The following is a 58061-nucleotide window of genomic DNA, read 5'->3' on the forward strand; positions in this document are numbered from 1 at the left end:
ATAGCCGCCATTGTGACAAAACTACTAGCTAACACGACAAACAAATGCACAACAGGAATATGATTGACAAAATTTCTAAACAACAAGGATGTGTTTCTTATTTACAGTGTAATATTTACAAAAGTGTATGTGTGTGAGGATGGAAATGGAAACGATGGGAAATGAGTGAAACTCCGACAGCACTTTCACATACAACTAGTCTCTTTTGTATCCACTTTGGGACTGAAGTTCCAGCGTGCTTCTCCCCGCTTAAAAATTCGGCTGCCACAAGCAGGGGCGGTCCTAGGGGCGGGCAGACCGGGCATGCGCCCGGGGCGGCATCGCGTGGGGGGCGGCATCGCGGGGGAGTGAAAAAAAAAAAAAAATGTAAAAACAAAAAATGTATTCGTGGCGCCCCCATCTTCCCCTCCTCCCCTTGGCCAGACTCAGACTCAGATCACACATCATCAATACACGTTTCGGCCACAGTTGTTTTTCGGTGCCCCCATCTTCCCCTCCTGAGACTCTCACCTCTTGTGTTAGGTGAGCAACGCAGCACAGTGCAGAGTTTGGGGAGGGGGGATGATTCAATATATATTTTTTTTAATTATTAATGAATAGTTTTGAATGAGAGTGCATTATTATTATTATTACTATTATTACTGTTATTATTATTATGTTTTTTTTTCCTTTTGTTGATTGTATTTTTCCCCTTGGTCGGTCATTTGTGATTTCAAGCCTTTCATTTCACTCACAGGGTGATAACAAAAAAAGTGTCAAGTGTAATCATTATCATTATGACACAATAAAGTATCATAACTGCCTTAACCCCATGGCATTCCTGGTGATTTGCCTGAAGGAACACCTGCAAACTGCACTTTTTCTTAAACGATCACTGTAGATTATTCTACAGGAAAAACTACATATGAGCCTTTTCCTCATGGCTTGAAGGAAGCCTCTCTTTGAGCTGGGCTCCGTTGACCAATAGGAAAGAAATGCGATGGAGCGAGGGGAAGCGCTTTACGCAGGGCCTGGCCATCATTGGCTGAAACTGTTGTAGAAATCACCCAGCAACCTGACTGCTGAAACGGGACATGTTCAGTGAGGGGGATGAACGCGCGCGGCTTTCAAATAAACACAGAAAACAGGATGTTTGATGGCATTTCGTGTGGATGGAAATAATTAATTACGCAAAGAAACGTCGTGTTATTTTGATGCGGCAACATTTACGCTGCATATTCATGCTTTTGGTGGACCTAAAGTGAGGATTTTGACCAAAACATTTGTACTGGGCTCGTTCTCCTGATGGATACGGACAGAAAGATATTGGAGGTGTTTCTGTGCCAGAGGGCGACGAACGTGGTATCAATAATAGTACTAATGGGAAAGTGAAGAAGACAGAATGAGCCAGCACAGTATTACAGGTGGTGATGGACCAAACGGGTGAAAACGGACGGAGAAGGAAATAATGACAGGTCAGTCTGCTAACCTAACACTACACTACACCGATGCTCACACCACAACGCACAGTGAAGTGTCTCTGTGAGCAGTAGGGGGGTCGGGGGCGCCAGCCGTAAATCAGTGTCGGACAGCGACTGTGTTTCGGCCACAGAGGTGCAGGCGCCCGGGCCGGCATCGCTGGGGAGGGGGGGGGTTAGGTACAAAAAAAAAAAAATCGATCCCAAAAAAAAAAGTCTCTCATGATGGACAAACACTAACTCCAATCATCACGACACAGCCCCTCATATTGACACGCCCACGTCTAATCTACCCCCAAAGACGCCGAGCTGCCTCGGAAGTGATGAGTTTTTGTCGATTTAGCCAATGATGACCTAGAATTGTAAAAAAAAACTTGACTCTCCCCTCCTCCTGAAGCCGGGCAGCCCTCGGCTCGGAAGCCTGGCTGTTAGTGGCGGCTTCATAACATGATTTCCTCAGTGAATGGCGGCGATTTCAGAACAAATCACTTCATTAAGCTACAGGACAACATGTTGGAGTTATGAAAGTAAATGCAGTGTTGGGCATATCTTGTGTTTTGTGAATAACTGTTTTATCGTCAATTTAACATTGAAGATGTAGCAATTTCGCCAGAGAATGGGAGAGGCTGTATCGGCTTCCCGTGTTGTCTCTGAATAGCCGCGGCTGATATTGAGTAATATCTATTACTCAATTTTATTCACACAAATGGCAAATAAAGTAAACTCACTCACCGAAGCACCATCACCCATGTTGGTGGACATGGCTGATCTGTCCAATGTAGCGTAACTTGATTGGCTGCCGTTGGATGAATTGAGACAGGGATCGATTGCTTCTCCCTGTTTACCCAGATGTTGAGTTTGGTTCTTTTTCCACTGAATTTTTTGAAGTTGAATTTTTTTCCACAGAATTTTTTGAAGTTGAATTTTTTCCACTCAATTTTTGGAAGTTGAATTTTTTTCCACTCAATTTTTTTTCCACTGTTGGTTTTTCAAATTCAGAGTCTGATTTTGATGCTGTAAAAATTCGATATTAGAAATTCGTATTCAAACTGATGGCACAGAAAAACTTCCATAGTTCTCTCAATCCAATTTATTCATTCTATTTTAATAAAAAAAATCAGGTGCGCTGTTTGTAAATAACTGCACACGTGATTGATTGGTTTGATTTAAGCTGCCATCACAGCTACAGGAAACCCCGCATTTATCAATCCTTTGAAATTAGAGTAAAAAATATTGATTGGACAGCTGTAGCAGTATAATGCTGTGTCGATTTATTAGTGGAAGATTAATAATCTATTGCAGAGGTCTTCAACAGGGGGTCCGCGACCCCCAGGGGGTCCGCGGAGGTACTGCAGGGGGGTCGCGAAATCTTTGGTTGATTAGACGATTTTTTTTTTTTTTAAATAAACATTTAAATTTTTTTTTTTTTTTCAAACAGTTTTTTCTCACAAATTGTGTGCAAACATGTGCCATCCACAGATGGTTTGAGGATTCATTGTCCCATCTACATGCAAACACTCTGGAGTCTAAATCCCGCCGGCGGGATTTTTTTACACATCTCCAAAAACACATCTGTAACTCTGTGAGTTTTTGTCATTGAAACATATAAGTGACAACATTAAAAACCTTGAAACTTCTAGTTTTCAAATATATATTAAAATAAATTATATAGGTGGCCCTTTTTAAAGAGAGTGAACAGAAATCTTTGGATTTTCTGTACTCTCTGACTGCAGCAGCCTCCTAGGCCACACCTATCGCTATTCACATGTGAAGTACCAGGTGATTGAGTGGCTATTCACAGGTGAGAACACGCCCCATTCAGCCAGCATGTGGGGCAAGGCAGCAATGTCCTGCCAGTGACAGACAATTATCACATGGAGAGTGACAGGGGGGTGGGGTGGGGGGAAATCAGGGGTGTTACACACCCATCTAATTTGTATTCAACTCTCAGAGACAATGCCTCTGAGAGTTGAGTCAGAATTACTTTTTTACAGTTTGTGTGAAAACAAAAAAACATTTCTGACTGCACTTTTTACTTTTATGCAGCCAACACTTTTGTTTACAAGGTTCAACCTTCAAAAGTCTTGGCTAGATACATTTATAGTGTGTTTTCTTGCACTGTTTGAAGACCTCTAAAACAGTTGTGTTTCCCCTCAATTTAAATAAAACTTGTTTGTATTACATTCACTTCACTCTCATATTGTTTTTTGTTAGGCTTTTCAGAATACAACCATATGTGTCACTTTTGCATAGATGTTTACAGTTAGTTGAAATACTTATATTAACCTGTGTATTATTTGAATAGCTTAGTATTGAATGTACAATAACAGAGGACCTATGTTTATACACGGCACTAGGCCCCGTTAAATATAAAACACAATTGTATGCCATATAAATAGTAGGGGGTCCCTGCTCCAACTCTCCATCAGTTTGGGGGTCCCTGGCCTGTAAAACGTTGAAGACCCCTGATCTATTGCATATAAGCAAAGTGTCAGTCATTCAATTAACAAATTTAGGAATACAACCAAATTAAAGATAGAAATATTCTATTATTAGTCTAAAAATAACTATCAAAATAGTGAAATTATAACTCCTATGGCGCAACATTTTAGTTATCCGGGATAAACGATAATCTTCTTTCTTTCTTTCTTTCTTTCTAAGAATGGCGTAATTACCGTACTTTGTTCAGAGTTTGAATGCAGCACCTTTTATGTAGCTCGTGGCAGTGTTGCGCCAGCGACTGAACGTCACAGACAGATTTGCTTTTTTTTTCTACTCATGTCCAAAGTTAGTGAAAGGGAAGAAACATCCGGTATCGTATAGTTAAGCTGACTTCACACTGCTACTTCTTAAAATTGATATATTTGAATTGATTCTCGGCGAAAGGCCAGCTTTCACACTTGGCTCGTGCTTAGACGTTAGCAGACATAAGCTAACTGCTGACCGTTTGGAAGACGTTCATTTACATTCTACTGTTCGGGTTATTATTTTTCTTCTTCAGGGAAGTAAAAATATTGCTCTGACGTGGTTTTTAACCATAAATGCGAAGTTAGTTAGATTGTTGATGAAGCTTTTAAGATACAGCAATATTATGATTGGGTGATATTTCGGTTTTCTAGCCTAGAAATCTAGACGCCCCTAGCGACCGCAAATTGAATTTGCTCCGGGGCTAGGAGTCACTTGTGGTCGTTTTGCGAGGTTGAAAATCGAAACTTAATCAGGCCAATCAAATCGTGAGGAGCGGCGCGGAGGCCAGGCTACCTAGTGACGACAGAGGTGCGACGTTTCAGTGTGTAGTTCCAGAGAGAGGTAAACAATGGCTGCGCCCAGCGAACAGTCTTTCGATTTGGCTTTGGCAGCGACTCTAGAAGATTTAAATTTACATTTTTCTTTGCGAGACGAACAGATAACTGCACTTAAGTTTTTCTTGAAAAAAAAGGACGTTTTCGGAGTTTTGCTCACCGGGTACGGTAAAAGTTTAATTTACCAGCTTGCACCGTTGGTGGGACGACGCTCTGATTGGTTGTTGCGTCATCATATTGCGTGGCGTTGAGTGCAGAGGCAACTTAACAGACAACCGTTTATCCCGCCCACACTGCTATCCAGCTTCACTGGACCCCTGTACAGCTTTTTGCTGTACGGGTCTGGCCTGCTAGGCTATCAGTTTTCAGTAGTGGATCTTAAAAGCTTCATCATTCCGGTCTTTTACCAAATAAGTGAAATAGACACTGGGTTTAGTTTTTACAGTTGACCAGTGTGTTTAAATGTGATTGAATGAATCAGGTGTCCTCCTTGCTGGCACGATGAACAGCCCTGTGACATTGCTGAAGAGCGCACACTGCAGTCAGGCTTGTTCTGATGCTGGGGAGCCTTCTTCCAGAGAAGCCTGTTCTGGGACAGACAGTAATGTTCCTGACGCCTCTGCAGGGGCCCCTGTCAGAACAGGGCCCTCTGCTGAGGTCAGCCTGTCACCAACACTTCCCCATCAGCATATTCTCCCACCAGATATGATTGACCCTGTCAGCTTCAGGTATGTTCTTTACTTGACACTTGTGAGATTTTTGGGGTCAGTTCTGTGAAAATGTTTAGTCATGCTTGTCTTTTAATCACCCCATACTAAATACCTTAAAATAGAGTTCTGCACATACAGATCTATACATATATTTACAAAGTGTTTGAATAATCTGGACTTTTACCCTGTACTGATGTAATTGATTGCAGGTTCTACTGTCCATGTCAGCCCACTCCAAGTCAGCTGACTTATCCCGACTACCTCGTGGACCTCCAGTCAAGCCAGTATCACCTCCTCACAGGGTAAGTCTTAACACTGTACAGAGTGTTTTTCATGTTGCGTGCGTCAAGTTTCTACTATGAAAAGGAACGAAAAGTTAGGTACAGGCTAACACTCAGTGAGGTCACATGGCACTGAACGGATCGGATTATTGGCTAAATTACAATAAGAATGAGTTGAGCAAGGGTAATTCTCCTTGGATATATGGCGGTGAATGAATCGGTTCAGAGGCACAAAGCGTGTCATACCCCGGTATGATAGGTGGCGCTGTACCCATTTCAACTGTTGCTAATAGAGCCACTTCCTGTTGACCTCTTCACCACCAACAACAACAACAAACTCAGGCATTGGAGAAAGATGGAGAACGCAGAGCCAGATGAAGCTACGTCCCTCTACATTTGGTCTGTGATGAGCTGCTTGTTGCACAAACGCGATGCCCAACGGAGCATTCTCCATCGCGTTGTTTGTTTCTTTCTGACGGCGACAACAACAGGAATATCGTCTCCTTTGACTTCCGGGTCACGACCCCGGGAAAAGATCTGGAGCATGCGCAGAACGCAAAGTTTAATTCAGCACGTGCTTCAGCGTCTACAAGCAGGTTTAGTACAACTTTCAACCCAGTTATCTCGGGCTCTGAATCCGATCCGATCCAATTTCTTGTCAGATTAAGGTGTCTACATGAATTTAATAACTTATTGTAATTTAGCCAATTACCCGATCCTTTCTGTGCCATGTGACCCCACTGACTGTAGTCTGTTTCACACATGCACTGGAGTCCCAAAATGTTCTAGCGTTAGTCCTTGGCGGTGGCATGTGAAAACCCATGTCTACATAATTCACTCTGGCCTTCTTGCGAAGATTTTCCATCCAGCCGCCTCATAGCACCTCATGAACGGCTCACTTGCCATTTTTGACACATTGTATAGAAAACAGTGTAGGTTTTGCATTACGCTCTGCCTCCTCTGAGCTTTTGCCCACAGCCCCTCGCTTGCATTTTGAACTGTGAGAGCACCTCTCCAGCAGGAAGTCTCCCACTGTGAGGGGCTTGTGTGAACAGCAATGTTGCAAACCTGCTCCTGAAATCTTGTGAGTCTTGGGTGTTTGTGTGTTTAATGCAACATTGTATAAAGTCATTGTAATGGAGGCAGGAGCAATGTAAATCTTTCCTGAGTATACTTTTGTTAGAGAGAAGTAATGTAAATTGGATTTTGAAGTGACTTGAGGCGGTCTTGGCTTCCTCAGCCCTGTGCCTGGTCCATCAGACAGCATCCATCACAGCTCAGTTTCTGCTTCTTGGTTTACTGAAGAGCCCATTCTCCCCAACATGATGGTTAGTTTAAATATTCAAATAATCAAATAAGCATTTTCATTGACTGAAACAGGATAGGTGCTTGCTCATGTGTGAGTTTGCCCTGTGTGTTTTCAGGCTGATTTGCACAAATCTGTAGCCATGGACCATCAGCAATTTCAGGAAGGACTGACAGAAGTCACATCTCACATCACACAGCCTGTAAGTACAGTACTGCCAAGTTCAGTTCTTTTCCATAAGAGATCCCATTAAATTTAGTTAAGCTCTGTTTCCATTTGCAGGATATCTGTATGGAAAGGGTTCAGGTTATTATATGTCTCCTTTTGTGCAAACTTAAACTATTAAACCAAAATTGACTGAAAGGAAAGTTTACAAAGTCCCAGTATGTTTTTATTCCTGAAGTATAAGATAAAGCTAATAAGGCTACATATTAAACTATACATTGATAAACTCAAGGAAAATAATTGGAGATGGTCACATGCTGTTTGACAGTGACCTCAAAGAGAGTCCCACCATAACAGCCATGTCAGAAACTTAATGTGAAATAAGGATTCCCTCTGAGTTTCTCCGAGAAAAATATGTGACTAACCACTCAGCCTACCATGAATGATTAAATCCGTTCTATAAAGTTTATTATAAGAGGTTTTAATATCATAAAAAAACAAGCAGTTCTCTCTGCCCTGAGACACGGGGGGCATGTCCAGTGAAGACTTTGACATGAGCTCAAATTTAACACACAAACTGGGAACGGACAACTGAGCCTGTTTTAACCAAACCAAAAAGTTTGGAAGGAAAATTATAAATGTAAAACCTTCCAGCAATGGACAACATTGGTAAATTGTGCAGCTTACATGTTCATGATACGTTAGTCATACTGCAGTGTAGCTGAGGTCTTGGTTGATCTGAGCACACCAGCAGCAGAAAGAGCAAGTCAGTCAAGCTATGATAAACTGGTATTAAGTGGCTGTTAATCCCAGCTGTCTGGATCTAAATCTGTAAGCTACCAGGTGTAAAAGAAGGCCGGTGATGGTTGTGATTCCCACTTCCCAATTGCAGTGGCTCTGCACAAAATCAATCCACTGAGTGTCCACTGGCCACAGATGCTCTAACTTTAGTTCTCAGAGTGGCTGATCTGCACTCTGGTCTCTGTATTGTGGTGCTGGCTGTCATCTTCCATATTTGTTAGTAGTGACGAAAATTGTAAGCATTTCGTACATCTGTCTGAGACTACGGTGATGAACATGCGTGGAAACACAGCATAACGTATTTTTTCAGCTCTTAAACACCTGCTATATTACCTATGTAGCTGTAAGTGAAACATCAATTCATTGACAATGTTAATGAATTGATTTACAAGGAGGAAGTTTGTTGATAAGAGTATTGTGATCAGTCAAGTCTGAGGGAATTTGAATTCCAGCAATGAGAAAACACCCAACACAACAGAGTGAACGGGAACATTTCTTAATGACTGCAGATAGACACATTGTGTGGAGACAAATGCACACTGGGTTGAGTTGGTCCTCTTATGGGAGAGATCAGTCTCCTACTGGATCAGGTTCTACCTGCTCCCTTTTTAGCCCCATGCCAACATTTGGAGACGGGCCTCTGCTCTTTGTCTTGGCTGAGGATTGATGAGGAATCAGATGTGCTATGGTTTAGCACAAGGTGGTTCATCAGTCTTGTGCCCTGGCCACCCGACCAGTGTTAATTTCGTCAACCAGGACGATGACGAAAATATTTCGTTAACGCCCCTTTTTCCCGTGACGATGACGCACAAAATTGCTTCCAGAAAATAAAAATATGACGAGAATAAAAAATTATTTTCGTTAACGAGACTAAGACAAGACGAAATTTACAAGCCATGGACGAATGGACATTAAAAAATGTAATTGTTTATAATTAATTTGTAATTTGTAATTGTTAATATAAGTGTTTCTTGAACTTCATAGAAGATTACGCGCTGTTGCCCTGTTTGTCCCTGCACGGCGCCTGTCCCACAGTGAGTAGTAGTTCAGTGAGTCGAGTTCAGTTGAGTTTAGCCCCTTCCCATGTCAAGTAACGTAGCCGGTAGCTAGCTATAACTTAACCGTAGCTAGTTCAACTTTGCAGTCCAGTTATGGCGTCGGGCTCGGATACCGGTATACGGTTTGTTGGAGCTGGGCGAAAACAACGCCTGGATGTATGGAGCCATTTCGTTCACAACACGAAGGACAACAAAACAACCTGCATGATAATGATTGATCATGCCGCCGATGCCGGTGGTACAGTGTGATATATTTTACAAAGAGAATCAGTGTTTGGAGAAGTTTTATTATGTACAGTGTTGACTAAAATGACTAAAATATGACTAAGACTAAAATTGATTTTCGACATAAAGACTAAATAAAAAAAAAAAAAAGCTGACGAAATTAACACTGCACCCGACGCAGAAATAGACTGACTTTCTCTTGGGAGATAGTGAGTGTATTAACTTGGATACACTGACTGAGGCTATGCTGGAAAGATTGCTTGGAGAGAAAAATAATCACTTTTAGTTCTAGAAACTGATAACTGAGTTGATAAAATGCACCAGGCAACATTAGTGTCCAGTCCAGTCGATGTGCCAGTAGTTGCAATTTTCTCCGTCACAGAGGTGTCGCTGCTACGTGAAGGTTACCGCTACTCTACAATGAAGAAAGTCAAGAAGAAAACAATGCCACTGTCAAGAGCAGGAACACTGGAAGATGAAATGATTAGTATGTTTCTGTGTTTCACGAAGTTCATGAGCCAAGACAATTCAGTCAGTAGAGGTGAAGGTCTGAAGCCCCCGGCATCACCACTTGGAGTCTCTGCCCTCTTCTTTGCCTTCACGTATCTGTCCCGTAGCTTCTTCCACACATTCTTACAGAACTCTCCCTCTTTCCCCAAAGTTCGGCCAATCTCTGTGCACCAGTTTGGGGAGTTTACGTGTTCCCTGTGCTGTTTCACTGCAGTTTCGTACAGGTTCCTCTACAAACGCACCTCCTGACTGAGCCTGGTCTCACATCGGTCCATCCGGTTTGTCGTTCTCGGCGCAGCCAAGTTACAAAAATCGACTGGTGCACGACAACGCGCTGCGCCGTCTTTTCAAGGCAAGCGCCAGGCCTGAAACGTCATTTTGACATCACGGGCTGCCAGCGCCGTGAGCAACGTTACGCGTCAACTGTAAATCCGCCTTTACTCTCCTCACTCCACACATGACTTTACCCACGCTTACCCTTGTAACAGCATCAATAAATTTGCCGATGATACTGCTGTGGTGGTGATGAAAAAAACTAGGCTACACAAACGAGGTCCCAAAATTGACAGAGTGCTGTCACTAAAAACCACAAAAACAAAGGAATTCATGGTTTACTTCTGGAAAAACAGGACATACCTATTTAAAGGTGACTGTGTTAACACCTTCAGGTAGATCAGTGTCCTCATCACTGCATATTTATTTATATATATTATTATTCATTCTTTTTTTACTCGTGGCAATTTTCAAATGCAATAATGCACCTCATGCAGTTTGTGTAGTATGTTGTGGTTGATGTACTATGTCAGTGTTTCCCAACCTTTTTTGGCCTGAGTACCCCCTGAGCCTTCTTGTCACACCACGAGTACCCCTCACACATACAACGCGTGCGATGATTCTCCAAAAGTAGAGCAACACAGTGGTTATTACATGAAAATCATTTTATTTAATATCCTTAACTTGAACATAAAATTCTCAGGCTTTCTCTCTTTTTTTTTTAACCTCAGTTGAATTCAACATAAGAATAAAAAATATTTTCTTGAAATATAAATAATTAACCAAAATACTAAATCAAATTAATCTTTCTTTGTTAAAAAAAAAAATAAATCCCTGTGCGCCGCGTACCCCCTGCAGTACTTCCCGTACCCCCGGTTGGGAAACACTGTACTATGTTATTGGGCCTGTTTTTATATGCATTGCTGGTATGGATGTTCTATTCTCATGTGGTTCTCCCAGTTTAAGGTTAAGCTTTTAATTAACACACTGGGGTGGGCAGCTGCAGTGCAATCACCTGCTGCACACTGAATTATTCAGCAGGTGAGGTCTGATCACTCATGACAGTGAACAAACCTTTACCTGTGGTAAATGATATGTTCCACTCTGTGTACATACAATGAACTGTTACTGTTTAACTCACTCTGATTGGGTTTTGGGATTCTATGGAAGTTGGATATAAATGTTACTGTACATATCTTATTTCATACTGTGTATGTCTCATGTTTATAGTCTTTGTAACAGTTTACTACCATACTGTTCTTACTTCACATACTGTATCTTTTTACTTGTATACCACTACCATTCATATGTACATCCTCTGCACTTTCTGCTTCTTTGCACGTCTGCTTAGATGCTAAACTGCGTTTCGTTGTCTCAGTACTTGTACTTGTGACAATAAAGTTTAATCTAATCTAATCTAAAAGATTGTTTTTTTGAATGAGCTGTGTGTTTTTTCACTTTAATGGGCCTCCAAGTACTGCTGATTAAATTTGTCTGGGTGAAAAAGCCCATTCTGAAAACCGGAGCACGTAGACTCATACCTACTATAGTTAATCTATATCAACTCCAAGTCCTTTCAAAGGGAATCTTGTTTATACTGCTCCACAAAATACAGCTTTATCCAATTGCATCTATGGTATTCAGAAACATCTCATCTATGTAACAAATGACTTGTGGTCAAGTATTATTGTAGTTTACATTTCAAATGCTTAAGTAGTTTACTAGAAATGCTTGTTAAATGTAACTATATTCATGTACATCATTTCATCATTTTCTTCTTTTTTTTTTTTTTAAGATTTGAACACTGACAGCTTAATGCTAGAAAAATTTCCAAATCAGATTTTCCACTCAAACTTTAAATGAATAGAATATTTGATGCAAATAAGTATAAGTAAAGTATTTAGATTTAACTGTACAACCATATGTGGAGCAGAATAAACAAGATTCCCGATGAAAGGACTTTGAGTTGATATAGATTTGTTAAAGAATACCTCTATAGATATTTCGATCATATGGATATGTTTAATTGGCTAGATATCCCAAGATCACACAGTTGACAGTGACCAATTGTTTTCTTCCATACTTTTTTTCTCCAGAAAGAGAGAGATTGATGGTATTAAAATCTCTTGAGAATCAGTTATGAATGGATGGAAAGATGACTAAAAATGCTGTGAGGTTAAATATATAAAGTATATGATTCAATGGTAAATAAATGAGATAAGGGAGATGTTTTTGTCATACTTAATTGTCTTGCATCGATTTTTTTTTTTTTTTTTTTTTTTTTTTTTCCATGTCACATTGATACACAATATGATGATACAACTAGTGGCCATTTTAATTATCTATTCATTTTGTGATTCATTTTCTGATTAACATTATCATAACTTTTACAGTAGTTATTTGATGGGTTATAAAATATCAGAGAATACCATAAAATGGTTATTATAATTCCTAAAAGTGCAAAGTAGCCTTTTCAAGTGCTCTGTTTTGTTAATCTATATAATAAACCCTAAGAGCAAGCAGCAAAGCATACATAAGACAACATCTCCACAATTGAGAAACAGGAAAAAGAGAATGTTTTATGTTTCCACTTGAAAAAAGACAGTTCAAAGTCACAGATATGTTTTCTTTGTATTTCTTTAGGTGGTGTGTAATGTCACTGGAGATGGACAGGTGGTGCTGGTTAGTCCCTGCGACCCCGGGCCTGTGTTTCTTACCATGGAATGTGCACCGACACTCGGAGACAGGGGAATGACTCCAGGGAGAGGTTTGAACGAGTTTACATGCTAGAGGCTTTATCGCTAGTGTCAGTTTAGTTTGTACCTGCAATAAGTCGGATAAATCAGTGAGCAGTGAATCAGTGTTGGACTGAGGGTTGGATTGTCAATCTGTTCAAAGGATTTTTAGTTTATTTGTAGGAATTGGGCTGTGTGACTTACTTTTGAGTAGTCAGTGTCTTAATTACAGTAGACGGCTCTCACTTTGAAGAAGCAGGGCGAGGGACAACATAGGAGCATTTGTTTTGCCATATAAAACAACTCAAAGCTAAAAAGTAAATGCTAGACTGGATTCTTGATACTTTTTCTCAATAAAAGAGTGTCTATTTTGCAGCAAAGCATTTATCTTCAATAAACTGGGCAATAGACTCTGTAATTACCTTTGGCCTTATTGGGTTGTGACAAAGTTGTGATTGGAAAAAGGTTTCAATATCCATGTTTCTTTCTGTTTCGCAGGGTGTTTAGAGCACACTAGCATGATTTGGCATCAGATTCAGACAGCCAAGAATGAGAAAAAAGACTTGCATGTTGTATTTCTGAATCTAGCAAATGCATTTGGTTCAGTGCCACATAGCCTTATTTGGAAAGCGTTTGAGTATTTTAGAGTGCCCAAAGTAGTTGTTAACTTTGTAAGAGCATATTTTCAGGATATTAGACTGTGCCTAAGTACAGCAGGTTTCACAACAGGTTGGCAGAGGCTAGAAACGGGCATTATGGTAGGGTGTACGATTTCTCTATTAGCATTTACAATGGCCATGGAGATAATTATCAGAGCTTCCAAGTGGGTTGTAGGAGGAGAGAGACGTCAGGATGGCATGCGTCTTACACCAATTAGGGCATACATGGATGATATGACGTTGGTGACTACAACAGTGCCATGTATATAGAGAATACTTGAGAGACTTAATAAAAATTTAAAGTGGGCTGGTATGAAAATCAAACCTACTAAGTCTAGAAGTATCTCAATAAGTAGAGGGAAATTAAGTGATAGATAGTTTGTAATAGGTGAAGAAAACATTCCAATAATTAGGGAAAAAGCAGTAAAGAGTTTAGGCAGGTGGTACCAGGCAGACATGAATGATGGAGAGCAGGCAGTGCAGTTTCGGAAAGATGTTGCTGAGGGACTGGATAGAATAGATAAATCAGAGCTTCCAGGAAAGTTGAAGCTGTGGTGTCTGCAGTTTGGATTGTTTCCTAGATTGATATGGCCACTGTCTGTGTGTGGGATTCCATTATCTGTTGTAGAGAAAATGGAAAGATTAGTTAGCTTTTATATTAGGAAGTGGCTAGGTGTTCCTAGATGCTTAAGTACTGTGGCACTGTATGGGAAAGGCATACTCCAGCTCCCAGTATCTAGTCTAGTAGAGGAGTTTAAATGTACTAAAGTTAGGACAGAGCTCCTGTTAGCTGGGAGTAAAGATGTGGTAGTTAGTAAGGTGGTTCCAAACCCAACCAAGGGGAGGAAGTGGAAACCAAGAATGGCAGCTCAGGAGGTAGAAGCAATGCTTAGACATGCAGAGATTGTGGGTAATGTGCAAATAGGCCGGGGAGGCTTGGGGCTTGGCCCAGGCAAACCGGTGTGGAGTAGAGCAGGTCCCAAGGAGAAGAGAAAGCTAGTTGTTGAGCAGGTTCGTAGACAGGAGGAAATGTTAAGGGGTGCAAAGGCAGTGGCTCAGGCTAAGCAAGGACGGTGGTTGGGAAGGTGTAGAGAAGAAAAAGCTTAGTTGGAAAGAACTGTGGAGTATGGATGAAAGGAGTATTAGATTTTTGATAGGGGCAACATATGATGTATTGCCAACTCCCCAGAACCTAAAAAAATAACCCGTTATGTTCAGGTACTGCAACTCTAAGGCATATTTTCTCAGGTTGTAAGGTTAGTCTGTCACAAGGCCGGTATACATGGTGACATGACCAAGTATTAAGAAGCTTAGCTGCAGGTATTGAAGATAAACGAAGGCAGGTAAACTTAGGAGGGTCTAAGGTGAAGAGAGTGGCAATTCAGTTCGTTCAAAAGGGGGAGAAATTTAATAAGACGATAAGGAGGCACGTAGGGCTGTGCAATATATCGAATTTCGATCGTGATAACGATATTGGTGTCAAACGATCTCAAAATTAATAATATCGAATATAAACGATATTATTAAAAAAAAAAACGCTGAAGAGAGATTAGCAACAACAACATTGGAAATGGAAGATATAGGGCAGGCTCAGTTAATTGAGAAAAAAGGGAGAAAAGGTTCGGTGATCTGGGACCACTTTAGATTTGAAGAAAAAGATATAAGTGTGTGTTTCAAAATGTGAGCTTATACACCCTTTTCTGTATGGATATGTCTAGGTGTTTTAGTAAGGGTCGTTTGGAAAAGAATAAAATATAGTCATAATTATGACTCATAATACAAAATATACAGTGTTAACAAAAAGGTACTACTGAAGCCTATAATAATTATACTGTATGTGCTTAGCACTCAACAAGGTGTAGCTCTAGTAGAGGTAGACCTAGGCCAGCAGAGGGCAGCCCATGGGATATTTTTTGGCTCTGGCAAAAAAAAAACATATATATATCGTTTCAAATATCGTGATATCAATATTGACTGAAAATATCGTGATATTGATTTTTCCCATTATCGAGCAGCCCTAGAGGCACGGCAGCTTGGAGGATCCTTGTGATTGGGAGATGCAAGTAGATTTAGGAAATAAGCTTGTTGTTCCCCAGGAAATAGCCTCTACAACTCTAAGGCTTGATATAGTCTTGTGGTCTAGGAGTAGAATGAGAGTCTATTTCATAGAGCTGACTGTTCCATGGGAGGAATTAGTAGCAGAAGCATATGAAAGGAAAAAGCTTAGATATGTAGAGTTGGGGGCAGAAGCAGAGCAGCGAGGATGGAAAGTTAGAATCTGTCCAGTGGAAGTAGGATGTAGAGGATTTGTTGCAAAGTCTGTTGTCTCATTGTAGAGGGAGCTGGGTGTAAGTGGACAGAGTGTGAGGAAAATAGTGAAGGAACTATCATATGAGGCAGTAAAGTCCAGTCAGTGGATTTGGATTAGAAGAAGCAATAGCAGCTGGGGGCCCAGCAGGGGGAGCACTTAGGGTAAATAGACTTTTGGAAAAAGCAAAGAAGAAGTTCAAGATATTTAAGTGGAGGGTTTGGCTTATGTGATCCTTTTGAAAACAAGCGGCCATTTTGGGTTAGTTTGCTTTGAGTGAGTTGTATGGCTTAGTTTTTGCTGGCATTTTTTGTGATTATAGGACTGTTGAGTTTGTCTGCTGAATCTGCTAGTGTGTTTTGTCCTGCCTCCACCTCTGGCACCCTCTATATTTTCATTACCCCCTACCCAAACCAGGGTTTGAATCCCAGTCCTACTAATCTTTACCTCTTTTATTTCTCCCCCTACCCGAACCAGGGTTTGCATCCCCACCCCGCTGTGCCTGGTGTGCAGTTGGTGAGAGGCTGAGGTAGCTTGTGGCTGTAATAAAATAAAAAAATGATGGCATTAGGGGGCTGACTCTGGGACGCCAGTGATCATTGTCTAGCCTCCTGGAGGTGTCGTGGGCCCAACTAGATGAAACACTGATGAAAGGAGGTTCCCACCTGATGACCCCAATGATATGTTGGTCAGCACTGCTCACTGGTCTATATAGGGATTATAGGGAATGACTCACTGAGTCTGGTCCATTTTTTTTTTTCCTTTAGCACAATTTTATTGTGTTTACCTTGAATGTTGTTGTTGGACTCTCATCTCACCATGTACCAAATTTTGACCAGTGTTAATTCCTTTTTATAAAATCCAAGTGAAGTTTAGACAAAAGTTTCAATCGGGTTTTTTTAAAATGACTGTATTGGCTGTTTGACATTGTTTTTATCTGGAGAGCATGTAATGGATGTGTCCGGGCAGCTATCACACTGCTTCCATGATGTGTACAATGTGCTCAGCACACTGCTGGCTTAGTAACGGTGCAGACCTACTCTGAGATTGACATGATGAAAAACATGTGTGACTCTGATCGGCAGTAAAACCTTAGTCAGCTGAGTTTAACAGAATTTGGCATTAACCAGTTGAAGGTACATTTATTTGATCCAGGGGTTTGTGTAATAATGTTCTTTAAGATTAAAACTAGGGTCTCAAAACATGACAGATTAAGGACTGGTTTTCTCTTGTGCTTGACAAAAAAAATACAATTTTGACAGTCTTGGGGTTCCCGGTGTTTTCTTTTCAGTGGGAAACGAATCCAAATGGCTCTTTGCCATTGTGTTTAAGGTTGCCGACCCCTGGTATAGACAGTATAAAAAAACTATCAGATAGTATTATGGCGTGTTCCCACTATGCAGTCCGGTACGGGTCGGTTCAGAATGGTTCGCTTATTTCAGTGTTTCCACTACCACGAATGCGTACCGGTCCCATGGAACCCGTTACCATGTCTGTAACCCTTTTGCTTGGGGTACCGAGCACACAGGACCAGTTCCAGGCTCTGCTCTCTGTTGTTGGTGAGGAGGCTGTGCAGCGGGAGCTCGATGGCGCTGTGCCAAACCAAAAGGTTTTCCAGCTGATTGCCGCAGAAATGTCAGAGTGGTTTCAACCGGACCGCGAGCCAGTGTGGCATTAAGCTGAAGAAGCTTGGAGGTGGTTCCAAATTATGGATGTTATTTGTTATTTGCTGTTATTTGCTATTTACGCTTCGGCACGCACTCCGCCCCCCCCTGAGGGTCCCCTTTGTACAATGGGAACACAAAGCTGACCCCAAAGCGACCCGACCCGTACCGTACCGTTCTGAACCGACCCGTACCGGACTGCATAGTGGGAACGAGGCTTAAGTTCCATGAAACTACCTGTAATAGAAAACAAAAAAGTGAGCCGAGTCATGGTCACGCCAATAATGACAGGCTTTGTTTATTTTTCATCCAGCCTCCAATTAAACGCTTGGCCAAAGTTAGGCCTGGATAGCACAGACAGTGACAGCAGTTACCTTGTAGACTGATCTGACTCCTCTGTAGTGATCCTCTTTCTTTGTGCTATTTGTGTACCAGATGTCAGTGTGTTGGAAACTCCCATCCTGGTAGGAAAATATTTCATTTCATTGGCCTTATCATCTTTACTGTGATTAACTGATCAATTTGATGACTGAATCATTACTAGTTTGATATTCATGTATTCAGTGATTCCTTTTTGAATAGTTCCCTCAGTGCCAGACAGCTTGTTCCCTGTATGAGTGTGGAAGTCAGACAGCCAACATTCAGCATGAAGTTTCACTAGAGAGGTAAGCTGTATGGAAGTTAAAGTGTGATTTCTGCCCCAGCCCACATACACAGTAAGACATAATTTAGCTCTAAGGGTTGCACTGACAAGCCTCACATGGGGAAAATGTGCCAAAACATCTTTAAAAGCTTCTAACTGCCATTCATCTGGTCTGGCTATTCTATCTATCAATATATTAGGAAAATATATTGGTTGACAGGAGTTGTGCGCTATTCCTTGGAAGCTTAGTCAGAAGCTTGGTATTTTAGTTTAAGTCCAAATTTGATAAAAAAGCACAAAAGGGAATATTTTACAGCTTTTTCTAAAGGTATTCAACAACAGCTCCACAAGGTTTACAATATGTGGCTGTCTTTGTCTGACATTTTCTCCACCAAACTCTTCATTTTTACGATGATTGCATGTCTCCACAACAGCTTACAATATCGATGTAGTTTTGGAGTCAGTTGTTGCACATTTTAATCTCAGAAACTAAGAAACTAGAGGACTAGCTGCAGCCGCATTGCTCTCTACAGGAAATTCCTCATTGGACATTTTAAGTTACACATGCAAATGGCATTTCTCATCTTTGGAATTTCATTGAATATTAGATATGTCAGTCTCTGAAGTGGACCACTGGAACACTTGTCAATGAAATCTGTGTTGTAGAGAAAATATAGATCAGTGGATTACCAGGAGGCTCTCCAGATGAGTTGCTTCAATGTTGTAATGTTTATTTAATTGTTGTAGGTGTTGATTACACCCGTTGTGGTCACAAGTTATAAAATAACACCAGCCGATTCACAAGAATCTTAATTGTCCAAGTGTGTTTGTAGAGCCACTTATATACAACATCTGTGTACACAGAGAAATCATTAGGAAAATTCAGTGGATACAATTTAGCCAGATTTACACATTTTTAAAAAATACACTGACTCTGGTTGTGAAAAATAATTTGCCTTCTTAACCCATTTAGGCCTAAAACGCCTGGAAAAGAATGCCTGTAAAACCTACGGGCGATTTCAGAAAGACCCCCTAAAACCTGAAGTTTTTCTGGAAATTCAGCAATTGTGTCAACGCCTACTAAATGATTGATTTCTCAGCCTCTGTAGCAGATAGAAACAAAATTCAAAAAGTATTTGAGAGCTTACACCTGTGGCTTTCTTTGGAAATTGAGTTTATTTACATACACCTTCACGAAAATAGAAAATGTAAAAAGTAAAGTGCAGGAACAGCACTATTTTCAATAAAAAAAAACGGTAATAAAATAAAAAGTAAAGTGCAGGAACAGCTCTATTTTCAATTAGAAAACAGTAATAAAATAAAATTTAATTTTATATTTAAATTATTTATTTATCTATTTATATATTTATTTTATCGCCAGTAATCTCTTCGTACTGGCAGCACAAGGAGTCCCATGCCCATACACATTCCAATAAACGTTTTCATCTCCGGCACAGTTACGTGTGACCACCTTGCCATCTTTGCTCGAGCTGGAGTCTGATGTACCTGGTCACTGTATCTATTCGTCTCGGAAACGAGATGCGCCCAAAGCTCCTCAGTAAAAATATGATTAAATGCCTGCAACGGTGTGGCATCTGCAGGTAAATCCACTTTCACCCCTGGTGTGCGGTTGAAATCTCTCCATCGATTACAGTGGTAATTGTCAGTCTTCCACTCGCAATTAAACCCTTCAAAATCATCCTCGTCGTTATCGTCATCTTCAAACATATGTGCTCGCCATAAATCTCGATCAATTGGGTCAGCACTTTCATCAGCATCATCAAAGTCAAGAAAACTCCTCACAATTGCTCCCGTCTGAAAAATACGTGTACGCTTTCCCGGCCTTAAAGGTAGAATAACGCAACAGCGCCCCCGGCTTTAAAGGTAGAAATGCGGCAATGCTTCCCGGCCTAAATGGGTTAAGAGTGACAAGAAAAATAAATTGTTTTTGTTCTAAGGCCTCACAGCAGAGGGTTCCTGGTTTGAATTCCCCGTCTGGTTCTTTCTGTGTGGAGTCTGCATGTTCTCCCCGTGTATGCGTGGGTTCTCTCCGGGTACTCCGGCTTCCTCCCACTGTCCAAAAACATGCATGTTAGGTTAAGTGTTGTCTCTAAAATTGCCCCTAAGACTGATTGTGAGTGTGCATTGTTATTTGTCTCTGTGTGGCCCTGTGATGGCGACCTGTCCAGGGTGTAGCCCGCCTGTCGCCCAATGACAGCTGGGATAGGCTCCAGCCCCCCCAGGACCCAACAGTTGGATTAAGCTGATATAGAAAATAGATGGAGGGGATGGATGCTGATGGCTGAAAGCACTAACCCCTCAAACTGTTACCTTTAAACAGCAGCTCTCTGTTAGTCGTGACTCTTGTTGTTCCAAAATGAAATTTACACATTGTTTATAAAGATGCAGACATATTTTGTGTGGAAGAAGAAAGATATTAGGAAAAGTTGTTTTGCCTCTCATTATCTCATCTTAAATTCCACACATCTTTCTTTTCCCAGTTTTCTGTTTTTTTTTTTTTTTAGTCTTAATTATAGATAGTTAGACAAAGGAGTTTAATCTCATCTTTAGTATCGATATTGATGATGGGTTTATCTCTTATTTTCCAATCCACACTCCTTCTGTTTTATCATGATTTAGTTTAGCTCTTTTGCATACAGGTTTAAATGATTTCTTGAAATATACAATTCCTTCTGGTTTGTAACAACAACAGTAACGACGTCAGCATAAGTTAGAGCAGTAACTATTTTCCTGAGAGAGAAGTGTCAGCATTGATTACTTCTTAAAGTAGACATGACATGATTTTTTTCCATTCATTTCATTCTTGATATTGGGTACTTGTAGATTAGTTTAGCACCTGTCATAATTTTCTATAGTTTGTAATTATTTCAGAGGACAGCTTCCTCCTCAGGGAAGCCTCCTCCTTGAGAATAAAAGGATTTGGAGGGAGTGTCTTGTATTTGTCAAATTTGTGGAGACTTGCCAATGGGGCAGGGGAGAGGATTCTGGTAACCCCTTTCACATTTGCCTTTATGAGCCGGTACTGATGTGCCTTCATTGTGCATCGTGTAATGTGTGAAAGGACAGAGGCAGAATGGGGTGTTGAAGTCGATTGATTCACTGCTGTTACAGCTGCCACCTCTGTTTGGCTTAGACAGCTTTTTTGTGCAGATGAGGCGCACTGCATGTGTGAAAGAGACTAGTAACTCATGAACACGTATGACCCTGTTTTACATCTATCAAAAAGCTCCAACTCGTAAACAAAGGGGGAACTTTTACAAACGCGCCACATTTTTGAGCACGACACCATTCCAAATGTACATGTCTGAGAAAAAAAAGTTTCTTTTTTCCTATTTTGGCAGGACTCAGAGACACAGGAGACACAGCCCGCAGTGCCAGTGTTCTCATCATAGATAGCAGCACCATTATTTTATTTTTTTGTTTGTTTTTTTAAAGCAGAGATTAAAGAAAGAGAGAGGAAAGGAGAGAGCTTGAACAGATAGACACCAATAGCTAAAAACTGGGTAACCAACCGCTGCATCTGAAGAGAAAATAAATCAAACTGCGGCAATACAAGGGATTTTCAGGAGCACCTGCAGAAACATAAATGGCGAGCAACACACATCAAACAAACAGCAACGATTCTTACTAATTAATGATTTGAGTTTTTGATACTCTAAAAATTTGTTGCGTCTGATACCATACTGTAAAATGAGTGAAATAGATTATACATTTTTGACTTCCCATTATATGTTCTAAACACTTTATTCCGTGGTTGTTCCACAGAGTAAAATTCAGCATTGTTTTGTTTTGAAGGATGTCAAATCCTTCAAGATGCTTTTTTTCTTTATTATTTAAGCTAAAAAATCATTTAGTTATTCATAAATGTTTTAGCCAATATCTTATAATCAATATTCATAATTGTCAGCCATCAATTATTATTATTTTCATCATCTTTAAAAAAAAAAAAAAACCTCAGAACTCCTTGGTAGAAGGACTCACCCATACAGCCACTGTGCAGACCTTCATTATACATGGCACTCAGGAGCTATGACACATCACCGTTGTATGACTGGTACAACCCAGTAGTCAGACCTTCTGGACCAGGACTTTTTCCAACATTTAGCTGTTTAATGGCTTTAACTACTTCCTCCTTGTTGTTTTTAGAGTTGAATAGAATAGAATATTCATGACTGAGCGAGTCTGTTTGTGACTTGGTATTTGACAAGGTTTTGTCTTCCATTAGAGATAGCTGTGATAATTGTTTCAGAAGAATGTGTCCACTAGATTGTCATATTTTATGTAATGTACTTTCTACCCAATATAAAATAACATACTATTTAGTGGTGGATGTTTTAACTTATTTCTACATGTGTTATAACCATATAACCATCTGTCTTCAGTCTCCTGCTGAAACAGCATATAAATATAACTTCACCGTAGCTCAAAACAGGCAAAGTCAAATTTATTTGTATAGCACATTTCATGTACAAAACAATTCAAAGTGCTTTACATAAAATTAAAGCATAGCAGCGGGGAGTGGAAGAAGCATTAAAAATACATAAAAGAATATAAAGAGAAACAAATAAAATAATTAAGATTAATTAAAAACAAGCCACAGTAAAAGATACCGTGCGCCTGAGGTGGCATCGCTATCGCGGATTATGTACAAATTCAAACCTGTCGTGGAACAAGCAACAGTCTAGATAAATTCAAAGATACCGTGCAGGTTTCATGCATAGACACATGAGAACAGAAATGTCTTTAACCTGGATTTAAAAATGTCTACATTTGGTGAAAGTTTAATCTCCACTGGCAGTTTGTTCCACTTGTTTGCAGCATAACAGCTAAATGCTGCTTCTCCATGTTTAGTCTGGACTCTGGACTGGACCAGCTGACCTGAGTCCTTGGATCTAAGAGCTCTGCTGGGTTTATATTCTCTGAACAGATCACAGATGTATTTTGGGCCTAAACCGTTCTGGGATTTGTAAACCATCAGCAGGCTTTTAAAATCTATTCTGTGACTGACTGGAAGCCAGAGTAAAGATTTTAAAGCTGCTGTGATATGTTCAGATCTCTTAGTCCGGGTTAAAACTCCAGCAGCAGCGTTCTGGATGAGCTGCAGATGTTTAATGCTCTTTGTGGGAAGTCCAGTTAAAAGAGCATTACAGTAATGGAGTCTGCTGGAGATGAATGCATGGATGAGTTTCTCCTGGTCTTTTTGGGAGAGGAAACCTTTAATTCTGTTGATGTTTCTGAGTTGGTAAAAAGCTGCCTTGGTGACAGCTTTGATGTGGCTGCTGAAAGTCAGATCTGAGTCTATCAACACTCCGAGGTTACCAACTTGGTCAGTGATTGTAAGGTTCCGAGTCTCAAGATATTTCCCAATGCTGACCCTCTTCTCTTTGCTACCAAACAGAATGATCTCAGTTTTGTCTTCATTTAACTGTAGAAAATTCTCTCTCATCCAGGTGTTTACTTCCTCCATCCAAACTTACAATAAGTGTGTTCCACATCGGTAGGCAAAAGAACTTCAGGTCACAAGAAATCACAAGTGCATTTCCTTCCAAAACCAAACAAAATCAGTATTTTGACCAGACTTTTACCAGAGCTGTTTCAGTGCTGTGATGACGTCTGAAGCCTGATTGAAAGTTATCAAGACTTCCACTTTCATTCAGAAAGTCGTTGAGCTGGTTAAATACAACTTTCTCAATAATCTTGGATATAAAAGAGAGATTAGGGACAGGTCTGTAGTTGTTCATCATAGAGGCGTCTAGAGTTCTCTTCTTTAGGAGTGGCTTAATGGCAGCTGTCTTTAGTGACTTGGGAAAAATGCCTGATGCCAGTGAGCTGTTAACTATTCGTAGGAGATCACTTTCTACTGAGGTAAAAACAGTTTTTAAAAAGTCGGATGGTATTATGTCCAGAGTACAAGTGGTTGATTTCAGATGCCGAACTGTTTCCTCTAGGATTTTTAAATCAACAATTCAAGGTAAACACAAGAAACTTGTGCTAAAGGAAAAAAAAAAAAAAGGACCAGACTCAGTGAGTAATTCCCTATACTCCCTATATAGACCAGTGAGCAGTGCTGACCAACATATCATTGGGGTCATCAGGTGGGAACCTCCTTTCATCAGTGTTTCATCTAGTTGGGCCCACGAAGGAGGCTAGACAATGATCACTGGCGTCCCAGAGTCACCCCCCTAATGCCAGCCAACACTACTCCTCACACCACAACAACCATCTTTTTTTTTTTTTTTTTTACAGCCACAAGCTACCTCAGCCTCTCACCAACTGCACACCAGTCAAAGCGGGGTGGGGATGCAAACCCTGGTTCGGGTAGGGGGAGAAATAAAATAGGTAAAGATAAGTAGGAATGGAATTCAAACCCTGGTTCGGGTAGGGGGTAATGAAAATATAGAGGGTGCCAGAGGTGGAGGCAGAACAAGACACACTAGCAGATTCAGCAGACAAACTCACCTAAACAGTCCTATAATCACTAAAAATGCCAGCAAAAAAGCCAACTCACCCAAAAGCTTCCATTACATTCAAAATTTTCAAGTTGAAATGATCCAGCAGTCCTTCAACAGACTCGAAGGTGGGTAGGTTCTGTTACATGTTGCCACAAACCAAACATGTCCAGCACAGAAGAAAATTCTTTGGCATTACCATCCGTCATATTATCTATGTGAATGTTAAAATCCTCGGTCAAGATAAAATGGTTAAAATCAGTCGAAATAACAGACAATAATTCAGAAAATTCATCAATAAAACTTGCACAGTATCCTGGAGATCTGTAAATGATTAAGAACAGGATTTTAGGAAAATCATTTTAAACAAAACTAAGATATTCGAAAGAAGTGAAATCGCCAAATGAGATCTCTTTACCCTGGAATGGATCTTTAAATAAGGCAGCTTCTCCCCCATCTTTGCTCCCATTTCAGCATTTATCCATAAAACTAAAGTTTCATTAAGAACAGTAGCACTTGTGCTCTCTGTTAACCATGTTTCTGTCAAAAAAAGAAAATCTAAGTTGTGAAATTATGAAGTCATTAACTAACAGTGACTTATTGGACAGAGATCTAATATTAAGTAAGGCTAGCTTGGAGTTTACACTGGTCTCTGTTGTATTCTAAATTGTACGTGGTACCGTTAACAGATTAGATAGATTCACCCAGCAAGATGGCTGTTTTCGATTCCTTCTTTTACTAACTAATACAGGAATCCTATTGGGCCCCAGCTTCTTCTCAGAATAGCTGTCAGTAGTAGGACTATTATCAGAATCAGAATCAGAATCGCTTTTTATTGCCAGGTATGTGGACACACACGAGGAATTTGACTCCGGTTACACCTCACTCTCTTTAGTGCAACAATTACAAAAAAATAGACAAAAAAATAGACATAGAACAAGATTAAATCAGAAGTGCAAATTGGTGCATGGTGCAAGGATGAAACACTGAAGTCCGGTTTTAGCTGTTTAACACAGAGACAGCCTGAGGGAAGAAACTGTTCCTGTGTCTTGTTGTTTTGGCGTACAGAGTTCTGTAGCGCCTTGCAGAAGGGAGGAGTTTAAACAGTTTGTGTCCAGGGTGTGATGGGTCTGCAGAGATGTAACCTGCCCGTTTCCTGACTCTGGACAGGTACAGATCCTGGATGGAGGGCAGGCTGACACCAATAATCTTCTCTGCAGACCTTATTGTCCGTTGCAGTCTGTTTTTTTCCTGTTTGGTGGTTGATCCGAACCAAACGGTGATGGATGAACAGAGAACAGACTGAACAATGGCGGTGTAAAACTGGATCAGCAGCTCCTTAGGTAGGTTGAGCTTCCTGAGCTGCCGCAGGAAGTACAACCTCTGCTGGGCCTTTTTGATGGTAGTGACTGTGTTGGTCTCCCACTTCAGGTCCTGAGAGATTGTGGGGCCCAGAAACCTGAAGGATTCCACAGCAGACACTGCGTTGTTGGTGATGGTGATGGGTGGCAGAGTGGGGGGGGCTTCTCCTAAAGTCCACTGTCATCTCCACTGTTTTTAGCGTGTTCAGCTCCAGATTGTTCTGACCACACCAGCAGACCAGCCGTTCAACCTCCCGTCTGTATGCAGACTCGTCACCGTCCCGGATGAGGCCGATGACTGTTGTGTCATCTGCAAACTTCAGGAGTTTAACAGACGGGTCTCTTGAGGTGCAGTCGTTGGTGTAAAGGGAGAAGAGCAGTGGGGAGAGTACACACCCCTGGGGGGCACCTGTGCTGATGGTCCGGGTGCTGGATGTGATGCTCCTCAGCCTCACCTGCTGCTTCCTGTCAGTCAGGAAGTTTGTAATCCACTGACAGGTGGAGGAGGGCACAGTGAGCTGGGTGAGTTTGGCGCGGAGGATGGCTGGGACGATGGTGTTGAACGCCGAACTGAAGTCGACAAACAGGATCCTGGCGTACGTCCCTGCAGAGTCGAGGTGTTGCAGGATGTAGTGCAGTCCCATGTTAACGGCATCATCCGCTGACCTGTTCGCTCGGTAGGCGAACTGCAGGGGGTCCAGCAGGGGGTCTGTAATGTCCTTCAGGTACCCCAACACCAGTCTCTCGAAGGACTTCATGACTACAGATGTGAGGGCAACAGGCCTGTAGTCGTTCAGTCCTGTGATGGTGGGTTTCTTGGGGACCGGGATTATTGTGGAGAGTTTGAAGCATGAGGGGACTTCGCACAGCTCCAGGGATCTGTTGAAGATCCGGGTGAAGATGGGGGCCAGTTGGTCAGCGCAGACCTTCAGGTAGGGAGGTGACACACCGTCTGGGCCGGGTGCCTTCCTGATCTTTTGTCTGTGAAAGACTGACAGAACATCCTCTTCACAGATCGTGAGTGCTGGTGGGGGGTCAGAGGGGAGAGGTGGCAGAGTGGCAGGTGATGTCAATGGGGGGGGGGGAGGTGGAGAGGTGTGAATGTGTCAAACCTGCAGTAGAACACATTCAGCTCGTCAGCCAGTTGATGATTCGCTGCAGTGTTTGGGGATGGTCTCCTGTAGTTGGTGATGGACTGCAGGCCTCTCCACACTGACGCTGGATCGTTGGCTGAAAGGCTGTTTTTAATCTTTTCAGCGTAGCTCCTCTTGGCTGCTTTCACCTCCATTGTCAGCGTGTTTCTGGCCTGGTTGTACAGGACTCTGTCCCCACTTCTGTAGGCCTCCTCCTTGGCCTGACGAAGTTGCCTGAGTTTTGCAGTTATATGCAGTTGTTATAGCAGGGACCCTGAACGCATCATGGCATGGTATCTTTGTTTTGAACTGTGCTATCTTTGTTTTGAACTCTGGATGTTCTGCTGCTCCTTGAACATCCTGCACATCCCCTTGTGTCCTGATGTCCTGTTCTTTTCTCCACAGATGATGTTAGAGGAGGACGGGGGGGGGTACCCTGCGTTTCTTGGTAGATGGTGGTCGTTGGAGTCCTGGCTGGGATAGAGACATCCTTTGGAGTCATATCATAAACTTACAAATCGGATTTCACATACCTTGTTTCCACTATCAGTGAAACGCTTAAGATGTTACTTGACTCAAAGGGAGCCGATCTCAAAGAATCTCAGGGTGAAAAGTTTGGTAATCAATTACAGTTTTGTTGCCTCTACCAACGTAGAGGCAACAAAACTGTCATTGATTACTGTCATAAGTAAGGAGTTGGCGTAACATCAGCCTTCAAAATAAATGACTCCACCGGAAAAAAATGCAAATCAATAAACCTTCCAAATAACCATTACAAATATATTTTTAATGAGCCCACTTAGTTTTAAAATCTTCCCCCTTTTCTGGGTCTTTTATACCCGTCCCCCATCTGGGCCTTTCCCTGCGACTTCATGGTTCGCACTGGTTTATGAGTAACAGGCAATCCTTCCTCTACTGTTGGTGGGATGTCCAACAGTGATGTTGCTCCTTCAGAAAGCGGTAGGGGAGTTGAGCAATGTTGTCTCTGTCCCCTGATCCCTCCTCCGGGTGGCTTCCTTCTCCAGCTAGCGCCTCAACTTCTCAATTTCCGTCTCTTGGATGACGTTCATCTCATTTCCTGCAGGACTGCCTCTACTTTCTTATCCTCATGTTCTTCATCAAGCTAATCCAGATCTAGAACCCCGCATTTAACAGCCATAAGTGGAGTCTGAATTGGTGGTGGTGGACTAGGTGTTACTAGTCTTTTTTTTTTTTTTTTTTTTTTTGATGCAGTTCTGAAACACGTTTTCATTTTTTCCTTTTTGCATGACACATTGCTGTTGCAGCCACCAGAAAGTCCCTCTTGTTTTCCATTTCTAATTTTTTAAAGCCCCAATTCTTGTTTCTTCATTCTTCCCATGCCAAATAGGCCTCGTCAAGATCTTCTCTGGCCTTTTGGTGTAAAAACTTTATAGCTTCAATCATGGGCAGTGGTCCCCCCAGATATGTTGTAAGAAAGCCTTCCTTTTCCCACATTTTTCACACCTTCTGTAGACCTTTTCCCATCTTCTCTCTTCTTTGAGCTGGCCCATAGTGCTGGGAGGTCCTGGCTTCTCCTCTTTTAGTAGTATGGGGGTGTTGGCTGACATCCTGGCTGCTTTAAGGCTTCAAAATCCCGCCCCTTATCCTTGTTTCTTATCATTTTTCTTATTATTTTTTTATAATTTTTTTGGATCATAATAATTTTCTTCTAACTACTCTTTTAGTTTAAACTAATTGAACACTGCTTTTCTTTTGTATGGTGTTATTATATTATGTTATTTTATTCTTGATTATTTTATTTTACCTATTAATATATTTTTCCTTATGAGATATTATTTGTTTTGTTCTGGTGTTGAATAGTTCTTGTTAAAAAAGAACTATGTTCAGTTTCATTTATTACTGTCTTCTGTTTCCTTCCTTTTACTATTTTACCTGTGTCCACCAAGGGTCGGTCTGATGACCTGCAGTATCCCCAGCCCTCCACCAGATGGATCCAGGCAAGATTTTGCTCAACTCTGCCATTAGATAGCAGTATTTCACCTTTTCTATAATACCTTTCCTGACTACACCATGTCGCAATCATACTGTTAAACAAAACCTTTGCTTACTTCCTCTTTCATCAGTTATTAGTGCACCCCGTTATTTATTTATTTATTTTTTCAATAAAAACAGTTACTCCTTTTTTTCTTTTAGACAAAAACAAAACAAAGTTAGTCCTTTTTCTCTTTTAGACAAAAACAAAACAAAGTTAGTCCTTTTTCTCTTTTAGACAAAAACAAAACAAAGTTAGTCCTTTTATTCTTTTAGACAAAAACAAAGTCACAAACAAACATTTACACCACTTTGGTGCTTTTATGGGGGCTACGATGCCCCAAGCATGTGGTAGCACAAAATTGTCATTATGTTGTTGTTATAGTCCTCTTTGACTAAGCAACTTTAAATGCAGGGACCACTTGTTGCTTTTGACGGGTTTTTAATTTTCCCCACGTGCGGCTTTCAACACTATTATAATGCCAATTTTTGTGTGCCTGTTGATTTTGTAAAGGCTCCATTACCTTATGCGACTTTAAACGCGGCACACTTTTTAATTTGTGTGTACTTACTGTATGTGTTTTGAATTTCCCTTTAAACGTGGACCTTTTGTTGCTTCTCTGCTTAAGGCAGGGGACTCTAAACCCACTATAAACTGTTTCCCAGTAAGATTGCAGATCCAAATCTGTCAACAGATAACTAGAATCTGATTTTCCTGGGCTCATGTTTTTCAAATGAAGTTGGGTTTTCTGTCCATTTGTGTTTAACCTCATCATTAGATTCTCTGAGCAGAATGTAGCTGTGCTTTCTGGATCTAGAAATCCATGTTTGTACGACTTTGTTTTCTTTGGTGGACTTAACCTGCACCGGTATAATGGATTGAATGCCATCATTTTACCCTTCCCCTGTATGCTCACATGGTTGCAGATAGACAAGTGAGCTGTTTACTGAGGTTCCTTTGGCTGGTCTGGTTGTGTGTTGTTTACTTTAAAGGGATACAAGGTAGGATTGGTTATCGGCAGTATAGCGATCTCTACTGGTCAACCTGAAATTCTACACTGTCGTAAAAATTCCTCCCCCTCCTCCTATAGGTAGCCTAGACTTCGTCTTGCCCGGTGTTGAAGTCACATGAAAGCGCTTGTAGCTAGGGGGAAAAAAACATTTTCTACTTTTCCATGTAAAAGTAGAAAATGACAGACAAAGTATATGCTATATTCTACATGAATTTTTATGAATTTTTATGTTGTAGAGTTGTGAATTTATTTTATCAATGGAGAAATTGAGCAGCCTTGCTTTGTTGTCTACAGTAGTAGATCAACCCTCATCTTACATTGAAGCTCCCAGATGAAGGAAGTGAAGAGAATAGCAGAGAAGCTATCAGGCTTGTGTTGATAATAATAAACTCCTGGACTATGTACAAACTTCCAAATGCATCGTTTTGTGAGTACAGACCATATTTGTACTACTGTAGAAGTTTGGTGTCATGGCATGTGATTTTAGTGTGGTAATTTTGGAGATACTGCTAGAGTCCGTTAGCGCTTGTACTAAGGTATTCGGGATAACTTAGTAACTCGGCTGATGTTCAGCCAAGATCGGAAAAACTTCGGGTGGGCTACTTGGCTGGATATCACGGTTCAAATGACCCTAGGGTGAATCTATCACTTTAAGTCGTCGGTTCTCGGTGTCTTCCTCGGTGGCTCAACCATGACCCAAACGCTTTCACCGCTCGCAAATGACTGCTAATAAGCTACAAAACTACAACTAGCATACAGTACCCAGCTAAGTGCCGTAAACACAAACGACTCTTCTCGCGCATCGCAAGACTTCAGAAGCGGGTCGCTCCTGCAGAAGTTACATATGGGATTCTCAGCATATAGACCCCTGTTGGGAGCGAGACAGGCTTCATTCGCTTACTATTGACTTGTTTAACCATTGGTAAACTCCTGAAGGCAATAATTTTAGGTGAAAATGCTACCTAGTGCCCCTTTAAATTTTGAATGAATGTGAAAAATACTGGGATAGTTCTGACTGCACACCCTACAAGCCAAGCTTTTATCACAGTCCTTGCTCATGTGTTCAATATGAGGACATCCAAAACAGATTCCTTCCTCTATCAAAAAGTTAATCTTATTCCTGTGTGTCTTCTCCTTCAACTGTGAGACCTTGTGAGCAGCAAACACAGATACGAGTGCTCTTTACAATTGTCGGTTTTTGCTGTTGAACCTGATGGAACCTCATGGACCCCTTAGGTTGGTCAAAAGCACATGGTTCAATGGTAGTAACAGTAGTTGTAAAAGTGTCCCCTTTAAATTTTGGCTTTAGTTGTGATTTTTGTCCTGTTCAAATTGTTGCTTGATGGGGTCTGTACATTCTGTATGTCAGCAAAGACTGGATCAGATATTGTTTTAACTTGATGTTCAATGAATGCAACAATATCAGAAAACTATGCCCTGCGATTGAATCTTTCCATTTTGTCACATCCAGAGATTCTCCATTTCTCTCTTAGCTTATAGAAGCTTCAGAATCACAGTTCTCATGTTTGGTGGCATATCTAATTCCATAATCTATTTTATGTCCTCCAGTGCGTTACAACGCTCTCACAAAAACCATCTTCCATTTTGTGTTGGTCCATGTAACAGCTCCTTTGCCATAGCATAGCCTCTGTCCGGGGCCCATTGTTTCAACATTGAAACATATGCAGAGGTTGCACAGCACAGGCTGGGAGACCAGTTAGGAGTGCGTTGCAGTAGTCAAGGCGGGAGATGACCATAGCTTGTACCAGGAGCTGGGTGGCATGTTGGGGTAGGTATGGCCTGATCTTTCTTAGGTTTAGCAATGTGAAGCGGTATGATCAAGCAACGGAGGTACCATGATCTTTTAAGGTTAGTTGGCCATCAATAATGACACCCAAGTTTCTAGCTACCTTTGATGGAGCAAGAGATAGGGATTCAGTTTGGATGCAGAAGCTGTGGTGTATGGTTGGTTTGGCTGGAAAGACGAGCAGTTCGGTTTTAGAGAGGTTCAGTTGGAGGTGATGGGCTTTCATCCATTTTGATACGTCAGAGAGACAGTTTGAGATTCGTGCTGAGACCGTGTGGTCGTCAGGTGTGAATGACAGATAGAGCTGGGTATTGTCAGCATAACATTGGTATGAGACGTCAGATGATCTGGCCCAGTGAGGTGGTGTATATGGCAAAGAGAAGACGTCCCAGTACTGAACCTTGGGGGACCCCTGTGGAGAGGTGGTGTGCTGCAGAAGTGTGACCAAGCAGGATAAGTACTGATGATTTAGCTGTCGCTCTGGCTTCTTTTAAGGCTTCTTTCACAGCCAACAGAGCCGTTTCAGTGGAGTGTCCACTTTTCTTTCAAAGGTTTTTTTTATTATTGACAAAACATAAATAAGACAATCATTGTACAGAGAGATTATTTTGTATTTTCTGAACAACATCCGCCCATGACACAACCCATAACCCAGCCTAAGCATGGACAGACACATACAACTAAAAAAAGATCACCAACCATATTTAGAAAATGTAAATATGCGCCACATAAGTGAACAATAACAAAGAAACAAGGCAGTAGAAAAAAGTAAAAGAAAAAGGGGAAAATCAAAAAAGATGAAAGAGGAGAAAAAAAAATTAAATAAATAAATTAATCAGAAGATGGGGGGGGGGGGTTTCTCATAAAATACCAAGGAGTGTCCACTTTTAAAACCAGATTGGTTTGGATCAAGGAGGTTGTGTTGTGAGAGGTAATCAGTGACCTGCTTAAAGACCACCCTTTCAATGGTCTTAAACAGAAACGGGAGGAGAGAGACCGGCAGATAGTTCTCCACATGAGTTGGAGGGAGGGAAGGTTTCTTGAGCAGCGGTGTAACTCAAGCTTGTTTGAATGTGGTAGGAAATGTGCCCGGTGTCAGTAAAGCATTAATCACATGTGTGACTGCTGCAGTTACAGTAGGAGCAATGGATTGGAATAGATTAGTGGGAACAGGGTCCAGCGGGTATGTAGTAGGTCGGCTACATGTGAGAACTTTAGACACACAGCTCTCAGCAAGAGGGGTGAATGAAGAAAATTATGCAGTAGGACTTCTGCATGTCGATTTTGTGGTACAAGGTTCGGGTGTGGGCAGTTGGGTAAACTGTTTGCTTATAGCTGCCACTTTGTCAGTAAAGAATGAGGCAAAGGTGTCTGCCGTCAGATTGGTAGCAGGTGGCGGAGGCGGAGGATTAAGTAGAGTTTTGAAGGTGGACAAAAGTTTCCGGGTGTCGGTAGTACTGTGAATCTTGTCAATGTAGAAAGACCTTTTTGCATCAGTGACACTGGATGACGATGAAGACAGAAGTGCCTGTTGTTGAATTGTCCTTTTTAAATCAAATGCTTTGTTTACTTTTAATTTCCTTGTTTTTTGCAGAGTTTCCACTTTATCCATCAGTGGTCGTTGTGGTAATTTAACAGGAAGCTTAATGACACATGAAATTTCAATTTGACCTGCAGCTGAGGTCTCACCTGGCTGAGTCTCAGCTGCCACGTGCACATCATCATCCTCATCATTAATACCTTGATTTTGTACCAGTTTTTCAAAATCCATCACAACTGAAATATCTATTCAAACACCAATACAAACCGTGAAATTAGATTTTCTTTTTTTCTTGGTCAAAATGCAAGTGTGTGTGGGTTACGTCCATGTAGTTGTTGGCAGCGCTTGTCCATTCATGCGCAGTGTTTATCTGTGGGGAAGAGTAGACTGTAGATTATGGGAAGAAAAGAGTCTGTGGATGTGATGGAAGATTCAATTCAATTCAATTCATTTTTATTTATATAGCGCCAAATACAACAAATGTCATCTCAAGGCACTTAGATAGTAAGTCCAATTCAAGCCATTTGGAATTCAATTAATTAATAATAATCATAATTCATAAAATAATCCAATTCGTTCATATAGAGCCAATTCAAAAACAATTTCCTAGCTAAGAAAACCAACAGATTGCACTGAAAACTTTTTGTTTTTCGGTCCAATCTCCCGGCCTGAGCGTGCCTGAGGCGACTGTGGAGAGAAACGACGAAGATTTGCCCATCACCTTGGTGGAAGTCACCAGGGTAGTTAAAAAGCTTCCTGGTGGTAAAGCATCAGGTTTGGACAAGATTCACCCTGAGATACTAAAGCCTTTGGACAAGGTGGGGCTGTCTTGGCTAACCCGTCTCTTCAAAGTTGGATGGAGGTCTGGGACAACAACTGTGCAGTGGCAGACCGGGCTAGTGGTTCCTATTTTTAATAAAGATGACTTGAGAGTGTGCTCCAACTACAGGGGATCAAACTGCTCAGCCTCCTTGGGAAAGTTTACTCCAGGGTGTTGGAGAGGAGGCTCCAACCAATTGTTGAACCTCTGATTCACGAGGAGCAGTGTGGTTTTCTCCCAAGTCGTGGTACACTAAATCAAAGCTTTACCCTTGCAGAGTTCTGTGTGTTTGTGTGTGTGTATATATTATTTTCTCTAATTCATAGAACTAAACCTGTCAAGTAAAATCTCACCATTTTATTCCTGTAGAGCTGTTGGAACTTTTTGTGAGTCAAGATCCAGGAAGCCCTGCCACTGCACCAGATCTCAGTGCCTTAAACTGTGAGTTGACCACCCTGCAGTTACTTTCATGTTGAGTCTTCAGAGCAAATTGAGTGTCAGTGAGCTTAGGTTTCATTGATCTGACAACACTGGAACCAAGCAGTACCTTTACTTGCCCAGTACCCAAACTTACTTTTTACGATGGACATTTAAAAAATCATTTAAATGCAAAACATCCAGTGGCTGTGACAATTTGTGCTTCTACGATGTGTTGCTTTTAACATAATCTCTATGAATAGATGGGTATTTATAAAAACTAGGGCTGGGCAACGATTCAAATTTTTAATCTAATTAATCACATGATTTCCCTGATTAATCACGATTAATCGCATTTGTACGCAAAATCCAAAAATGAACTCAAAAGTAGTGTATAGCTTTTAGCATTTAGTTTTATTTTAAATGTGCTGCCATATGAATGAAAGTGCCATAACATTTGTTGTGCAAACACACTTTTAACATCAGCATCTTTCTGTAGTTTTTATGTAGAAGCCTCGCTCCACTGTCTGTTTCCTTGAATGACTTGCTGCTATCAGTTGTGTGTTTTGCCTTTAAGTGATATTTTAGACTGGAACTACTACGCTGAGAAGACAATTCAACTTGGCAGTGTTTACAGATGACTTTGGTTCTGTCGACTCCGCCGTCTGGAAGAACTTTAAAATGAAAATGGCCGAGTAAAAGTTCCGTACCCTTCTCCATGTTTGGTGGATCCGCCGATTACTTTCTTTTCTGGTTCCACAGCAGACAGCAACAGACTTTTACAAAATAAAAGCCTGTGAGCAACAGACTTTTACAATAATAGAAAGAATAAATAAAACGGGGGTGGTCCGTTACGCTGTTTCCTGTCTCTCTGAACTTTCCTATCCATTAACCCTCATACCTGATTTAAAACACAACTTAATTTCTGAAAAGGGACATTTTTGTCCCCTTTTAAAAAGACCTAAAAACATGTTAATATTTTTTTCCGCTTTTTTTTTCGTAGATCTTTTATTCCACTTCAGTTCAGATCATAACTACCAAGTTTTCAATTATTTAAAACTTTAAAAACTGGTTTATATGATGTAAACGCCAATTTCTGTAAGACAAAAAAAAAACAAACACAAAAACTGCTATATTTTCAATATATAGAATGCAAAGTGGAATTGTTGAGCGGGAATAATTATGGTCTGGGATATGTCAATGATTAGCAACAACATTGATTTTTAGGGATTTTTATTTTTTTGCTATATCTGTTTTTTTTTTAAACTCCTTAATTTGGTGTTTACCTCATATACACTGGTATTTAAAGGGTTAATTTTTTGAAAATAATTGAAAACTTGGTGGTTATGATCAGAACTGAAGTGGAAGAAAAGATTTCTGAAAAAAAGTGGAAAAAATTATTAACATATGGTATTTTGGGGATCATTTTAGAAGGGGACAAAAATGTCCCTTTTCAGAAATTAAGGAGTTTTTTTTTTTTTTAAATCAGGCATAACAAAAAAATTCAAAATCCCTAAAAATCAATGTTGTTGCTAATCATTGACATATCCCAGACCATAATTATCCCTACTCAATAATTCCACTTTGCATTCCATATTTTGAATACTGGCACCTAAAGGCTTAAAATTTGGGCTAAAAAGTTCAAATTGGCATCTAAAGGTTTTTTTTTTTTTTTTTTTAAATAATTGAAAACTTGGTAGTTATGATCAGAACTGAAGTGGAATAAAAGATTTATGAGAAAAAAAAGTGGAAAAAAAAAATTAATATATGATGTTTTTAGGTCGTTTTAAAAGGGGACAAAAATGTCCCTTTTCAGAAATTAAGGAGTTTTTTTTCTACACAATGGAAAAATTGCATTGTATATGATGTGTTTTTGAATTTGGAAAACTGGACCAAATATGATGAGTATCACTATCTACAGTGTGAAATTAGAGGAGAAAGTACACCCCAAGTGGACATCACTATCAGGGATTAGGGTTAAAGGCACAAAAGCCCCCCCAAAAAAAAATAGATAAAACCTGCGTTAATGCGCGATAAAATATTTATCGGCGTTAAATAATTAACGAGTTAACGTGATAATAACGAGTTAACTTGCCCAGCCTTAATAAAAACCTTTATCTGTTAAGAACAAAAGTTAAATGACGGCTATCAACCTGTAAAGTTGATGTAGTTGATTACTAAAATTATATGGTGTGTTTGTCTGAACTGACAAGTTAGGAGGACTTTTATTTTTATTTCTACTTTCATCTTTTGCAGGAAATGTATGGTAATTTGGTTTTATGCATAGCATTAAGATAAAGTCAGTTAGCTGCTCTGCTCTGCAAAAGCAGGTCGGTGCTTTAAAGACTTAGTTTGCCCGTTAAATTTAACTATTAGATATATTCGAGAGCATCCTATGTTTAACCACTATTCCAGAATCGGCAGCACACACTTGCTTTTGTACAGCATTGCTCTGCAGAAATGCACATCAGTCATTTGAACAGCCCAGTGTCAGATATCACTTAATTATACTTAATGTGAGACTGGTTAACGCTGGTTGGGCATGGATATTTATTCTCAGAAAATACTGAGTCATGCTTCATTTTGACTGGCTGAGTGAATAATTCCTGCATCACTGCTTCCTCTCAAATTTACTCTTTTATTTCACATAAACCCTCAACAGAGCAGGAGGCCCACACATAACACAAAGTCTTTTGGGGTAGTTCAACATGCATTTGTCTCTTTCAGGTACTGTGAGTGTTTTGCCAACGGAGTGATGTGCAGCAACTGTAACTGCTCCAACTGCCACAACAATGCAAAGCATGAAATGAAGCGTCAGGAGGCAATTAAGGTTTGCAATGCTATTAGTTAAACCATGTGGAAGCCATTAGCTTTTAAAAAGAATTTGTTTGATGGTTAGCTGCAGGGGGGCTGCACGGTTGTGTGGTGGTTAGCACCGTCTTCTCACAGCGAGAGGGTTTCAGGTTCAACTCCCGGCCGGGGCCTTTCTGTGTGGAGTCTGCAAGTTCTCCCCGTGTATGCGTGGGTTCTATTTGGGTACTCCGGCTTCCTCCCACTGTCCAAAAACATGCATGTTAGGTTCATTGGTGACTCTAAATTGACCCTAGGAGTAGGGATGGGAATCGAAAACCGGTTCTTGTTGAGAACCGGTTCCCAGTGTTTCAATTCCTTGGAATCGTTTGGCGATTTTGCAAACGATTCCAGTGGGCGCGAATGACATCACCACGCAACGTTGCGTGGCGTGGTGAGTCCAGTGCAGCCAGCAGCCAACAGTAAACATGGCGCCCAAGCGGTACAAACGCTCGAAAGTTTGGTTACACATCCCTAAAAAAGACGACAACAGGGCAACTTGCAAAGTGAATATTTCACCAAAGGGAGTGTTAAAATTGGCTTTGTTCTTAGACATTATGAATGAAATAGGGCTCAGTACTTTTCCATTTGACCTAAAGTGATCCAGGAGTAGAAAGACAAAACAATTAGGAAAGCCTGGGAAAGCAAGGGCAGATTCACACACACACATTGTTTTGGGCTGATCCAGAGAATATGACGAACCATGTTGAACCTACTCATGTCCAATCATACTCGGTCGAATGTGAGTCCAACCTATGACACTATAAATAAACATGATAACCGGAAATCATGGCCAGTCTGACAGACTTCCTGCGGGAGCTCTGTTCCACTGAGCCCAGCGCTGATATGCTTTGATGTGTGACCACCAATAAACACTTCATTTTCACTTGAATTACTTCGGTCCGTTCTTAAGCCTCCTACTAAAAGAACCGAATCTAACAAAATGATGCCGTGACACGAGGTTCGAAGGCTCAAAGACCACCGTTCCGTGCGACCGACCCCCGTCCGAGGGAGGACGCCTCGAGGTGATAGGAGGGACAGCTTTTTTCAGACAATCAGGCGCCAGAAAAAAGGTGAGCAGAACACCAATTAATGTCTAAATGTAAAATTTCTGCATATTGAAGAACCTAAATGAAGTTGTCTGAATTGAGTTGTCCTCTGGTCATGATAATTCGAGTGTTAATGTACTGTCTGTCTATTTGAATTGAATGGTGACACGTCGAGTATAAAAACACATACACACAGGGAAAGTATATAAGTGTCCTGTCAAGTCAATTCGGAAAGTAAGACAAGATAAATTCATTTTATAAATGAAGATCCCAGTTGTGGTGCTTGTCTTCAAAATTGATTTTTTTCCGTGCACTTTTGGTAAGTGATGCGAAGTAGTTTATAAAAGCCCATCTTGAATGGGTAAACTAATTAGAATTCCGACACGGAAGATTCTCCACTGACGAGAGTTAGAACGAGGGATTGAGACTTCCGGGGTTCGACGAAGTCTGTAAAACCGAAATATAGAAATATAGTCGGGTTGACAAGAGTCAATTTATACTTGAAGGATACTAAGGGTCAGATTTTTTAATTTTCATATAACTGTGGGGGGATTCGCCGCTCGAAGATATTTGACTGCGCCAGCAGATCTCGAGTGGTTTCTGTTCAATATTGGGGTTTGGTATAGATAAAAAGGGGGGAGAACAAGTGGCTGCGCGTGCTATACGGGTCGCTTTGTTTGGGGAAATCAGTATTTTTATGGTGTGACCCAAAGTTTTGGAATAAACAAATGCTTTGATAAGTGGAGTGCACAGAACACAGCGTTCTGCGTAGAAGTTTCTTCACTACTTTCAGCATTTGGGCAACTAAGGCCTTCCATATACTTTGAATAACACGTGTATAACTTTTGAATATGTCACAAAAATTGATTGACGACTTGAAAAAATGCAAATCCGGCTCGCTGGGGTCGGTGCTGGTTGACACGTTAGAAAGATGGAAGAAATGGTCCCGGGGTGAGAAGTAAAACGAGGGACAGATAAATTAGACTGGAGAAATGCAGAAAAAGAGTGTGCCAGTTTGCTCCACTGAGACTGAGTGTGTGTGTTCAAAATATTTTCAAAACAAACGAGAGAGTAAGAATCAAGCACATGCATAATACAGAAGGAAAAGTTGATATATGATATATTTGATCCCAAGGTTTATTGACAAAAGTTAATAATTTTTTTTCAGCATCAACGCACTAATAAGAGACCTGTAAGAAAGAATGAACAGATTTGGAGGCTTGACCTGAGGCCTGAAGTTACTAACTAAAGATCAGCTGTGCAGCAGCATTACAGGAATAATGAATAATGAAAAGCCTCAAACGCTTTTTGAGCCATAATATTCCCAAGTTAATTTTATAGTTGTTCTCTTTGTCATAAATGCGCACACCCTAAGATTGTCTTTTCTTTCTCTCATTCAGCCCTGAGAGTGAGAACAATCCAAACAGACTCTGGGTGATCATTGGCCTGAGTTTATAATGATATACTGCTTATAATAGAGGTTTAATTTTGTACTAGAGCAAATAGTATTGATTCATCCATCTAGTTTAAAATGCATATGATTAGGAAAGACACCAAAGTATGTAGATAAACTGAAAACAGCTTTACAATGAAAAAAATCACAGAGATGAGATAAGAAACAATAAATCCAGGAAGAACAGTGTTTGAGACATTCATACAAAGTGTTGCTGAAATAGGATTTAACAACTCTCTTAAAGAGCTAAAGTCAAATACACAGGCAGAGTGATTAGGAGATTTGCTCCTTTAATTAAAATATAATCTGAAAAAATGTTCTACAAAGTGAAATTTTATGTTTCCACCTGAAACAGGACTGAGATCAGGCAGTCAGACCATGTGACACAGATTAAACAACCAGGATTTAGGATTTAATATCACGGACAGACAGTCAGATGTCAAACAATTTGATATCATATTAAATTTATTGAGGCTTAGCCTTTATTCTTATTAGGAGATATTAACTTGACTTTAAAATTTTAGCTGCTCGGAATTTCCTCTGCCTAGAACCGAATCTAACAGGAGGAAATACTACCAACATGCAATAACTATGAATGAATGATCAACGTCGGTGAATCTGAACCCAGCAACGTTAGCAACGTTAGCATGTCCTCGGCTAACACTGCAGGTAACTAACTAACTAACTAACTAACAAACACTGCCTATCATGTTTGCACCATTTGCCTCATTGTAAAAGCTGCTGTTAGTAACGGTTAAGGTTAAATGAATGCCTTCTCAGGCATTACATTTAGATGAAATCATGACAGACAGAGCCTGACTGGCTCAGAGCCAGAGGCTGGTGGTACTACCCCCAGTTCACCTCTACCTCCAGCTTCTCCTTTCACCAGAGCAGGGAAGAGTTAAATTACCCAGGCCAGGATAGACCAATGTGGACCTCACCGTTGTTGGGTTTGTAAGGTCATGACTCGTGTTACTTCTAAACTAAACAAAGTTGATGCTAATCGACCGGTTTGTTGTCCTTTTTCTCCAAATGAGAATCGATAAGGGAACCGATAAAGAACTGAATCGTTAAGCAGAATCGAAAATGGAATTGGAATCGTAAAAATCTTATCAATTCCCATCCCTACCTAGGAGTGAGTGTGAGCGTGTGTGTGGTTGTTTGTCTCGTTTGTCTCTGCTTCCCTGTGATGGACTGGCAGCCTGTCCAGGGTGTACCCCACCTCTCGCCCGATGACCGATGGGATAGGCTCCAGCCCCCCAACGACCCGACCGACTGACGGATTCAGCGGGTATAGAAAATGGATGGATGGATGGGTTAGCTGCACTGTCACAGCTCCACAACCTACATATTTAAGTGTCTATAGGAAGAGGCCTGGTGGACAGCAGTTTGACCAGTTATGAAATTGGAATTTAGTCTACTTTGGCCCCAAACTTTGGCCTTGTTTTTAACTCTGCCTTTCTAACATTCTTTCTGGTCTATGTAGTGGTAAGTTTAAGATGGATGTAAAGAAAAACATTTTTAAAGAGCAACAACCAAAGGGAGAACTCCAGCAGTTGTGCCATTTAAATACTGAGTCACTTCATTAATGTTCATATGGGCAGGTGAAAAGGCAAAAAAGGGAGAGTACAGTGAATTGTTAGCAGAGCTCCACCAGGGCTCTGAGTGACAGATATGTGTAATTCATGCAGTCACCATCCAGCTATGAGATGGTACACAGTGGTGAGTGCTGTGTGAGAAAGCTGCTAATCAGTCAATCACAACTGAAAGTACCTGCTGCTGCTGGCGTGGACGTGGGCTGTTGGGCTGTCAGGATCGATCCTATCTAATTGGTGTTTGAGCCAGAGAGTAGGTGTTATGCTATTAACGGATCTGATTCATCAGCACTGTTACAGGAAAACACTCATTGGGAAGTATGTTCTCTCTCATTCATTATTGACTTTTTGTTAGTTTCAGAGAGTTTGAACGTAATCCCTACATGGCAAAACAGCCATCGCCCCAACCGTAACCTGGTTAAACCCCAACAGGAAACAAAGTCCTAATCCTGAAATAAATCAGCCCTCCCCATTATACATTTCCAAAGTTACTTTGGATGTAAAAACAAAAATTAGAAATAAAAATGCTTGAATGAAATGAATCTTGAGTGCAGCCTGAGCCTGCATTTTCTGTCTCTAAGACGTACCTCAGGTTTTTTAGTCTCCATGAAAACACATGTTCTGCTCAGACGCAGACAGTGTTCACAAGCAAAGAGCTCATTGTCTTTTCTGCACATGCTAATGCGAATGTTTGGCGCAAACCAACTACCTTTGATATCGCTGATATTTACTGAGCCTTATTATTATTATTTTAGTCACTCTAAATAGCAGTTCAACACTACCCATAACCCTCATTAAAATGTTAAAAAATTATTTGCTTCAGCACACTTTTTGTGAGTAAACAAAATAATTCAAAACCTTCAACTGAACCCTGTCTCAAAATAGGACTTTCAGTCAGTCATTCAGATTCACAGCTTGTTGAGACATCACAGCCAAGCTGGAAAGTGAGCGTTGCATGGTTCTGTGGGTCCATCACCCCCCAGCCTCAGTGAATAGACTTTACTCTTTCAGGGCAATGGTCCTAAAACCTATAGCAATATTCAATGTGAATCTGCTCAATGAAAATGTACGTTTGTTATTCAGCCCCCCTTAACCTTGTAGCACCCAACATATGAATAATCATTGAAAAAAATCATTTTGTCTGTTCTTGCATCTTTTTGGGTGGGAATAAACCAATATTTTTGGAATTTTTGGAATTGGGCTATTTTTGATCATTTTAGGCAATGTTGCATATTTGCAACTGTGGGCTTTCCAGATTAATTTTGTAATAATACAGTTTGGAGACCTGAGCTCCCATTACCGCTGTGAAAGGTGGACAAAGCAGACCACACCAAACGAGACCAGAACGAACTAGAACAGACCACCGCAAAGCAGAGTGTAATTCACTGAGCCAAGAAAATGATGCTGTGACAACTGTCGGCACATAAAATGTAATGTAAAAAAATATTACACATGAATGTAAATAATGTATGTAAATTTAAAAAATCAAATAATGTAATGTAAATAAAAATATAATGTAAATAAATAAAAAGCTTGTTGCATATCTGAAACTGTGGGTGCTACAAGGTTAAAAGCAGCTGTATGAACCGGAATGTTATTTATGTATTTATGTATGGGGGGGTACTGTACTGCCCACAGTGCCAGTGTTCTCATTATAGTTTGCAGCACCATTGTATTATTAGTTTGTTTTTGTTTTTTTGAATGATACTTGAAAAGAGAAATTAAAGAGGGAGGAGAGAGCGAAGGAGAGATGGAGCCCGTAACCAACTGCTTTATCTGTGGAGAGAAAAGTAAGCAAAGTGCTTTGCCATGCACAGATCGTCTCACTTGTGTCTCAATCAATCGACAGGATTGAGAACGGTGCTATTGTACTTTCTGTTTGGGATATTTTGAAACTAATGTCACCGGCAAGTCAGGCGCAGAATGCGTCTCTTTTAAGTCATTTCTGAGCTCTTTTATACATGAAGTAATCCTGAAACAACACGCAGATACATTCGGTTGTTTGTTTCTTGTTTAGCCATGCAGTTTGTTTTCTTTTAAAGCTAAACTATGTTTTGCCACTTGATGGTAGCATTCATTTAGTTTCAGATTAAATTTGCTGAACCTGAACACCGTTTTGGTTCATTGATTAGAAGTTTACACTAGAAGCTCTGTGTGATATTGTCTTACCCCCCCGCTGTGTCCTGTGAGCCGAGTTCCAGCCTCGTTTTGGTGTTGATGAAGGTAGTCCGTCTAGTTGGCTGGGGCCACAAAAATAAAGTGTTTTGCTTCCCAAAACAATATGTGTTCAAAAGAGTAATACATTCGCATCACAAAATCGTTGTGCAGAAAAAAGTCAGACCTCACAATCGCTTGGTACTATTTTCTCTCCCTTCGTATCACTGCCTGCTGCCGCCTACCGACAGCTGCGCCTGTTACGGTGGCCCCGTTGTGGCCCCAGCCAACTGGCCGGACTACCTTCGTCAACGCCAAAATGAGGTCGGAACTCGGCTCACAGGACACAGCGGGGGGTAAGAAAATGTTCATAAACGATTGCTAGTATGGGATGTCATACAGCTTCATGTCAAAAGAGGCGAACTATCCCTTTAACATGCAACTGCTGAAATTAGCTGAAAATCATTTGTTATCCACATAACAGGTAAGCTGTATTTTTAATGTTGCATTGTTGCTGATTTCTGTGGCACACTCTTCTGTTCCTTCTCATTTCTTCTTCTTCTTGTGATTAAATGGTTGTGGTATTTCACATGTGATGAGCTGCAAACGTGTTTGTGCGAAAGATATTTTAATTTTTCTCATTCTTAGGCTCATCTTTACTTGTATTTGCATTATGTAGTCTTGCTTAGGTCGTAACCCTGATGCCTTCAGGCCAAAGATTGCTGGTCGGAAGTCCGGAGCGCTCAAAGGTTGGCACAACAAAGGCTGTAACTGTAAACGCTCGGGTTGCCTGAAGAACTACTGCGAATGCTATGAGGTGTATATATACACACACACACACACACACACACACACACACACACTGATCCTGATGTAAGGTGCAGTACTAGATTGACCAGCCTGCTATTAAAAGGCAAGGCAATTTTATTTGTAGAGCACAATTCGTACACAAGGCAATTCAAAGTGCTTTACAGCTACATAAAATCACAAGAAGGCAATAAAATAATTCCAAAAAAACATGAAAAATAATCATTAATTAAATTAAAAGTGCAGATAAAATACTTTCAGGTGTCATATGCACAGCTAAACAGAACTGTTTTTTGTATATATATGTATGTATATATGTATATATATATATATATGTGTATAATATAGGCTATGTATATAATATGCCCGCCCGCGCCCGCGATTGGTCTTTTGGTCATGGAAATTCAGTAAAAGGTTTTGGAAAAGTCATGGAAAAGTCATGGAAAAAAGTTGGTGAAAAAGTGTATGAACCCTGATATTATTAGTTCCTAAAAATGGCTTCAGCTCAGCTAAATAAATTGAAATTGGTGAAAAATGAATCGATTGTGCTAGATATGCAAGGTATGCAGTTGGAGGAGCTTCACTTCCTCCTGTTAGTCTTGCTGACAGGTGTCACAGGCTTCAGGACTTAGTTTTCTGTGTCACGTTGGCTCATATCTCCTGTTGGTGGTGAGTTACAGCTGATACTAAAGCAGATTTACTAATGTTATTATATTTTTTTGCGTATAATCAGTGTAAAGTCATAAGACATTTTTGTAATTACATTTCTTTTAGATTTACACCAGAATATCAGTGAGGTCTTATCTAAAGCAGTTGTGCGTGAAATCTAAGAATTTGATTGTAATGCTGTTGTCTGTGTGCAGGCCAACATCATGTGTACCTCCAGCTGTAAGTGTGTAGGCTGTCGGAACTATGACGACGGCTCACAAGTGGGTTTCAAAGAGAAGACACGACTAGTGAGGGACAAGTAAGTGAATCCCAAAGTATCAACAACATCAGCCAGTCAGCTTCACTGCTTCAGAAACATACACCTACTGCCACAAGAAGAGAAAAACAGCCTGCCGAATGCAAAAACCATGTGATGACGTTTTTTTTCCAAGTAGCATGTATGGTTGAAGAGACTTCAGCATATGAACTCAATTTCTCTGATGTTATTTGTTCTACTGATTCCTTTATTTGGTCAGTTAGGTAGTTGTAGAACATCTTTCTTTGGCATCAAACATCATACTTAAAGCATCCATGATTAATCATGGTGATGCCATGACATGTCATGTGGCAGTGCTGACTAGGGATGGGAATTGATAAGATTTTTATGATTCCAATTCCATTTTCAATTCTGCTTAACGATTCGGTTCTTTATCGGTTCCCTTATTGATTCTCATTTGGAGAAAAAGGACAACAAACCGGTCGATTAGCATCAACTTTGTTTAGTTTAGAAGTAACACCAGTCATGACCTCACAAACCCAACAACGGTGAGGTCCACATTGGTCTATCATGGCCTGGGTACGTGAACTGAGGGTAGTACCACCAGCCTCTGGCTCTGAGCCAGTCAGGCTCTGTCTCTCATGATTTCATCTAAATGTAATGCCTGAGAAGGCATTCATTTAACCTTAACCGTTACTAACAGCAGCTTTTGGAGAGGTCATGGAGAGGTCTGTACTTTTCATCGTAGGTACACTTCAACTGTGAGAGACAGAGTCTAAAATAAATCCAGAAAATCACATTGTATGATTATTAAATAATTAATTTGCATTAAAGCCATAATGTGTAATATTTCACGTTGTCTATTAACAAATTTGAGTCTTATCATTCACAAGTATTACCTCAATCGTTATTAATTACCTCCATCACAAAAGTGCAGTGTTCTTATATTCTTTATATTCAGCATGCGAATGTACATAAGAGTGTTACACCCCAATGGATGTCGCCATGTTTCTCCGCCATTTTTAAACTACGGGATTTGTAGAAGGACATGTCATCAGCTTCGCATTTTCCGTTTACACATTGGAAACGGAAAATGCGAAGCTGATGACATGTCCTTCTACAAATCCCGTAGTTTTAAAATGGCGGAGCGACATGGAGACATTCATTGTCCGTGAAATATTACACATTATAGCTTTAAGTAAGTATTTGATACAATAGAAAAATAGAACTTGATGTTTGGTACAGAACCTTCGTTTCACAGTTACAGAGGTCAGGCGTTTCCTGTAGTTCTTGACCAGGTTTGAACACACTGCAGCAGGGACTTTGGCCCACTCCTCCATACAGATCTTCTCCAGATCTTTCAGGTTTCGGGGCTGTCGCTGGGCAACACAGAGTTTCAACTCCCTCCAAAGATTTTCTATTGGGTTCAGGTCTGGAGACTGGCTAGGCCACTCCAGGACCGTGAAATGCTTCTTACAGATCCACTCCTCAGTTGCCCTGGCTGTGTGTTTCGGGTCATTGTTCTGCTGGAAGAGCCAGCCACGACCCATCTTCAATGCTCTTGCTTAGGGAAGCAGGTTGTTGCCCAAAATCTCGTGATACATGGCTACATCCATCTTCCCCTCAGTACGGTGCAGTCGTCCTGTCCCCTTTGCAGAAAAGCACCCCCAAAACACGATGTTTCCACCCCCATGCTTCACGGTTGGGATGGTGTTCTTGGGATTGTACTCATCCTTCTTCTTCCTCCAAACACGGCGAGTGGAGTTTATACCAAAAGGTGTTTTGCTCTCATCTGACCACATGACCTTCTCCCATGCCTTCTCTGGATCATCCAGATGGTCATAGGCAAACGTGAGACGGGCCTGGACCTGTGCTGGTTTGAGCAGGGGGACCTTACTGTTGAGTTGTAAATGCATGTTGTGTTAGTTATCCCATATATACTCTGTCTTTTGTATTGAGTAAGAGTTGTAAGAAAAGTGTGCCTTGTTCATTTGTGTTAAGGTCGTAAATTCCTTGTTAGGAATGCGGCCTGAAACGTGACACCCCCTTTCCTCTCAGTTGAGAGTTGTTGTACACACCCACTTCTGAATAAAATAGAGGAGGCGTGAGGAGATGGTCAGAATTGATCAGGACGAAGCTGTGAAGGCTGTCTCCTCATCGGTTCTCCTCATGAGTTAAAGTTCCTATAACGTGTCTCTCTCACTTCTTTTTAAATTTGGAGGTATTTGAACCTGACATTTAATTGGTCCTTCGAGCCGGATTCCAAGAGATCTGATGATTCCAGCGGGCGAGGTAGAATCCAGAAAGTCCGTGCACGGCTAAAAGGCTCTAGTGAGTCTTTTAAATCCTTTTCCAGGACTGGAGATCGGCTCGCCAGCTGGAATCTGAGGTTTGACGGAAAAATCCGTGAATGAAGGCGAGAGACAACGTTGTAGGTGAGTATGTTTAAACTTAAAAAGAGAAGCGTGAACGAGGGTTCAGCGTGTAAAAAACCCTGTAATCCTAGGCACTGACAGGTAAACACCTGTGGGAACGGGGCCTGACGAATACCCGCGAGGACAGCGGATTCCTGCAAAAAACAGGCGCTTAAATTCCGTGATTTGATTTTAAAAAGTACTTCTGTTGAGGGAACGGGGCCTGACGAATACCCGTGAAGACAGCGGGGTCCTGCGTTAACAGACGCGAAAAAATTCCGTACGTGTGAATGTGAATGTGTGCAAGGAGAGTGAAAATATCATTCGATATTTTTCCCCTCATAAAATACAGCAGGACTGTAAGCGGAGGTCTTTTGTGGATGCAAAGGCAAGAATCTTCCACTCTTGAGAGAGTTGAAGCGAAGAATTACCACAAAAGAAAAATTAATTCTCTGCCCTGCTGAATAAAAATAACCAGTTATTAGAACACCCTAGGTGTTGAAAAGCTGGACTAAATTCTCAAAATGGGAAACGGGGGAAGTAAACAGTAAAAAAGAAAGTGTCTATAAAGAAGTAAAGAAGTAAAGAAGATAAATTGTGCAGAGAACAGATATTATGCAAAGATTGATAATTCATAGAAAAACAGGATCCTGATAAAATTGAATTCCTTCCAAAAAGAGTAAAAATATGGATTTAATGGTAGCTTAAAATATACAATAATTAGTTGTGCTGCAGGATGAAGTTATAACAAAGAAAAAAGGTTGCCCAAATGATATAAAAAAAAACTGGCAAGTCAGAGTGGGTTGGTGCATGTTACTGACTGACTAAATTAGTTCAGAAATAATACTGATCTGACTAGAGACTCGACAGAGAAACTTCGAACTGACTTCTCCACTGAATGATATCTGACTGACTTTGATGGCAATGATAACTTTTTAAGATTGGACAGACTCCGACTGACAATTACTTTAAAGAAATTCTGCTTTGGGAAGGAGATTTTGGACTGTTTTAGTGATTCCTAGAGTATTTACATTGAGAATAGTTATGTAAACTTTTGTGGGAGCTCTAATATGAATAAATTAAAAGACAGTCCATGCCCATGGTTTTATGAGATTAATTAAATTAAATTAGCAAAGTGAACTATTGATTCAAAATTATATATATTATCAGGGATATAACAAGGAAAATGGAGAAGGAAGGCATAGAGGATGTGCAATTCTGGTTGATTCGAGCAGAAAGGGTAGAGGGCCCCTCAGCTCCTCTTCTTCTTCCTCCTCCTCATCCTCCGTCAGCTTTTGATGCATGTCCTAAGAATGCCAGACATGCTGAGAAAGTGAAGTAGAGGAGGATACAGAGGAGGAGGGGGTCACAGGGGCAGGGGGTCAAGACAGGAATTGTATAGCATTACTAAATTAAATAGCAAGACTAGAAGGCCCTGAAGTTTCAGTTGAATTACCAAGATTTGTTTCTGAATGGAGACGTAAAACCAGAAATTCAGCTGATAGATAATAAAGATTAAAGGACAGATTGTTGTGAAAAGGACAAAGGAAAAAGGCAGGATCACGTCATTATTTTTTAAACATTAGATCTGCTAGACAAAGATCCAGCTAATAAAATAACAGCCACAGCCCTATTAACTGAAGGGAATGTAATTTCTAGATTACAAGATTTATGTTAGTGAGGCCTTGCATGTTTTGGTATGGAAAATAATGAAGATTAGAAAAAAACAATTAAAAAGAGTAACTCCAGACAAAATAAATAAATTAAAAGAGAGTGGAGACCATTGCATGTCTCAGTAAGCAAAGCAAAAAATCAGAAATGGGAGGATCTGGGTACAGGAGAAATAGCTATAGACTAAAATAAAAATAGAATTAGAAAAAAAAAAAAAAAAAGAAAGACCTCTGACTCAGATGAAGCATTCCTGAGCAGAGGCCCTCATAAATTAGGGTCACAAAGTCCGACTGATGTTAGACAGATAACAGAAAAACTCTGCCTGTTCAGATGAGTGCTAAAACAGATATTAGACAGAATCCATTAAAACAGGATGCTAAAGATGGAATAAAACCAGTTATTGAAGATTTAATAAAAGCAGGCGTTATAGTTCCGTGTAATGATTCACCATGTAATACACCAGTATTAAGAAAACAGGCCTCATCTAATGGATGGAGGATGGTGCAGGATTTAAGAGCTGTAAATCAAGCTGTCGTACAGAGGGCTCCATGGGTCCCAGACCCTTACGCTTTGCTGAATGCATTAAGGGGAGAACAGAGACACAATGGATAAAGATGGGTTTTGGCACTGAAATTGATTGTCAGGGCAAGATATGTAACATTAGCTGCTCTGGCTGATGTAACATCTTGCTCAAGGATGTTTAAGTGGTTTTGATGGAAAAAGTATGTAGGGGAAGGTAGAAGAAAATGGTTTCTGTATGTGTATACAAGATGTTTTGGTTATCGAGATGGACACAAAAGAGAAAGTGGCAACATTGTTGCCAAGAACTTGATGTAATTAAAAGAAACAAATTATTATTAGGACTGACAAATTACTGCAGAGCCTGGATTCCAAATTTTGCAGAAATAAACAGCACCATTTAAATAAACTGATGTATGAAGAAACACTGAAAATGTCCTCTGTCCTCAAATAGATACCAGAAGAATTTGCGAAATTAAAAAAAAAAGGAGTTAGTCTCCGGTACAGCATTGGCATTGCCAGACTACAGCAAACCTCTTATTCAAATGGTAGACTGCAAGGGTCATTTTATGACCTCAGTGTTGACATAGCAGCATGGAGCAAAGTTGAAACCAATAGCTTATTTTTCATCTAAACTAGATACTGTGGCATGTGCATTATGTGTTCGAGCCGTAATAAGCTGCATTAATAACTGTAGAAACAAGTGCAACGATAGTGCTGTTCCATTCACTTATTTTAAGAGAGCCACATGCAGTATCAGTCGTATAACTGCAAACAAAACATGACTGTCAGGAGCTAGCAGAGAAAAATGCAAAATCAAGAGCAGATCTACAAGATCAGCCATTAGCTGATGGAGAAGTATTGTTTGTAGATGGGTCTTTTAGGAAAAATGTGTTGGGTAAAATAATAACAGGATATGCTGTGGTGAGTTACACCACAATTAAAAAAAAAATAATAATAATAATTAAAAAAAAAAAAAAGCACAGCAGCTACTATGTAATTATTCAGCACAAGCAGCAGAATTAGTGGCCCTTACTGAAGCATGTAAACTAATGACAGATAAAAAAGTAACTGTGTATACTGATAGCCAATATGCATATGCTACAGTACATACTTAAAAAAAAAAAAAATGAATGGTAACATCTATAGGAAAACCTGTGACACATGTAGAACTATAAACAATGCTAAAACACAAAAAAATTAGCAGTATGCAAATGCGCTGCGCATACATCTAGCACAGATTTTGTCTCAAAAGAAAATGCATTTGTTGATGAAACGGCTAAAGCAGCAGCAGCAGGGCACATTGAATTAATAAATGTAACTCCAGGAGTATCAGGAGTAGAAGTTTTGAGAGATATGTAACAGCAGAGCCACAGTCAGAAATAGATGGCTGGATATAAAATAAGGAAGCTACACTGAAAAAGGACGTCTACGTATGACGAGAGAAAAAATAAATAAATAAATGAAATATACAAACAAAAAACCAATCCTAGAGAAAAATCTATACAGATGGGCTGCAATATTGAGCCATGGTGTAACGCATGTCTCAAAAGGAGGGATAGTGATATAGGTACATCAACATTATATACTACTATGGATTTAAAGCTGCAGTCTGCAACTCTTTTTCAAGCATAATGCCTGGAACTGTCCGGGGATTCTGAAAGTAGTACATCAAATACCCCAATACAAAAAAAAAAGAGTTCTCTAGGTCCCCTATATGTCCCGCTAGGTCCCTCCAAAGCCAGCAGGTTTGTTTACAAAATTGCAGACCAGACCGGTAAAAGGTAACCAATCAGGTTACGAGCTGGGCTCTGCTGCCTGTCAATCACCGATTGTGCACGCGCGATACAAGGTAGGCTCGTCCCCACGCTTATTTATCTAGACTATTGAACTTCATTACGGGCTTGTCTACTTACTGTGTCTTCCATGATCGCAAATGACAGGTGAGTTGATGAATGAGGAGTCGTGTAAGCTCATCTGGCGTGCACGTCTACGTGCACGAGTTCTCATGTGTTTTGATGGGGCGGGACAGGAAGTTGAATAACTTTTTATTTTTCGGTTAAAAAATAAGCATTTCTTGCATTTTGCGACTACGGAGGTCACCGTTTTCAACTTCAAGTGTTCTGATAGATCATGTAAACTCTTAAAATGCCAAAAATTAGGACTTTACGTATGACAACAACAAATCCTGCAGACTGCAGCTTTAATACTTATAATAAAAAAAAATTTGTAGAGTGTGGTTGACATGCGCTAAGCATAAGCCTAAGCCTAAGGCCAGGCTAAAGGTGCTTTTTAAAACCTAAATAACCCTTCCAAGTAATTCATATGGATTTTATTGAACTAAATAGAAGTGAGAGAAAAAGGGTTTGTTTAGTCATCATAGATGCATTTTCAAAATGGATAGAATTCTTTTCAACGAAGAATCCAGATGCACTAACTAACAGGAATTCCTGAAAGAATATATAGAGATAATGGAACTCATTTTGTGAACCAAATTATGAATAGGATTGGACAAATGTTCCACATTGACCTAAAACACCACTGCGCGTACCATCCACAAAGTGCAGGATTATTAGAAAGGATGAATGGAACAATTAATAACAGACTAAAGAAATGTATGGAGAAAGCAGGAAGACCATTATCAGTGTTTGGACCTAGTGAAAATGCTTATAAATATAGCTGCAAGCAGCGATGTGGGGGTCCTAGCAGTATGGCACAATAGGCAAGGCTTGGGCTGCTCAGGAATGCGTTGTGAGTCCATGCAACAAGTTTGGCATCGATACATCAATGCATCGCAGAGACACGGCCAAATGTCCCGTTTGCGCATTGGCGTAGAGTGTGATTGGCTGTCGCGGTTAAACGGAAGTGAAATAAAAAAATCCACATGATATCTTATGTGCGGCTTGGTCTGAAGATTCTATGTGCCAAGTTCCGTCGAGATTGGACAATCTCAGTGGCCTGAAATGCTTTTTGAAGGTTTTCGATTAAATTCAAAATGGCGGACAATCCAAGATGGCGCTCATGACGTCATGATGTGCATTGACCTCGGCTGCATCCAGGGATTCCATTGGTAACTCATTTGTGACATTTGGACCAAGGGGTCCAAAGATATGAGCAAAAATGCATTTTGGCTACATATAGCGCCACCTATAGGCCAAACATCACCAAACTTCGTTGGCCTCTTACCATCTTGGTCTTGAGTCTGTGTTATAAGTTTGACGTCATAACATCAAATGGTTGCCAAGATATGGCCTCACTTCCGGTTTGGGGGCGTCAACCTCGAGTTTGATTGGGTTTTATGGAAAATCGGAAGCCTAATTAAAAATTCCACACGATAACTTTTGTGCGGCTTGGTCTTAAGAGTCTATGTGTCAAGTTTCATGAAAATTTGACAATCTGTGTGACCCAAAATGCTTTTTTAAACTTTTTGATTAAATTCAAAATGGCGGAAAATCTAGGCATACGCAAATTGACGTCATAGGGTGCGTTGGACTCGTCATGATCCAAGGATTCCAACGATGCCTCATTTGTAAAATTTGGACCATGTAGTCCAAAGTTATTAGGCTGAATGCACTTTGAACTTTGGCGTGTTGGTGGCGCTAGAGAGTACGCTCTTGGGGCATGAAATTTCTTGAGTTTTAATTTGGCACTTGGATGATTGCGTTTGCCAAATTTCACAACTTTTTACCATAGCGTTCATGGGGCTGCCATAGACTTACATTGCAGCGGAAACGGAAAAATAATAATAATAGGAAAAGCTACTAATCCAATGGGTTCCTGCAGCTTCGCTGCTAGGACCCCCAAATATAACTAGTTCCTCAGGACTGACACCTTGTGAAACTCTGTTTGGCAGGCCATATAGAATTACTAATTTTTTAGAATACATGGGAATTAAATGATGAGAGTAATCTAGCTGATAATATGAGAACAAAGCTAGAATTTAAGAAAATAAAAAAGCTGATTTCTGATTACTGAGGTTTTGCTCACCACCCCCACAGCAGTTAAAATAGCTGAAAGAAACACATGGATACACTTGTCTCATTGTAAAATGATCATTGAGAGTAAGGATAAGTGGATAGCAGGTCTCTGTTGAACTCATGACCCACAGGGAAAGTCCAGACTTCAAAGGGGACTATTTTGATTAGATAATTTAGTCGTCTCAATGTCTGGTGAAGATTGACCACAGCCCTGTAAGAGTCTTTAGGAGTTTAGGCAGAGATGTTCTATTTTACTATAACCTTAGACCTGTGAAAGCATTTTGGGAGTGGTACGTGAGCAGACAACTGCCATAAAATTGAGAGAGCTAAGGCCTGTTTCTACAAAGACTCCCTTTTTGGAGAGAAGGGGAGACAGATCCATCCCCTATCTTATCTGGGACCAATAAATCAAAGTTGACAACTTACCCTCATTCCTCACAGAAGACTGAGATGAGTGCTGTCTAGATTTCAATCACAACCAAATCCTAAAACTGTATTCAGTAAGCATGTGGTTAAAGTGGAGTGTATTAATTGTGGGCCTGCTAGGAGCCCAGGTGACAGAAAATCTAGAATGTACAGTAAACAAGACTCAGATGTACTTGTCAATTCCTTTGGTCTATTTACCTCGAAGTAGGATCTCGGTGATAACTTTTCAACTCAGCCACTTATAAGTTTCAGAGGTAAAGGTGGAGTGCTTACAAGACTACTGACTATGCTAAACATTACAGATTAATCATAAAAATGCAACAGAAAACCGATGAGATTATCTTAATTGTTCATTTGACTAAAATCACCCTTTTTTCCCCCAAGTTATGCACAGAGGAAGAGAGGGCAGTGTTGGGGTTTCTTATTTTGGGTGTGGAGAACAGGAGCAGATGTGAGAAAACAGATTATCCTATGTCAGCTTAGTTGTACCGCTAGAAGCCTTCAGCTCTCTAGAGGAGCGCAAAGAGCTGGTGTAACTGCAGTAGTACTAGGAGGTCTCTGATGAGAGAGGTTTAGAAGTTTTTGGGATAAAGTAGTGACTGGTTTTTAATGGCTGAGATTGCAGCTAATAAAACACAAACAGATTGTGTGGTATGTTTGGGTCTTAGACCCATTCCCGAAGTTTGTCTCTGGTCTGATTTCACCTGAATGTTTACTAGATGTAATGAATAAAACTAGGCTTAGCAACACCAGTTGCACTAAATGGGACACTGTTTTTCCATTAGCTTTTCCAGATAAAAAGAAAACTTTGTTTTCTAAAAGATAGCTAAAGGAGATTTTACCTGTATAAATATGACAGGAGGAAAGAATCAATTAGGTAGAATGTCCACAAATTGGTGTCAAACTAGAATGACTATTAATGTTACATTTAAACCTCTAAATGTCCCGTGGCGACATTTGGTGATGGTGTGGTGATAACAAGTTTTTTTGACAGACTTCCGAATAATGTGATGGTGTGTGTAAATGTTACCTTACTGTTACCTGTTTCGATTTATCCTATTTCAGCTGCAGACCTAGTTCTTAGGTTGAAAACTGTCTTACCCGAATTTTGGAGAGCTAAACAAGAAATGCATGTTTAAGAGCCGACTTATATAGATGCCATAGGGGTTCCTAGAGGAGTCCCAGATGAGTAGAAACTGGTTGATCAGGTGGCAGCAGCATTTTGAGTCATCTCTCTGTTGGTTGTGTACGATTAATAAAAATGTAGACAGAATCAATTACATCCTTTACAACGTACAGAGGTTAGGTAATATGACACAACATGGGTTTCAAGCAATTGCGGAGCAATTGGCTGCAACTTCCCTTATGGCTTTCAAAAAAAAATCGTATAGCTCTGGACATGTTGCTGGCTGAAAAGGGAGGTATGTGTGATATTTGACGAGCAATGTTGCACATTTATTACCAATAATACGGCAAAGGATGGCAGCATCACATTGGGGCCTACGAATCTTGGACTGAAAGAGCACTACCATGTGGGACTCATGGCTAGACGCATTTGGGAAGTATAGAACACCAATTTCATCTGTGTTGATATCTATTGCTGTTTTTGCAGCAATTCTGACCTTGTGTGGATGTTGTTGTATTCCCTGTCTTAATAACACTGTTATTTCACCCTCTGAGCAGCAGCTGACTCAAATATGCCTTCTCCGTGATTACCAGACTGATGATGATGAAGAACGAGAAGTGCAATCATTCCTTCTCCTTGATTTGTATTCTGATCCACATGTCTATGAGTAATCACTTTTCTCTCTGTGTGTAAGCAGGTATGCGCTCATAAACATGCTCCTGTAGCTGAAAATCTTGCAAGAAGAGGTTGCGTTCTTGAAATGACAATTTGAGTGTAATATGTGATAAACAGGAGGGAAATGTTGAGTTGTAAATGCATGTTGTGTTAGTTATCCCATATATACTCTGTCTTTTGTATTGAGTAAGAGTTGTAAGAAAAGTGTGCCTTGTTCATTTGTGTTAAGGTCGTAAATTCCTTGTTAGGAATGCGGCCTGAAATGTGACACCCCCTTTCCTCTCAGTTGAGAGTTGTTGTACACACCCACTTCTGAATAAAATAGAGGAGGCGTGAGGAGATGGTCAGAATTGATCAGGACGAAGCTGTGAAGGCTGTCTCCTCATCGGTTCTCCTCATGAGTTAAAGTTCCTATAACGTGTCTCTCTCACTTCTTTTTAAATTTGGAGGTATTTGAACCTGACACTTACGCACCCTGCAGGATTTGAATCCATGACGGCGTAGTGTGTTACCATGGTAACCTTTGAGGCTGTGGTCCCAGCTCTCTTCAGGTCATTGACCAGGTCCTCCCGTGTAGTTCTGGGCTGATCCCTCCCCTTTCTCATGATCATTCTTACTCCACGAGGGGAGATCTTGCATGGAGCGCCAGTCCGAGGGAGATTAACTTGCTTAATTGCTTGGCTACTGTTCTGTAGCCCACCCCAGCCTGGTGCAGGTCTATAATTTTGTCCCTGGTGTCCTCAGACAGCTCTTTGGTCTTGCCCATGTTGGAGAAGTTGGAGTCTGATTGCATGTGTGGACAGGTGTCTTTTATACCAGTAACAAGTTCAAACAGGCGCAATTAATACAGGTAATGAGTAGAGGATAGGAGGGCTTCTTAAAGACCAACTAACAGGTCTGCGAGAGCCAGAATTCTTACTGGTTGGTAGGTGATCAAATACTTGTTTTCTGCCCTAAAATGCAAATTAATGATTTAATAATCATACAGTTGAAGTGTACCTACGATGAAAAGTACAAACCTGTCCATTCTTTGGAAGTGGGAAAACTTGCAAAATCGGTGGTGTATCAAATACTTATTTTCCCCACTGTACAGGGAAACAAGTAGGTATGTGTGGACTGTGAGCCATTTTCCTGTGTGTGTGTGTGTGCTCAGATTTCCTGCATCAGTGATAACTCCTGCTGTGCTGGAGGCTGCGTGTGGCTGTCTCCTGGCCCGGGCAGAGGAGGCTGAGAGGGAGGCCCAGACACCTGCCATGGGTGAGCGCCTGGTCCTGGAGGAGTTTGGACACTGTCTCTCACAGATTGTTAAGACCATGTTCAAGAACAGTCCATACTGACACTTTTGAAGTGCGGACTCTTATGTCCATCAGTTGGCCATGGCCATTGAAAGCTGTTCTATTTAATGTTTAGATTTGTTTCTAAATTACAGACACAAATTTAAAAAGTTGAGTTCAGAGGTCTGTTGTTCGTATCGTTTTATTTGTACTGAGAGTAACATCTAACCTGACTTTGAGCTAAAACCGTTGAGCATTCATCATTTAGAGACAGACAATGTTCGATTGCACAAATGTAAAACTTTAACTTATTTCTTTCATGTGTTCTTTTTTTTTTGCTCGTCTGTTTTTCACTTACATATCGGCTGTAGTATGACTGTAGGATTATTGCAGTATTATTAAGACTGTAGGATTATTTATCATTTGCATTTCAAAGTCATATTTAGGACATATGGTGTTTAGTGCAGTTATAAAC

General features: G+C 40.5%; 1 protein-coding gene across 1 annotated transcript; it reads left to right on the plus strand.

Annotated features, from left to right (window-relative positions):
• The first annotated feature begins 5260 nt into the window (after positions 1–5260).
• Positions 5261–57649, plus strand: tesmin (testis expressed metallothionein like protein). The gene is made up of 7 exons (XM_075470854.1): positions 5261–5487; positions 5679–5771; positions 34624–34695; positions 37399–37501; positions 44452–44589; positions 45443–45546; positions 57466–57649. The coding sequence occupies exons 1-7, from the start codon at positions 5261–5263 to the stop codon at positions 57647–57649; spliced, it is 921 nt and encodes a 306-aa protein (XP_075326969.1).
• Positions 57650–58061: the final 412 nt, after the last annotated feature.

This window comes from Odontesthes bonariensis, chromosome 7 (assembly GCF_027942865.1).
Source record: "Odontesthes bonariensis isolate fOdoBon6 chromosome 7, fOdoBon6.hap1, whole genome shotgun sequence".
Taxonomy (NCBI): Eukaryota; Metazoa; Chordata; class Actinopteri; order Atheriniformes; family Atherinopsidae; genus Odontesthes; species Odontesthes bonariensis.

Bases quoted from the DNA above. Each gene is read 5' to 3' on its own strand.
- tesmin (XM_075470854.1), top strand. From the start codon at position 5,261: ATGAACAGCCCTGTGACATTGCTGAAGAGCGCACACTGCAGTCAGGCT. The intron at 5,488-5,678 runs GTATGTTCTTTA...AATTGATTGCAG, and splicing joins ATTGACCCTGTCAGCTTCAG to GTTCTACTGTCCATGTCAGC. The intron at 34,696-37,398 runs GTGAGTTGACCA...TGTCTCTTTCAG, and splicing joins AGATCTCAGTGCCTTAAACT to GTACTGTGAGTGTTTTGCCA.